Consider the following 64055-nt stretch of genomic DNA (forward strand, 5'->3'; position numbering starts at 1 on the left):
CCAGGAAAATGCAGCTCAAGCAGGAGTTGCATAATGTGCAGAGAGAATATATGAGCATCAATGACTACCACATGAAGGTGAAGAAGATTGCAGATGCACTTGCGTCTATTGGGTCGCAAGTGGAAGATGATGATTTAGTTTCTGTGAATTTGAATGGTCTAGGAAAGGATTATGCACAATTCCGGACATCCATTGCCGTCCATGAGAATTTTCCTGATTTTGAGGTGTTGATTACTCTTCTAATTTCTGAAGAGCAGAGAAATGGCGGTGCATCTTCTTCAGGCGATGCATCTTCTTCAAGAGGAACTTCAAAAGAAGCTGTCTTCTACTCAAATGCTAAAAGAGGCAGAGGCAGATTTGGAGGGAGGACGTGGTAACTTTAGAGGCAGGGGAGGCCAAAGAGGTCGTGGTGGATGGCAGAGAGGCCAAAATGCAAATAGCAATGTTGAATGCTACTACTATGGTAAAATGGGTCATATGGTTAAAGATTGCTATAAAAAGCAGAATGACATCACAACTGGAAAATTGCAGCAAGGCAATTATGCATCCTCTAGTAGACATGGTAACTTAAGTTAATGCAGGCCCAAAATATTGTTGCAGGATTGCCTAAGTTCAAGGTTGCAGAAATGCATAAGGTATGTGAAGCCTCTCAATTTGAAAAACAGGCAAGGAAACCATTTCCTAAACATGTTCAAGAGAGTAAGAGGCCATTGGAATTAATCCACTCTGATGTGTGGACTACTAAAGCTGCATCTATTGGAGGCTATCATTATTTTGTCACTTTTATTGATGACTACAGCAGAAAAGTTTGGGTGTATTTTATGAAAAAGAAAAGTAAAGTGTTTGGGCATTTCAAAGCTTTTAAAGCTATGGTTGAAAAAGAAACAGGCCTGCAAATAAAATGCCTAAGGTCAGATGGAGGGGGAGAGTACCTCTCAAATGAGTTTGCAAGTTTCCTGCAGGAGCATGGCATAAAGCAGCAATATTCATGCAGTCATACACCACAGCAAAATGGACTTATAGAAAGGAAAAACAGGCATATTGGAGAGGTATCTCATGCCATGCTCAACGAAAAAGACCTACCAGATTAATATTGGACTGAAGTAGTTGCTACAGCAGTCTACATAATGAACAGGACTCCCACTGTAGCAATACATGGCATGACGCCAGAGGAGAGGTATACTGGTAGGAAACCAGATATTTCTCATTTGAAAGTTTTTAGTTGCATTGCCTATGTTCATGTGCGAGATGAGTTGAGATCCAAGTTGGATCCAAAAGCTGAGAAGTGCATCTTTATTGGTTATTCTCTGTAGCAGAAAGGGTATAGATGCTACCCTTCTACTCGTAATTTTACAGCGAGCAGAGATGTTTTTTATGAGATGAGCAGCTAGTATGAACTTGTAAATGTGATTGATGATGTAGATGCACAAAATGCTAATGCTGCACAGAATTCACAACGGCAAGTCAAAGTGATACATGAACCAGCACCCACTTCTTTTGAGCAAGCCATGGGAAAAGAAAAATGAAAGAAAGCCATGGATGAAGAAATGGATGCCTTGGAAGCAAATGCTACATGGGAATTCGTGCCTTTGCCTAAAAACAAGAATGCAATTGGTTGCAAGTGGGTTCATAAGGTGAAGCACAATGCAGATGGTTCTGTGAACAGATACAAGGCAAGATTAGTTGTCAAGGGGTATGCACAGACATATGGCATTGATTATGAAGAAACATTCAGTCCGGTTGCAAGGATGGCAACCGTATTTGCAATCGTTGCTATGGCTACATCAAAGGGATGGTCTTTACATCAGATGGATGTAAAGAATGCCTTCTTGCATGGTGATTTGCAAGAAGAGGTCTATATGGAGCAGCCACCAGGTTATGTTCATGCTGTTCATCGTGAGTTTGTTTGCAGGTTGAAGAAATCCTTGTATGGCTTGAAGCAAGCACCCAGAGCATGGTCTGACAATATCGTATCTTGTCACCATTGGCTTTCACATTTCCAAGGAAGATTTCTCACTTTATGTGAGAAAAACAGAGAAAGGCATTATGCTGCTTGTCATTTATGTTGATGATTTGATCATCACAGGTGATAGTAATGAAGATATCCTTCATGTGAAAATGCTATTGAAGCAGAAGTTTGAGATAAAGGATTTGGGAGAGCTATGTTACTTCTTGGGCATTGAGGTGATTAGATCCACAAGTGGGATATGGCTCTTGCAAAGGCAGTATGGATTGGACATGCTGTCCAAATATGGACTGACAGGCTGTAAGCCTATTTTAGTTCCTTTGGAGCAGAATGTGAAGTTGAGCACAGATGCAGGTGAGCTTCTGGAAGACCCTACTATGTACAGACGCATAGTAAGAAGTTTGATTTATATGACTATTACCAGGCCAGATTTGAGTTATGCTATTGGGTTGGTAAGTCAGTATAGGCAGGCTCTAAGGAAATCGCATTTGGATGCGGCTAGATGCATACTGAGGTATGTGAAGTCCACATTGCAGTATGGACTATTTTATGAGACTGGGGTTCAGATATAGTTGCATGGATGCACTGATGCTAATTGGGCTGGTAGTATTTCTGATAGACGATCTACAAGTGGATATGTGTTCCCTTTTGGGAGTGCTGTAGTCACTTGGAGCAGCAAGAAACAACCTACAGTTGCCTTGTCAAGCACAGAGGTTGAGTACAGGGGTGCAGCAATGGCTGCATGTGAGGCAGCTTGGTTGCATAAGCTACTTTATGATATGCATCAGAGATGGGCCAGTTGTCATTTATTGTGATAAGATGAGCAGTATACACTTGGTAAATAACCCAGTCTATCATGCTAGAACAAAGCACATTGAGGTGCATTATCACTATGTGCAGGAGAAGGTTCTAGTAGGTTTTATTAATCTAGTTTATGTCAGCACAGAGGATCAGGTAGCTGACATATTCACGAAGTCATTGGGTGCAGAGAAGCTGTGCAAGTTCAGACCTGCTTGGTGTGCTGGAATTGGGATTGAGCTCGAGGGGGAGTGTTGAGATATTGAGCTCCACTCGTGATATGCCAGGGTGACCGTTGTGCATTTATGTCATCGACTTGTTAGCTGCAGATCCGGTTGGTACACCGCTCATGAATAATAGCTGGATGACAGCTATCTTTATGTACTCTAGTTAGTGGCTCAGTTAGTATGCCACCTTAGTTAGCTAAGTTTGGTTTGAGACCCACATATAGGGTTCACCTATTCTTTTGTACTTAGAGTTCTTTGGCTTTCACAACTAAGAAGAGAAAAACTATTTTCAGCCTCCACCTTTGTGTATATTCCCCATTGTGTATGTGAGAAAGCTGCAAGTGAGACTCCTTCCTTCTCTCCCACTCTCTTCACGTAGACTACAACCTATGAATTTCTTGTAATGAAGGTAAGGAAGGTACGGAAAGAGGAAATGGCAATGGAGTTCTACTGGCTACTGGCTATCTGTTTGAACAATGATTTTGGTTTGAAATCATTACTGGCTGAATGTGAGCTCAAGAATGAGCTCCTACCCACTGCACTGAATTTGAAGTGTCAATGCATTAGATTGAAGTCATAATCCTACAACAATAAGATTGAAGTCATAATCCTGCAACAATAAGACCCAACGACCCAATCTACCTCACAAGTGGTTCTTCTTCATCAGACCCATCTGAGCATTATGATCAGTTTGAATAAGAAATTTTGATCGATGTACATATATGTGAAATTTCAAAACTACCCAAATGCAGCCAAGCATTTGCATTTTGTTGTTGAATGGTTGTCTTGTTACTTATTTAGAGATTTACTCATGTACGAAATTGGTCTCCATTTGAAGTTTCTATCTCATTGGAAACGAACTGCTCTAAGACCCCTATCTAAAGCATTAGTTCAAATCATAAACATTTTGTTGAAATATGGGTGCTTGAGGAGAGTCATCTTTCAGAATTGGTGAATTTGGTCAAAAGCAATTTGACATTCATTTTTCCATTTGAGTTGAACTCCTATTTGCAGAAGCCGACGAAGTGGAGCTGAGATAGTTTGTGAGTTGCAACCAGTCATCCCAAGAAATTTATCGAGCTGCTTTGCATTTTTAGGGATTAGAAAATCAGATAATGGCCTTTGAGTGGAGTTTGATTCCAACGTTTGAATGATGAAGCCTAGATATTTGATCTCCTTCTGAAACTAAAGGCCTTTTTTGGCATTCAATTTCAAGTTGGAATTTTTTAGGAGAGTGAATATCTCCTTGAGTATGAGCAAGTGTTCTTCCAACATGATTTATGGACTACAACATCATTTAAAATAGATCAATACCTTTCCTTGTAGAACAAGGTGATGAAAAATTAAATTCATGAATCTTTGAAAGGTACTTGAATCATTGCACAAGCCGAAAGCCTTGACATTGTATTCATACAACCCGCATGGAATGTGAAATGTTGTTTTCTATTTGTCGTCTTCTTTGATTGGAATTTGCCAATTCCTAGACTTCAAATCAAGAGTTGTAGAGTACTTTGAGCTAGCTAACGAATCCAAAGCATCGTCCATCCTTGGAAGGGGATCGGTATCTCAAACTACCACTTTATTTAGGAAATAAAGTTTGATGCAAAACCTAAAAGTACCATCTTGCTTCTATACAAGATGTGGTTCACTAGCCCAAGGACTCTAATGTCTAATGATTTACTCTCTAAGCATCTCTTTACTGTTCTTGAATTATGGGAATGTCTTTTAGGGATCTCCTTTGGCTAGAAATTAAAATAGGTCATGAATCTCTCTAAGGATTTCACTAAAAAATTTAGCTACAGTGATAATTGAACGACCATTTGTGAACAAATATCAAACTTGGTTAATAATTGTTTCAAATTTGGTCTTTGATCATGACTACAAGTGAAGTACCCAAGAAATGATCCAAGGAATTGGTGCTAGAGTAGCCAATTTTATCTAAGAGTGATGGAAAATTTTTGTGAGGGAGAACTATAGCTACAACTTGGAATTTAGACGAAGAAAATTTGACCCAAATTTGATAGAAATCAAGAACCTAAGGACAACTCCAAAGAAGTGTTCGAATCTCCAAATAAAATTGACAAACATTTGACAGAGGGGGCTTGAAGTTTTAGTAAATTGACAAAGGAAGATTGAATTGTAGTGAATGAAGCACCAAAACTAACTAAGGCTAAAAATCACAGTAATAATTTCAGCTTAGATTGAATTGTGAGTATGACAAATGGTGATACAAAAGGTGAGAAAAGGAATGGTAGGCATTCGGCATCTCAAATCGATTCGTAGCAACAGATGCAAAACATACTAAGCGAAGAAACTCAAAAGATGGAGAAATCTAGAATTCGCTAATCAGGACCTAGGAAACACCTATATTCTACAGTAGAGGTACAACTATCTAGAACAGAGTTACAACTATCTAGTGGGGGGTGGGGTGGCTAGGGGAAGGGGGAAGGGGGCGGGGTGCGAGGGGTCACATAGGAAAAATGTAACTATCATAAGCACTCCACAAAATCAATCCATTGTCTTGGTCATTTCTATTTTTCTTTCCATTCATCTCGAGCAACTACTTTGTTTACATGCCTTGCATTTGGCTATTTGCCTACTTATTGAAACCATCTTAGCACTCTCGCTTTCCATTGAATGAACACTCATTCAATAGTCTAAAAATGGTGGTTTCCCTTGCAACACCCAAAACAAATGTGAATCACGAACCAAAAACTAGAAAAATGAATCATCATGTTGACCATGATTTATACTTAACTATTCTATTGTCAATAAAAGATACCTCATCATAGAAGCTACCTAATATGAAGAATAATGCATCTAGAATGTCCTTTTAAACCACTACCATGGCCCTTATTTTGTGGTAAGGTGAAATAAATGATCCACCATGTCATGTTCCTTTTTCTTGCACACACAATATGAAGTCAAACTCCATAAGGATGATTAATCATCTAAAATCATTCATGTGTTTCATGGCTTGTTGACCAGATAGAGAAATTCTTGATGATCTACCTTAGCATTGCAATGGTTGGCCAAAAGACCTATATTTCTTAGCTGCATAGACCATGATAGTCCTTCTTAGTCTATGGTAGTGAAATAAATGATCCACCATATAGTGTTCCCTTCCCTTGTGCACACAACTATGAAGGCAAGCTCCATAAGGATGATTAATAATTTTAATAGATAGAGAAATTATTGATGATCTACCTTAGAGTTGTAGTGGTTGGCCAAAAAATTGCTTATATTTCTTAGTTGCATATACCGTGATAGTCCTTCTCAGTCTATGGTGTTGTAGTTATTTTTAGCATCACTGACCTAACATATGGCAAAGCGCACAAGATAACCAAGTTTGAATTTCCATGAGTTAGTATACATTCATTGGTATATGCAAATGATTCTCAATGTGTTATTACAAAGGCAAAAGTAGCAAGAGGCTTCTTACATAGATTAGGTACATGACCCTAGCTTTCAACTAAAACAACTATGAGGGTAAGCATTTTTTGGCTTGTGGAGTCGCAACACCTTCCTTTGCATATTGATTAGCATCATTCTTCAAGCTAGGTTCATTATTGTGGTAGTTTCTCTTGCAAGAACAATGAATTAGTGAATGGACACAAGTCACATTCCATCATTACCAAAGAAAAGAAAAGGTCAACTAAATTCAACTCTTCCCAACTTCTGTTTCGATGCTCTCTGTAGGAGCATGAAGGTCTTCACAAGTGTAGGGCTCCCCTCACTTATATTTCCTAAAAATGGACCAACAGGCACCTTCTTTGAAAGTGTAGGGACCCCCTCGCTTATATTTCTAGAATTTGAACCACCAAATGTTTTTGACACAATGTCCGTCATCACTCCTAGGCTATCGGAAAGAGAAATATTCTTTGTTGCATTTGCTTGTACTTCCTCCATTTCACTAGTAAGTATGACTCCCATCATCCTTGTCCATAAAATCATGCTCACCTGAAGGGATGTATTTGTCATGTATTTGAGAATATCAAGTTATTCTCAATCATCAACAACACTAGTGACAATGAGTCATCCACTACCAGTTATCCAAAAACCAAAGATGTAAGGAGTACTTGAAGTAACATCTTTATAGACACAATCATGTTGGAAAAAATTGAATGATTTGATCACTCATGTCTAGTACCATTTGGAGGACCCTCATCAATTATAGGTGATTTCGGCTCACAGCTTTCTTTTTTAGGTGATTGCAGTTCTGCAGTCATGATGATAGTTGTGAGATATGCAATGATAAAATATCACACAAAGTAGCTCTCAGACACAAATCTACCTGCCAACCAAATCAAAAATATGAATGTAACTACATCATTACAAGAAGCTATAGCTACATATAGAATCCAATACTATCAAGAGGTACCTGCAAAAGGAATTTGGTAGCTACAAAAAGACCAACCCACCATGTGCTAGGTACTAGACATTAAGTCATAGCTATATATCCTCCATGAGGTAGCTACCACTGTGTGGTAGCCATCTATCCACCATGTAGTAGACATGAGGTAGCTATCTATCCTAGGGAGTTCGCTACCACTGCCTTCTTGTAGTAGCTACCATGGAGCTACCATGGTGTTGTAGCCACCATGAGGTAGCTATAACTATGTTTTATCTATCCATCCACCATGTAGTGGCTACCACTATGTTGTGGCCACCATCTCTTGTCTGCTAGCTACCAGAAAATTATTAAGTAGCTACCACTTAAGCTGTGTCAACTACCATTTCTAGGAGGTCCTAGCAGGTAGCACTTGGTGGGCAAGTAGCAAATCCCTAGAGCTTTGCAGCTACCTTACATTGGGTTGTAGCTATCTATGCATCATGTAGTAGCTACCACCGTGTTGTAGCTACCATCTCTTGTCTGCTAGCTAATAGCAAATTGATAAGTACCTGGTAGGTAGTATTTAGTCAGAAGGTGGCCACCCTTCAGTGCTTGGAAACTACCATACAATGGAGAGGCTTGGTAGGTAGCACGTGCTAGATAACTAGATAGCTACAACTTCATGGGCATGTACCTAATTAGAGCATGTAGGAGGCAAAACACAATAAATAAAAGTGCATGATTCAAATTGCATGATGATAATATAATCTTTCACAGGAGGCATCATCATGTGCTTGCATTGATAAGACTATTTCCTTTGCTCAGAGCCGCATAAGAAAACTTGCTTATGAGTATCATGAGATCGACCAAAATTATATATACCAATAAGAAATAAAGGAAATGTTGTATCTGGGATAATCAATGACAATTAAATGTCAAGAGAAAGGGGCTTGAGAAAGTTCAAAAAACAAAAGGGATTATATTTTACATACTTTACACAATTTATACTTGAAACCCTTCACTCAACTAGATCTAATCATAATTCCTTATAAACCTCAAAGCATCCAATCCTATTACACTTTTAAATAAGAAAGCTCCTACTTCTACTACTACTAAGCTATGAAAAATGTTGAGCAAGATTATATGAATGTATAAATATATCATTCAATAAACATTTTTATTTTATAAAATTAGAATTTCTAAAAGTACAAAGTAAATTAAGTTAAAACTAAGGAAGGACAACTCATAGTAAATAAATTTCATAAAGAAATAGCTCTAAGCATCTAGAGGCTAATCATTATAAACATGCTTCTCATAGTTCTTCTATCATGTTGCTTGTCTTTTGAGAGATTGACCACTTTATCTTCCACTTTCAGCTCTTCTAGATTAGATTCTTGATCCTTTTAGGAGTTGGGGATGATCTTTAGATTCCATCTACACTTTATCTGTATCTGATCTAAACTTTTCTCCCATTCTCTAGTTGGCATCTAGCAGATCATTTACTATCCACACCCATTTGTGAGATAAATGATGCTTGGAAAGGGATATTTCTCAACTACCATGTTGTGCCTATTATTTTGGTAGAGAGGGTAGAGAGGACAAACATTGGTGGTTGTCTCTATCCCAATAAAACATTCACAAACCCACCTTGAATTGTGAATAGATCCAAAAGATCATTGATGAAACGTTGTGGATTTTGGTATGCATTGATGATAAACTTGCCATTCTCTACACGCTATAATTTTTGGGTCCATGTTTGAAAATGAAATGCATTATCTAAATTTCTTGGATATTATAGAACTTCTCTATATTTCTTCGTTAAGGAGAAGGTACATGCTTCAAATTTTTGATTACCCTATTAACCAAATAAACAAATAGAAATATTATAACGTGTACAATGCTATAGTCAATTGGGAGGCATTACAAAAAGCCTTCATCGTAGGGTTCACCCCTAATGGTCATAAGTGGAGCCCAATTAATCAGTTATATGAGGTGAAATAGAATGATAAGGAATCGCTCTGAGATTACATTGCTAGGATCAAACAACTCAATTCCCACTACGAACCACATGAGAGGATGAGCGATGAATGATTGTTGCCATGCTTCCTCATTGGATTGGCAGACCCAAAGCTGCATGACCAGTTAATGGTTATGAATCCCACTTCCTTCGAACTCTAGAGCAAAGTAGCCATCCGTATAAGTGATAATATGATGGATAAGGTTGTCAAGGACAAAACCACAACTCCATCCGAGGTATCACAATCGAGAAGGTCTTCCTGTACAGAGCCTACTAAGAAGGAGGACAAAGAGTCTAAGGGTTTAGATATGGGTGAGTTGCCACTGAATCAACTGGGCCAGTAGTGGAAGTGAGGAACCTCCAAGGAAACACCGAGTTACCCCCACTTATTCCCCAGGAGGGACAATGTTTGGTGCAGGGTATGCAACGGCAATCACCCCTCCAATGAGTGCCCCCGCCTCAAGGCAAGGCAAGCCCTCTACTAAGCACACTGCTCTAGAAGGGGAGACAAGACACCTCCCAATGTCGATTTCCGAAGGTCCTTCCCCAACCAATCTACAAACCGAGGCCCCAATTAGCTTTGATAACCCGATGAATGCACAAGCAGCCCCTCCAGCAATATAGGGCACAACATGCTCCATTACTGCCACCCATACCAGGTCTGCAAATTGTCCCCACCTCATATAAATCAAGTCAACCAAGTCTTGGAGAAATAACTACCTAATGATTGGGAGCAGCCAGAACATGATCACAAACATCCCGACTATCACCCTTATGAGGAGGGAAGTGATGGGATATCTCAAGGTGTATGCCCCAGGCACACCTTGGGTTCTATGTGTGTGTGCTAGAGGCACAGCTAGGTGCCCATAAGCACTATTAGGTGGTGGTAGATGCCACATAGGATGATTGAGAGAATCTAGGAGATGATTGAGGAGATGATTGTGGAGCTTGGTGGCTCATGTAGAGGTGCCTACATATGGACCTCACCTTTCTTCATTCCATAAGCAAGCAAGCATTCTCATTTGGTGCTCAGCTTCATGCTTTCCTTTCACTTCTTCAACATGGTATCAGAGCACTATGATCCTCCTTGAGCCCATTTATGCCATGTCATCTTCTTCTTCTTCTTCTTCTTCTTCACCTTCCTCTCCATTTTCCCCCTTTCTGCCCAACCACTTGGAGGGCTGATTTCTCCACCTACAAGCAACCATTCCTAGAGTCCTTTTGGCTGGAGAGACCCTTCATATGGGTGACCTTCCACGTTAGAGAAATTAGGCAATGGTGCCCACAAACCCATGCAATAATCGCCTTCTTCCTGATGCTATTTCATGCAATACGACTTGCTGGAGCAACCATTCCAAAATTCCTCTAAGCCACGCTTGCATAACAGCATGAGCTAGCCCCTGTTTAGATTTGAAGTGAAATGGTCCACTAGGGAGGGAGAAACAGGCCAAAAACTAGTTGAAAATCAAGCTCCTGGCTAAGGCGACGTGACGCGGTATTTTGCCTCTCTTCTTTAGTGACTCTTCTCTGGTATACCAGCTTTATTTCTACCTAGAAAGCCCTCTTTTTCTTGCTTTGAAGAGTGAGATACAAGCCCTCCAAGATCAAGCCTCTGTTTGGATAGTTTTGACAATGTTGTGAGTTTGGTGCTACATTAGATGCTACTTTAGCATTTCTGATGTTTTAAAGTGTTGAATAGCATCAATACAATTGTGGCTACAACTTTCCTTTAGGTTTCTATACTTGGATTTTCTTGGAATACTTTCATTTAGCCACCTCTATGAAGCATGCAAGTTGAAGTATCATTTCCATTATGATTTTTATGGAATTTGGTTACAAGTCTTTGCTACACTAAATGCTTGTACTTTGAAGCTTTTCAACTCTTTCTAGCCTTGTAAGAGAGTAGACACTACCCATTTTGGGTTAGACCCTCTAATGGCTACCTTCTTGAATATGGATAAGTTCAATGGTAAAGGCTTTCACACATGGCAAATGAAAGTTAAGTTTGCATTGATGAGGGAAAACCTCTGGGGGCTTGTCAAACCTGCTTCAACTTCTTCTTCAATAGCCTCTAATGTTGGAGAATCCTCAGCTCCTACACACCCAGCACGAGATCCTGCTAGAGAGGAGAAAGCCTATGGCAGTATTGCTCTTGGCTTAGGAGATGACTATATTCATCACATTTCTGATTTGGAGTCTCCTTCTGAAGCTTGGCAGAAGCTTGATATTATTTTTGGTGCTAGCTCTCACATCTCAAAATTATCACTTAAGATTGCTTTCTTTGAATTGAAGATGGCTAGTGGCACTCCCTTGGCTACCCATGTCAATCACATGCGGAGTCTCATGACTCAACTTGCTTCTATCAACTCTCCAATCACTATAGATGATGCAATGGCAGTATTGCTCAAAAGTATGCCTGAAGATTATGATCATGTTGTTACCACATTGAAAAATATTCCTAATCCTACTCTTAAAAGTCTTATTACTACTCTTCAAGAAGAAGAAAGGCACAAGAAACTCTGGAGAGGCAATGACATAGCCTATGCCATAAAAACTCAAATGGGCAAGTTTCAACCTTGCAAATATTGTGGGAGACTAATCACCTCTCAAAAGATTGCTTCAAGATCAATCCTTGCAAATATTGTGGCAAAAGCAATCAGCATGAAAAGTTTTGTAAGGCCAAAAAGGAAGCAACAGCAAAACCAGAAACTGCCAATTTACTTTCAGTTGATGTGCCTCCACAAGATGAGGCCTCCTATGATGATTATGCTTTTTGAACCATCTCCATATATGCTTCAGATCTCTCTTTTATGTTGAGTCAAGGTACTCTGCCTGGATAGTCCTCCAAAATGAATGGAATAAACTATTGTGTTCTTTGTAAATACCTCTAGTCACCATATGATGTAGGCCATGTGTATGTGTTTTGCTCCATGGTACCTCCTGCAGACATTGTGTGCATGTACATGCAGGGAAGATAACCATTGGAAGGTCTTGTATATCCCTTTGTTTACTTCACACCCTTGGGAACCCTTGCTAGCATGAGATCCTAGCCATAGATTCATCCTTCACCACCATGAGATGGCATGAGAAACTATGAGACTAGATGTATCCTTGACATAGCCTAAGGAATTCCCTTGAGGGGGGGTTTGATGGGATATCTCAAGGTGTATGCCCTATACACACCTTGGGTTCTATGTGTGTGTGCTAGAGGCACAGCTAGGTGCCCATAAGCACTGTTAGGTGGTGGTAGATGCCACATAGGATGATTGAGAGAATCTAGGAGCTGATTGAGGAGATGATTGTGGAGCTTGGTGGCTCATGTAGAGGTGCCTACATATGGACCTCACCTTTCTTCATTCCATAAGCAAGCAAGCATTCTCATTTCATGTTCAGCTTCATGCTTTCCTTTCACTTCTTCAACTGGAAGTGCCATCATAAGTCACTACCTCTTACATAAGGATCAACATGTCCCAGTGTTCCAGGTAATGCCCCTGGCCATGCAGGAAAGGGACATGACTTCTTGGTGCAAAGGCCCCTAATCCAAGGCTATACATGCCAAGGTCCACACAAGGCAAGAGAATGCTCGGATAAGGGTGCAGTGAACCCTCTCATGTCATTTTTTAAATGCCAAGGGCTTCCTTTTTTAAAGGACTATCCATATAGGGATCTTACCCACGTGGTTCCTCCCACAACAAGTCCCATGCCCTTGTGTGTTGGGTGCAGAGTGGAGCATTTATGCAAGGATTTTCCCCTAAGGAGACCAACAACTCCAGCCACCCCGCTCAAGAGCACTAGCATCAATTTGCTGAGTATTGAACAGGGTCAAGTAGCGGCAGTGCCCTTAAAGGTCATCACAAGGATGCAGGCAAGGGCCATAGGCAAGGAAATGAAGAAGCAAGCAAGGAAGGACAGAATGTCGCAAATTCTCGAGGCACCCCAACCCCCGTAGACCAAGTCCAAGAAGGTCGCCAAGGTGGGCAAAGGAATGAACCCAGTGCTTATCCAAGACAGTTTAGATGATGAGACAGACACCCTCACCACCTCCTCTACCTCTGGATGAGCCCTTTCTTAGGATAATCCGAGTATGCCCCCGTACCTAGATGTAAACAAGCCAGTGCGGGCCCAAGGTCTCACAGCTCCACCTTCTTATTAAGGAACATATCCAGATCCAGTCTTAGAGAAACAACACTTAATAGATGCTTGGAACCTGGTATGGGAATGCCAAGAGAAAATTAAGTATAGGTTCAAGGTGAACAGAGGGTTGGATACCATCCACCCAGACCACGTGACTACTCATAGGGGGACAAAGGCACTTAGGGTTCCAGAGAGGGTGGAAGAAGAGGAGCTACCCAGCTCCAGTAACTCCGAGGCTCTAGACTTGATGCAACGGATGTTCCAAGATGACTCAGTGCTACAAAACCTAAGAGAGGAAGGAGGCCTCTACTGCCTCAAGGATCTACTACCGATTGATGACGGCATGTCCTTCTTGGCAGGGATGCTTTCAGTAGAGACGTCTCTGGAGCAATTAGGGACGCCTGTGCTGCTTTGATGCCCTCTGGTCATTGGTTCCGCTTGAAGTAGCATTGAGCACACAAAGAAAAGCCTCTTGTACTTGTTGTTCACAACTTTCTTGAATGGAGGATGACAATGGCGGCAGAATGGGCAATAGCACTGGGTTGCCACTACGGTTGGCCTTCTGCTCCCTTTAGGGTTGGACTCTGTTGGGGGGGTTGAAGGTAGATGGGGCTTCTGGTCCACCCTCCCGTAGAACTTCCTTGTCATGGGTCATTGACAGTTCACGGTGTAGCACTAGGTCCTTCCCAATATGATATGTTCGTCAATCACTTCTGTGGGAAGAACATGAAAGCGTATTTCTACTGCCTGGCAAACCCGTTAGACTTAAATTCACAAAACCCAAGGTGCTTATGAGTTGGCCATTGATAGCCCTTACTAAAGTGATGGTGAGGTTTAGGGGTACCTGTAGCTTTCCCCATACCTTGCAGGAGATGAAGTTGTGGCTCCGCTCTCGAATCTACGAGTGCCCTGATGCACATGCATGGGCCCTGTAGTTGAACAAGCACCCTAGTGGGTTCTACCGTTAGCTCATCCGTTAGTTCCTATTGTTCAAGCATTGCCTTAAGTAGTGTCATTTGCCTACGCTATTGTCTGAGCTTAGCATTACATGCTCTGGCTTCTTCAATGGCCTGGTATTTCATCCTGGCTACCTTTGCCTTGAGTTCTTTTTCTTGATGGATGGCTTGAAGGGTAGATGATGTGAGTGGTCCATAGTATCACGTTGGTAGGTCACACCGCTTGATGAATTCGGATGTGTCTCTGAAGAGAGTCGGCCACCAAAGGCCAACTTGGAGTACCTTACGTGTTGTAACATCATCGGCAAAATGACCTCCTACAATTTTTGAGTGGGCTTCCTCGAGCACCTCGATGTATTCATGCTCGCACACACATCTTCACAAGATGCCATCCTGGTACATGAATCTAAACACTTTAATGTTAATGCTAGTAAGGACTCCCAAGGGTTCTACAGTTCCACCCTAGGCCAACTTCACTACCACATGGGTTTGCTCGAATGCAAGTTTTCCCCACTTTACCCAGCATTCCTTGGTACAAACACTCACTCCTGCCCCCCCATCAAGGATGGTGGCATCAACCTTTTGGTGTTGATAGATTATGGGAATAGCTACGTTCGTGTCATCACCCTTGAAGTATTGACCTAGCTTATCAATGGAAGCCTCTGATAAGTTCTTCCCCTTCTCCGGTGACGATTGGTTGGCCTTAAGGATGGTAGGGCCTGGGGGCAAGAATAGTTTGTTCATCCAGTTGGATAGGTCATGCCAAAGGATGGGGTTCCCTCTTAGCAGGGAGGCCATCATAATTTTTACCTTGGTTGATAGGAAGGCAACCAACCTGGAACTATCGCAGGGTTCTTGTGAAGACTCTCCTTCCATGGATAATAGGTCCTCAAAATCATAAAGGTCTCCTTCTTCTTGTAGGTTTTGCAATATTGGGTCCTCATGGAACATTTTTTGCACCAGATCCAGAGCCTCTAACTGACCGAAGTTGAAAGTTCCTCTTCATCCACCTTTTCCACCACCTTGAGTGCTTTTTCCCTTGGGTTGCCCATTAGATGGGCTAGATGGATAGTATCCGACCCTCTACTCACCTTGAGTCTATGCTCAAATTTTTCTTGGCAGTCTCATACCAAGTTCTGAGCCTCTATTATGAATTGCTTCTCTAGGACTGGGTTAGGATAGGTTTCCTTATAGGAGGGTGAGGGTGCTACGACTTGGGCCTGGCACTGGCTTGTTTACCTTTGAGCTCGGAGGTACCTCTGGGTCACCTCAAGTGGAAGCACATTCAGAGGTAGAGGAGGTGGTGAGGGTGGCTGTCTCCTCATCAAAACCATCCTAGATGAGCACCTAGTCACACACATTACTTTCCCTTATGGCCTTCTTGGACTGGGTCCGTGGATGTTGAGGGATCTCAGGGCCTTGCGATAGGGGCCCTTTATCTTTCCTTGCCAGTTTCCTCATTGCCTTACCTATTTGGCTTGCATCCTTGTGATGAATTTTAAGGGTACTGTGGCCACTTGTCCTTGTTCAATACTTAGCAAGTTAAGGCTTGTGCTCTTAGGGGGTGACTAGGGTTGTCGGCCTTCTCAAGCAGTCCTTGAACAGATGCTGGATTCCATACCTTGCACACAAGGGTGTAGGGCTAGTCATGGGTGGAGTGGCAGGGGTAAGATCCCTATAGTGGCAGTCCTTCAAGAAATGCGGCCCTTCACACTTGAAGCATGACACCGGAGGGTTCAAAGTACCTTTGTAGGGGCATTCACTTGCCCTGTGGGGGCCCTGGCAGGTATAGCAGTGGATCGGGTGCCTTTGAGAAACAGAATTTAGGTCTCTAGCCCTTGAGTACACGGGAGCAATTTGGAACACGGGGACTTGGTGATCCTCTTGCAGGCGGTAGTGACTTAGGGTAGTAGGCGAGGGGTCCGTGATCTGGAAACAAGTGGGGGTTGCTTGGCACCTCCTTGGAGGTTTCTGACCTCCATTGTCGACCTAGCTGATTTAGCAAATTGGAGGCCATCTCACTCATGTCCAAGCTCTTGGGTTCATTCGTCTCCTTCTTGATCGTTTCCACACTAGAAGACCTAACTGATGGAGCTACTTCTGATGGAATTAGGGTTTTATCCACATCAGCCTTGTCCATCATGTTGTCACTTATATGGATAACCACCTTGCTACATAGACCAAAGGAGGTAGGATTCATCACCATTAGGTGGTCATGCAGCTTCAGGTTTACCAATCCAAAGAGAAAGCGGGGCAACAGTCGTTCGTCGCTCATCCGCTCATACGATTTGTAGCAGCGGGCATTGAGATGCTTGATGCTGGCTATGTAATCCCGAAGGGATTCCTTGTTGTTCTGCTTTACTCATACAATTGGTTAATTGGGCTCCATTTATGTCCACTAGTGGCGAACCCCCTAGATAGTGCCACATGTTCGAAGGGATAGCACGCAGGTGATATCCCCACAAGCATAGGGATAAGTTCAAGAAAACGGTCGGAGGGATAATGGGGTTGGCGGGATAATGACTAACGTGGCAGTCGACGGAATAATTATAGCGATTGGCGTGGGGATAGCAAGATAGCAGCGTTGGAGGGATAAGCTTACTACTTCAGTCAGCGAGATATATGGATCGGCGGCATACAAATATGGCCACAGACGTGGGGATGACTAAAGACACCGATCGATGGAATAACGTTATAGCGAAGGTCGCAAGGATAGACGCTATGGCCACGAGTCAATGGTTGTCACATCGACGGGATAATTAACTCTAACACACATTTAATAAGGGCGATGGGTTAGGCCATGGTCAGAAGTTAGGTCAACGAGATAAGGCTTATGGCACTGGGTCAATGAGGATTGACCAACGAGATATGGCTATGGCAATGATCGACAGGATAGCGCGAACGTGTCGACCCATGGGGATAGAGAAACACGACATCACTGACTAGTTTTTGGTGATTTTTGGTGGATTTTGAGTTTTTGTTCAGGTTTTTCTGTGCTAGGGGGGTGCTACAGTACTTAGTCTACCTACTCAATGAAAAAAACTTGAAAGAAAAACAACTTTTGCAAGCCCAAATGCAAGATTTCTTGAGGGGTGAGTTTTACCACACAAAATGATGATTCTTTAGTAAGAATCATCATGTTTTGTTGTTTTTTATGTGTTTAGACATCATACACTCCTTAGCAATCTTTCAAACTATCTTCCTACCAACTCAAAACACTAAAAAACATAAAAAACAAGCTTCAAATGATCAAAAAGTCTCTCCAACATAATTCCGTCCAATACTCACTCTTCTTCACCCTTTCCTCTCCTATAAGTCCACTAACAAAGCTCCAATTTAAGCTTGAATCCTTGTGCAATGGGTAGATAATGAAACAAGACAAGTGCAATGCAAAAGCACAAAAAATGTGTGGTTTTGACAGTGACTCACATGTTGTGGGGATGTTGAGGAGATGTCGATGGAGCCTCCACTCTAAGATACTCCTTGTGAGAGCAATGCAAGGTACGAGCCATCCACATGTGTCACTCAAGCGGCTTCCGAATTGTTGCAATGTGTTTCCACGAGAGAAAGAGGGAAGGGGGAGATAGGAGAAGAGAGGGGAGAAGAGAGGGAGAAGGAGAAGGGAAGAGGAGAGTGAAGGGGGATGGAGTGGCAAACACAAGGGCACTACAATAGAAACAAGGGAGCACGCAAAAAGCTCTTGGAAGAGAAGAGGGAGCTTGTATTCCAATTTGTGCAAACAACAATGAAGACTAAAGTCAACCCTTTGGCCTTTTATACATGTCACCTTTTGAAGAAAGGGCCAACCCTTTTCCTTTTAGCACTCTTCCTCTCTTTACATTAAAAAGCTCTTGGGCCTATAGGGTGCCAAGGCATATTGCTATTCTTTCCATCTTTCCCTACTAGTGGAAATAGTGCTTGTGTTAACCATATAAGAGCGCTTGGGACAAGCCTGGCATTAGGAGCTATTCCTAACCGGCTCCCAAATAGTGCTTGTGTTAGCCTCACACCTCTAAGCCCTAAGATGTTTGGGGTTCAAACCCCTTATACGAGGCTTAAAACCAGGAGTGGTGAGGCTTAACTCTCGCGAGACACTTAACCATAGTTTGCAGCTGGAACCTACAACCTGTGAGCTAGAACTTGCAATCTGTAAGCTAGAACCTATAACTTGTGCCTGTTGCCTGCAATCTTTGATCTTGGGGTATTTGGGGCTCAAACTACCTAAGCTTGTACTGTACTCCTTCCATGGCTGCGACCGTTGAAGTAAATCATGAAGCCTAATCACCTCTAATCATTCATTACCCTACATTCAGGGTGACTATACTTCGTGGATGTTAACAATCTCAAAAAATTTCATGGTAGAAGAGGACCCAGTGATTTCATAGGCTCATCCTGAGGAATGGTAGTTGCCTGCTATACTATTGAGTCAAGCTCATAAAATTTTATTTGCAGCTATGACTCTTCAATCCTTTTAATAGGAGGTTTGTCCTTAGTGTCTGTACCATCCTCAACCTCAACCCTTTTGCCACCACCAATATCAATGTCCAAAGTCTTCTACTTTTTTGCTTTGGCCATCACCTATGTTGTTTTTGTAGATGAATAGTAAGTGAAATATGAGGATAGAGACTTAATAGCTCCAGAATGTTTTAGAAAAGTAGAATTAATCTTTGAACCATTTTAATGTGTGGTACTAAGATAGATATCAATATATATCAAAGCTTTTAAGTGAGAGTGCTCTCAATGGAAGCAAAACGGAAGAGGGAGAGAGAGCCACACAAGTTTTTGGTGGGTGCAGAACACTCTAATCTTCTTTTTCATTCATTTATATATGTGTTTGAGTATTGTACATAACCGGGGTAAAGCACAGTGACCTTTAACCCCCACAACCTCCCACTTAAAGGACAATGTGCCTTTAAGGGAGAGCAACCAGTGAGCATACTATCCAATGCCCATCTATAGGGTTATCATCTGTATGAACCTTGACAATTTCTATACGCTTGTCCTCAAGTACCTCCCTGATGAAATGGTACCTGACCTCAATGTGTTTGGTCTTTGCATGAAAGACCAGATTCCGTGCTAGTTGAATAGCACTCATGGAATCACTATGCAATGTTGATACACTTGTATGAATCCCCAAATCTCCCACTAGTCGATCAAGCCATATAGCCTCCTTGCAACCCTCTATGGCTATAACATACTCAGCCTCTGTGGTAGACAAAGCAACGCACTTCTGTGCGTGAGACATCCACGACATTGCACCACCTACATAGGTGAACACATAATCGGAATTGGATCTCCTACTATCCACATGCCCTGCATAGTCTAAATCTGTGTACCCAAGTACACACATGTCTCCTCTACCAAAGCAGATGCACATCTCCTTAGTACCCTTCATGTACCTCATGATGCACTTAACTGCCTCCCAATGCCTCTTTCTTGGATTAGCCATATATCGGCTAACAACTCCCACTGCAAATGCAATGTCTGGTCTAGTAGCTATCATAGCATACATAAGCTCCCAACCGTTGATGCATAAGGAACCTTGGCCATCATGGCCCTCTCCTCATCTAATTTGGGACTATCTGTATGACTCAGTTTCACATATGGAGGCAATGGAGTACTCACTGCCTTCCCCCCCTCCATATTGAAACGTTGTAATAATACTTTTATAACATAGTCCTTCTGTGAAAGCCAAAGGAGTTTCCTACTCCAATCACGCATGATGCGCATACCAAGAATATGACCTGCAAGTCCCAAATCCTTCATATCAAAGGCCTCATGCAACTTGGTCTTTAATGCATCTAGCTCATAAGTAGTCTTGCTAGCCAATAACATATCATCCACATATAGTGCCAGGAGTATCAGGCTATTATCCTTAGCCCTTTTAGTGTAGAGGCAGTGATCGATTTCACTCCTTCTAAAATCCTGGGACCGAATGAAAGCATCAAACTTCTGATACCATTCTCTAGTCACTTGCTTAAGACTATAGAGACTCTTCTTTAGCTTGCACTTGACAACCATCTGCATAAGCTCCATATCCTCTGTTGCCACTAGTCCAAGCAAGCATCTAAGTGTGGTCATATTCACAACTGGAGAGAATATCTCATCAAAGTCCACACCCTTCTCTTGCTTGAACCCTTTAGCGACCAAACGGGCCTTGTACCGAGGCACAGCATCCCCTGTGACCATCTTGTAGACCCATTTACATGGCAATGCTTTCTTTCCATGTGGCAAAGAAACCAAGTCCCAAGTCTTATTCTTCATAAGTGAACTCACCTCTGATTGCATAGCATACTCCCACTTGTGTTGATCCTCGAGCATCATAGCCTCTCTATAGCAAGAAGGCTCCCCGCAATTAGTAAGCATCACATAGTCTACCCCTAGAACAAACCTATCAGGCGGTCTAGACACTCTAGATGATTTTCTCAAGAGCATTTCAACTTGCTATCTCACCTGCATATCATCCAGATTTGGCTCATCATTTCCACCAATAGATGATCCATCATCTACCCTTGGACAGCTGGCTGTCTATCAACATATGCAGGTGGATTCACATCCTGGAAAGTGATTCTCCTCATTTCCACATCCCTCATGGGTGCCTTATGCATCTTCTTCTCATTGAAGGCTACATTATGGCTATGTATGATCTTCTTTGCTTATGGATCCCAGAGACGATAGCCCATCTCTCCACCTTCACTATAACCCAGAAAGATGCATTTCCTAGACTTAGGATCTAGCTTCTTTCGAAGCTCTTTTAGCACATGTGCATATGCCTCACACCCAAATATACGCAAATGAGGGTAAGAGGGCTTCTTGCCACTCCATGCCTCTTCAGGAATACCACCATCCAAACTCTTACTAGGTGATCTATTGATCACATGCACTGCAGTCTTCATTGCCTCAACCCAAAAACCATCAGAAAGACTTGCATTGGAAAGCATGCATTGCAATCTTTCTTGAATGGTATGGTTCATCTTTTCTGCAACTGGATTTTTCTCTGGAGTATGAGGGGATGTGAGCTCCTTCTTAATCCCACATGTATCACAGAATTGTTGAAAGTCATGAGAGAGATACTCTCCACCATTGTCAATCCATAGGCATTTAAGCGTTCTACCTGACTGATTCTCCACCAAGGCCAGCCATTTCTGAAATACCTAGAACACATCACTCTTCCGAGCTATAGCATAAGCCCACACTTTCCTAGTTTCATCATCAATGAATGTCACATAGTATTCAGCCCTGCCTAATGACCGTATAGGTATGGGACCACATACATCTAAATGTACCAAATCTTGCTTTTCAAACTCTTTCTTTCCCCTTCTTTTATGGGCTGATTTGGTCTGCTTCCCATAGAGACAGTGCTCACAAAATTCAAAATCAAAGAAACTTAAATGCGGTACTTAACCCAAACGGCATAAGAGTTTCATCCCATTTTGGCTCATATGGCCCAGCCAGCAATGCCATAAAGAAGTGCTTGGCTGCTTGGTTATTGCAACAACATGATCAAACACCCCTGATACATTTAAGGGATACAAAGTCCCACACTTGGCACCCCTAGCCAAAAGCATAAAGCCCTTCTAAATTTTCCAACTCCCAGAACGAAAGATGGTCTGAAATGAGACTCTTGGTCAGCTTAGGCACATGTCTCACATTTTTCAAAATAAATGTAGACCCATTTGCAAAAGAAAACTTTATGTCACCTACTCCCACTATGTCACATGCATAGTCATTTCCAAGATGCACACAAACTGTCTTTCCATTGCCATAAGTGGAGAACCATTCCCTATGGGGAGTAACATGGAATGAAGCACCAGAATCCAAAATCCAATCCTGGGAATATGCATCATCTGAAGTGGTAAGCAACTCTGCATATAAACTGGACATGAAGAGAATGTCATTGTCACTATCATGTGTGACTACATTGATCTCCTCAATCTTCACTTTTCCTTTGTCCTCCCTTGGACTCTCTTCCTTCTGATTTGCACCCCAATTTGCATTCTTTTTCTTATCCTTTTTCTCTCTTTTAAGCTTGTAGCAATCCTTTTTCATGTGGCCCTTCTTGCCACAATAGTGACACTCAATGTTCCGTGCCCTGGACTTGCTACGGGACTTTCCTCTTTCTTGAAACTTCCCCCTGGACTGTGATCTGCCCCTTTGCACATTTAAGGCTACATCCTGCTTGTTTCCTTCCATTGACTTCCATCTAATCTCCTCGGCCAACAAGCTACCAACCACATCATCAAAGTTCAATACTCCACCAGGTGCAAAGTTACTGATAGCAGTATGGAAAGTATCCCACGAGGATGGTAATAAGAATAAGAGAAATATTGCCCTCATTTCCACATCGAAATTCAGCTATTGAGCTTGAAGCTGACTGAAAATGATATTAAATTCATTAAAGTGCAAAGCTATGTACCTTCATGTGCAGCTCAAACAATCTCTTCATGAGATAGACTTTGTTTGAGGCAGTCTCTTTCTCATATGTAGCACATAGCTTTTTCCATAAAGCTTCCGTACTCTTTTCAATGACTACTGTGAAATAAAGTGTCTCCTCAAGATGAAGTCTAATGGTAGACTTTGCCAATGCATCCAACTCATTTTATTCATCTGTGGACATAGTTGTAGGCTTAGCTGCAATCCCTTGCAAGGGTTTTATCTGCTTCTTTTGAATAAGCACATCCCTTATCTGTTCTTTCCACAAAGAAAAGTTTGTCCCATCAAACTTTTTAATGCTGAAAAACTCCTTTTCAGACATGGAAGAGGACGCCATGATGCAAATAAAGCAAAATCCCAAATGCTAGTGCCTACAAGAGAGAATCACACCAAATAACAGGTGCACCCAAATGTGTATGTCACAATAGAGTGAAATATCACCAAAACTCAAAGCTCAAAGCATCAAAAGATACAACTGACTCATGTGCATGTACTATGCATCCATATGAGCAAATCTGGCCCAAAAGAAAATGCCAACTACAATGGCAATCCAAAATGCCAATAAGTGCCAAATGGCTCAAGCATAAACACCATCCAGGGGCAAATGCATCAACAATATCTCATCCAAGAGAGCATAACACTATCAGTGCATCAACTACAATGTGTCAAATCTATCCCTCAGCATAAAATAGCATCCATGTGCAAAGCGTCCATAAAAAATAGCATTCCACAAGGCAATCTGGGCCTATCAGCACATCCAATAAGGATCGCAACGCATCCAAATGGCCTATAAATCACCCACTGCAACCCAATGCACACCACAAATGAGCGCACATGGCCTAAACTGCAACCAGAGTGATCTGCATAAGGTATGCTCAAGAAATCATGGTCTCACGGCAATGACCACTACTGAAAATAGAACATGAGATGCCTCAAAACATGGGTGCCATTGCATAATCGGACTCAGCAAGACAATGTGCAAATATCTCTCTTCTGTTGGAACTCCAAAATCCCAACCGATGAGTGAGAAATGAAAGTCAACACTTATCCACTGCCATGTGGCATAAATCTAAGGTTTCAAAACCTTAGAATGAAAAATGCATAATAGAGAGACGAAATCAAATACATAGAGATCTATAACTCTAAAAATACTCCATCGAATCGTGCAAGAACTGATAGGTAGGGGTTTTTAGGCATTCGAAACACAATGGGACAAACAGTTTTGGAAACCATGGTCCCAATCACTGGGTCCAACACAGGGACTGAAAAACGTTTTTGGAAACTGAACTGTTTGTAAACTCCACCGGAGTGCGAATGATGAGCAACATAGAAATTTTAGGACCTCCTGAGTCCACCGAAACTGATAGATCTATAAATGGTTGCTCCAAACTTGAGTTCCAACACTCGGGCAGAAAAACATTGAAACTGACACAGTGCGTCAGAAATCCAATGAAATGATCCCAAATTCAAGAATGAAGGTATTTCCAATCTCCTTAAGTGAGTTGGACACCAAAAGCAGGAAATGGTTTCCTCTACAAGTCAATACGGAGTCTCTGTCATCGAACGGAACAGGGAAAAGCTAAAAAAATGACTTTTTCTTTGAAAACACTTAACAGGCTCTCCAACCACTTCGCAAAACCAAAGTGACTTTTCCAAAGGTTCCTTCAAGATCTCTGCGCACTCGGATGCAAGGAAAATCACCCATAAAGCTTCCCACAGAGCTTCTCCTTCCTCCCACAAAGTTGCTGAGCTTCCAGGCATTCACGCACGCTCAGCTAGATCACCCGGGCTCTGATACCAGTTGACAGTGCTCTCAATGGAAGCAGAACAGAAGAGGGAGGGAGAGAAACAAAGAGCCACACAAGTTTTTGGTGGGTGCAAAACACCCTAATCTTCTTTTTCATTCATTTATATATGTGTTTGAGTATTGTACATAACCGTGGTAAAGGCATAGTGACCTTTATAGCTTGGCCACCGCTGTAAAGCTTGTCACTGCATTTAGTGTATTATGTGTCCGAGTGGTATTCTACTCAGTCATATTATTTCTAAGGATGAAATCAGAACTGAGCCAAGAAAAATCAAAGCCATACACAGCAGATGCTTGAACCCCGAAATTTAACTCAATAACATTCTTTTGTGGGGTTTATCAGCTTGTATCGTAGGTTCATCAAGGACTTTGCTAAGATTGTAGCGCCCTTGTATGAATTGATAAAACAAGATGCCAAGTTTGAGTGGAATGCTGAGTTGACCATAGTTTTAAATGATCTAAAAAATCGAGCAATGGCTACTCTAATTCTCAAACAACCCAGATGGGATGTCATTTTCCATGTGCATGTGGATGCTTCTGGTTATGCATTGGGTATTATTTTTGCACGGTCAAATGGTAGGTTGGACTATCCAGTATATTACACTAGCAAGTTATTACACCTATAGAATCAAACCATAGCACCACTGAGCGAGAAGCTCTAGGAATGGTTTTCAGTGTGTAGAAGTTGAGGCATTATTTAATCAGGAATCCTTTTGTGTTTTATGTGGATAACCAAGCCCTACTTTATCTCATCAATAAAACTATCATTCAAGGATGGCTTCTTCACTGGATATTGCTGCTGCAGGAGTTCAACTTCAAGATTATTCATAAACCTAATAAGACCCATGTGGGCACTGATTGTTTGTCCAGATTATGAGTACTCGATCAAAATCAAGGAGTTGACATGGAATTACTAGATGCTAAGTTGTTCACGATTGATTATTGTGAGAATGAGTATGCTGAGTTGGTCAATTACTTGTTTCAAGGCACATTCCCTAAAACTATGCCTCAGGATAAGCACACGCAACTAGCTCTTAAAGCTTGGAAATATACTTTAATTGGTGGACAGCTATACTGATAGTGTGCACATGGAATTCTTTGCCGATGGGTGCTACCTCATGAACATGCAGTGGCGTTGCAGGAGGCTCACTTGGGTCCATCAGGAGAGCACTTTCAATGCGAGTTAACTACTCGATTTGTGATGGGAGACATTGTTCAAAGATGCTCAATCCAAATGTACGCAATGTGATATGTGCGAATGCACTAGACAGTTATTGGCTAAACAATCTATGCGTTTGCAACCCACCAGGCCCTGGGAACCCTCTCAATGTTGGGGTCTGGATCTCATTGGGCCCTTTAAACTAGCAAAGTTCACTCAAAACAAGTACATACTCGCTACAATTGATTATGCTACAAAGTGGGCAGAAGCTAAGGCACTCCGAGATAATTCGGCTCAGAGCATAGCTAAATGTATCTATGTAAATATTATATGCCAGTATGGATGTCCTCTCCAACTTATCAGTGATCAAGGTGCACATTTTTTCAATGATGTGATGCAAGTACTTAAAAAGGAATTCAAAATCATGCACACAGTTTCCACTACTTATTATGCTCATGGTAATGGTGAAGCCAAGTCAACTAACAAAACATTGAAGCTTATCCTCACAAAGACAATACAATCTACTAAAGGTGAATGGGACATCAAGTTGTACTCTATTTTGTGGGCTTACAGCTATCAAGCATCATTTGGGTGAGCCAAAAGCAATCAAGGGATGATTGGATCAGCTAAGCCACCTAGATGAGATACGTCTCCGAGCTGCTTGGTCACAAACGATGGTACAGTGCAGAAGGAAAGCTTGGCACGATTGACATATTGTGCCTAGAAGGGTATGCTAGTATTACTCTATACTGCTAAGTTGGGTTCTATCAAAACCAATTTTAAGCTGGGATGGAATGGACCCTATCGGTTGGTGGAAGTTTATGACAATGGAACGGTGCAACTCGCAGACTTGGAAAGTAATCATGCACTTGATAATTTCTTGGTGAAGTTTTTAGAAGCCAGCATGCCATCTAGTTCTTTAATTATGGTGGATCAAATGCGTCATGAGTCGCCATGTGATGTAATTAACATTAAGGGCTCATTAATGCTACGACATCATGCTAAAGTAAGGGAGATCCACACCGCTACTGATTTGACAGGCATTGTAGTCGCATATTCTAAACGACTATAGTTGATCAAAAGCTCCATTAATCAAAACCAATACCAATTGCAAATTTAGTATACGCAATCGTTATCATCTTCATTGTCTCCAACAACTACCTCCCAAATACTCTATGATGTGGTTCTTTTACCTCTGTCCATCCCTTTGAGCTTCTTGTCCTCATCAATCCAATCTATCACTCACCTATAGCTTCCCTTACAACCCTCTCTCTCTGTGTTTAGCCTCGTCATCTTTGTCATGATGGCAGAATCACACCTATCTGAAGTGGAAGCACAGTTACTGCGTTTCTCCTCCGCGACCCATTGAAGATTCCTCTAATGATGTTCTCACTTGTATTCTTGCAGTGAATCGCATTCTCAAGTTTTCTCAATTGCCTTGGAAGGGTGTCTATGATGACGAGCTGGCTGAGGAGATCCTAGAGTCCTATGACGAGAACGATCACAATCTCATCATTAACGACATGCATGTCAGGATTACTTCAGAACTTTTACAGAGGGCGTTCCAAATGAACCAGAGGTCCGACCCCAAGAAGACGGCAGATGCCAAATGTTATGATGTGTTCTTTGAGGCGAGCAGTTACTCGTCTTCACAAGGCTATCTCATCAAGAAATCAAAAGATGAAGGCCTGAAGATGACCTGTTGATTTTTGTCCAAGTTCATCAGACTCAAGAAGAGTGTTGGATATCTGTCCTGCCAATATGTAGCCCGAGTCATTATGGCAATGGAGGACAAGCTCCATGTGGGCTGGTTCACAATTTTTGAAAAGGCTTTTGACAACTAGCTCCGAGCCATCAACAAGGGGTAAACCCATTGCAAGCTCGCCCTCACTTATGTATGCCCTATCACAGACTTGTGTCCGAGAGAGTGCCTTGGCCAAGTGCACTACCAACAGGAGGGGCAGGGACTTCAGGAGTGGGTGGACAACAGGAGCAAGTTGATCAGGATAAGGGGAAATAGTGTGTGTGTTTGTATGTGTGGCAATAGTATAATAAAATATGGTGTGCATAGGGACCATGGTTAAGGTGGCAGGGCATGACCATGTGCCACCCTTCCATGTAAGAGGACCCATAAGGTGTGTTGTACATAATCCATGGTAGTAATATTATAAATTGTAAGGTGGCATGGTTCCTCCATGTGCCGCCCCTCCACCTAGGCGGTCCCATGCCTGCATTTAGTGAGATATGGCCTAAAGTCCATGAGAGAAGTAATATAAAATAGGTGGAGATGGATATTATATTGGAATATTCCCTCCATGTAGGATAGGCCCATGGGGGGGGGGGTATAGATAGTCCAAGGATGCAAGTTAAATAATGGGGAAAATAGGATGAGGTGGCAAGATTCCTTGTGCCAACCCTCCACTTGTCCTCCTAGAGGTTTGAACGTATTATAAAATTGGGAAGAGACCAAGGGAGTATCATAGACTTGAGATATGGGGCTTGATTTATGTGGAAAAATGAGGCAAAGGGTTGTCGCACAGAATTGAGAGTGCATAACTACCTAGTCCACATGGGAGACTTTTCCACACACACCATGCATGTGGGAGGATGCATTTATTGGGAGAGATCCACTCTCTTGGCTATAAAAGGAGGGGGCTATTCCTTGATGGGACGCGCTCATTCTTGTAAAGCCATCTAGCTAGTATTTTGATATTTCCCCTCATCCTTACTTTCAAATAAAGCATGACCCTCTTCCCTTGATGTCTCCATCTCTACATTCCTCCTCCACCCATGTACATACTCCTCTTTCCCCTCTCCCTCTCCCCTTGTGCCATAGTCTCCCTCTTCTTTCCCTCCCCTCTTAATCCCTTTTCCCCACCCATGTTAACGCTCCTCCCCTCATGTTCCCTATTCCTCTATGGCCCTTGAGCGTCGCCATACCTATCCTCTAGCCTCTTGTCTTGATTTCTTTTCTGGCTAACAGAAATGGTGTGGCTACTGGGATCGAAATCTCCACGGCTAGTGGTGTAAAATCTATTACTCCTACGACTGGGTGCGGCTCTGCGGCCTCTTTCATGTGCAGTTCTCTACTTTTGTACCTCCAAACTGTGTGCCTTCCCTGTCTCTATGGCTACAAAACCTCCCTGCTTCTGCGCTTCCAATCTGCCTGCTTTTTGTTCATGGTTCCTACGTGTATTCTGGCTAGCAAATCTTCTGCTCGTACCGGTCGCATCTGTAAGAACTGTAACATCTGTGCTCCCTTTGAGTTCCTGCACGTGCATTCGTGCATCTACTGTGTACACCCACACGCAGCACAGACAGATCGTGATGGTTTTTTGGGCTCCTGCATCTTCTAGTCACGGATAGTTTTTTTGGGCTTCTACAAAACAATAACAGATCCCGCACCCCCCTCTCTTCTCTTTCTCTTTCTCTTCTCCTTCTCCTCTCCTCGGATTTGAACCCAAGACCTCCCCCTTCACAAAAGGGAGACTTATCATTGGGCCAGCAGATAAGAAGTGATGAAAATGTACTGATATTGCTTATATATTGAAATCCCATGAACTGTAACTCTCTAACCGTGGGGAGTTTTCACTTGCTGTAAAAAGCAAAAGTACTTCACTTCATGTGCTCTACTCATATCTTCTACTAGATCGCAAATTCTAAACTTTTTCAAGTTCACTTCACGAACGCACGCCACACGAGGGTGGATATTTATGTCACTTCTCAACGAGTTTAAGGATTTGGTGCCTGGTCCTCCACACCTTACGGCTACCAATGGGCGAGATCTCTTTCTTGATCTTCATGTCGATCTTCAACAACTGATTGTACAGTGCATTGCTCAAGGAGACGACAGGTGGGATGATACACCATGGATGATTCAAGGTGAAGAACTAGTGATACGCTGGGAGGACTTTGATTTCAATTCTACTCATTGTGCAGTGATCGAGCTACTTGCTGCTTCGGAGGTAATTAAAAGGGTGTCCTTCTTTGAAGGGTGGGATGCTCCCCAAGCTTGGGGGGAGATTTGGCACATCTACTTATTAATTCATGTGGATAAGCTCGTCTTGAATGGTTTATTCTCAATCTCACTACAAAGGTTTCTAGGGCTCGGCTATGGTTGGTAATGTTTCGACCAAGGAATCCATTTGTACCTAATCAACCTTTTGTGCCTCATTTTGAGCTTCAAGTTGTAATTCTTTTTGGTCTAAAGATAAACTATCAACAAAGGATTGCAAGCTCATTTGGTGCTGAACGTCTTGCTCAAGTATTGAATTCTCCCCACCCTCTCCTTCTACCTATCTTGGACTACCGAGAAACTTGGAATGTCCAAATTTTAGTCTTGGTGTGATGAAATCTTGGCTCCTCCAATTTGACGCGGCGCATACAAACCTTCGACCAAGGCTGCTGGTGTGGGTGTGAAGCTCACTTCACCAGGGGGTGAGGTGTATTGTTATAGCAAGTCTGCACCAGCAAGTACTTGCAACCAAGCTGAGTACTCAGCACTTATTTTTGGGCTACAAAAGGTGCAAGAACATCGCATCAAGAAACTTGAGGTGCAAGGAGATTCTCAACTCGTGTGTGAACAAGTTAGTGGAAGGTGGAAGGTGCGGAGCGAAGGCTTGGTTCCACGACATCAACAAGCATTGGAACTGTACCAATAATTTGAAGAGGTAAAAATTCAGCATATCCCTCGAGCTCAAAATATAGTAGCTGATTTCTTGGCACGTGAAGCTTGTACTTCAATCACGCATGACGCGAGTGGAAGCACCACCCCAACAAAGCCACAAGCCACGAAGGAGGGTGATCATTTGTAAGGAATGCAAAGATTGTGGTCAATCTTGACCTTTGTGGAGAGGAGGGCTGCTAACCCAAAAATATCGCATGGTTCTTGAGAGGTCTCCCTCCCACCATGAAACTAAGTGTTGGACATATTTGATATGAGTTTACCGACTTCGAAAGACAACAGAAAGGTCCTCAAGGACATTGCTCAAAAGAAGGATGCCAGACCGCACACCCCTTGAAGAAATAGTATGGCGACTACAAGAACTGGAAGAAGCTGAAGGTGATGTGCAAGCTCTCCAACTGTTGACATTTGTCATGGCATTCTTGTTTGCCTTGATGAACAACCTCATGCAGCACCGTGTCTCTAACCCTCGCTTGTAAAGATGGATGTGATATCATGAGGGTTGGTCCTTTTAAGATTGTCTATGAGCTATTCTATGCTAAAGATTCTTCCCGTGTAGTATTTCACAATACACCAGTCACATCCTACCCTGTCTATGTGTGCTTTGTGGATGTATCTTCACCTGATTTTCAGTTCAAGCTACCTCTTTCCATTGTTTGCCAATAGATAAGCCTCATTTTGACTCTCTCTTTTCTATTTTTCAAGCATGGCTGACATTCCCGTATTCCGTGAACAAGTTGAAGAAAATCCAAATGAGTATCTTGTGGCCTTCAAGCGCCATTGTGTTTCTCTCAACTTTCTTATTGAAGATAGATGGCTGTTGGTTCTTCCCACATTTCTAGAGGGTTTGGCTCAAGTGTGGTATGAGAAGTAGGCCGACGACGTTCGCCAAAGCTGGCCAAGGTTAACAGCAGTGACGATTGAGTATTTCGGCAAAGAAGAGGGGCCAGAGAATGTGTACTTGCAAGTGACAAACTTGAAGCAGTCAGAAGGTGAGACGGCGCGTCGATATGTGGATCGAGCGGCCGTGCTCCTGGACTATTTAATTGCCATGCAGGAGGATAATGCCGGATTTCGAGCTGGAATGACTTAGCATGTGCTGGGCTACCTTGTAGCAGGAGCAGACGAATTCCGTCTCAAGCTTAAATGGGAGAATCCAGAAACTATGGTGCTAGCACATGGGATTGCTCCAAATAAAGTTCAGTCTGACCCCACTTCAAAGAAGACGATTGTCCCTCCGCAACCCCCTCAAATCTTGCAACAACAACCTAGGGGGTCTAACTGAGGGGCATACCCCCACCCCTCATCAGGGATGTATCCACCGCCTCTACCTCAAATGTATGGTCCTCCCTTAGATGCTTACCCTCAACAAGGAGTATATTCTCAACCTCCACCTGGAAGATTTCCCCAGCCTCGCCCACGAACCCCCCTCCTTCCTACTCCCCCGGCCCCTCCTGCTAAGGAACCCGAAGTCAATGACCTAGCCAAGAACATGTAGAGGCCAGATTGCTACAACTTGAGAAGTTAGATGAAACCCGACGAAACTTTGCTGAGGGGGATGTTGTGCTATGCTTTGATAACAGATTGGACCACCAAATGGATAAGAAGTTTTTGCCACTGTGGACCGGTCCATACAAAGTCATCAAGGAATGTAGCAATGGGTCTGTACAAGTTCGGGAGCTACATGAGCCATATAGCAAGAAGGTGATCAACAAGCGTTACCTCAAGCCCTTCTTTGTGCGTGATGGACCCAGGCATGGAAATGCTGTGCATTCCCTGCTGTGCATTCCCTGCCTGGGGGGGGGGAACTATTATGGATAAATTTGTCTAAGGAAAAAGGCATAAATATGTGTGTGTGTTTGTATGTGTGGCAATAGTATAATAAAATATGGTGTGCATAAAGCCCAGGGTTGAGGTGGCAGGGCATGACCATGTGCCATCCTTCCACGTAAGAGGACCCATAAGGTGTGTTGTACATAATCCATGGTAGTAATATTATAAAATGTAAGGTGGCATGGTTCCTCCATGTGCCACCCCTCCACCTAGGCAGTCCCATGCCTGCATTTAGTGAGATATGGCCTAAAGTTCATGAGAGAAGTAATATAAAATAGGTGGAGATGGATATTATATTGGATTATTCCCTCCATGTAGGATAGGCCCATGTGGGGGGGGGGGGTATAGATAGTCCAAGGATGCAAGTTAAATAATGGGGAAAATAGGATGAGGTGGCAAGATTCCTTGTGCCAACCCTCCACTTGTCCTCCTAGAGGTTTGAACGTATTATAAAATTGGGAAGAGACCAAGGGCGTATCATAGACTTGAGATATGGGGCTTGATTTATGTGGAAAATTGAGGCAAAGGGTTGTCGCACACAATTGAGAGTGCGTAACTGCCTAGCCTACATGGGAGACTTTTCCACACACACCATGCATGTGGGAGGATGCATTTATTGGGAGAGACCCCCTTTCTTGGCTATAAAAGGAGGGGGCTATTCCTTGATGGGACACGCTCATTCTTGTAAAGCCACCTAGCTAGTACTTTGATATTTCCCCTCATCCTTACTTTCAAATAAAGCATGACCCTCTTCCCTTGATGTCTCCATCTCTTCATTCCTCCTCCACCCATGTACATACTCCTCTTTCCCCTCTCCCTCTCCCCTTGTGCCATAGTCTCCCTCTTCTTTCCCTCCCCTCTTAATCCCTTTTCCCCACCCATGTTAACGCTCCTCCCCTCACGTTCCCTATTCCTCTATGGCCCTTGAGCGTCGCCATACCTATCCTCTAGCCTCTTGTCTTGATTTCTTTTCTGGCTAATAGTACCCATGTGGGGCGATGACATTGAATTTTACATACACACACACACACACACACACACGTGTGCACATATGCACACACACATGCACACGCATTCAACACATGCACACGTATTCAACACATGCACACATGTGGGTGTGTGTGTACCCATGTGGGGCGATGACATTGAATTTTAGAAATTGAAAATTTAAAACACCAAATTTTATTCTTGCTTATGGAATTTTGACAACTTGGCCTTTCAGTGGGAGGATTATGGACCGAAGCTTCAAGAAATAGGCTGATAAAAAGATGTGGCTACTAGTTTATTGCTTGCAACTTTTACCCTCTCCCCTTTGAAATTTTGTTTAAAGGACATGAAAATAACAACCTCTAGGAGCCACAATTGATGCCATCCACAATGAGAAAATACCTATTCTTTGTACACACCATTAAAGATTAGAACATGAAGTGGTCAAACCATGCTGAGAATGAGTGGTCCATAATTCAAGCCTTATTCTACATTGAGAAAATGGTTCCTTCCTTGCATCACCCAATACAATTTTGCATGATTCAAGAATGAGTGCATGAACGCATGCATAGACGCACACACATAGGTGCAATAAAACCTAGTTGCTAACCATTAATGGCTATCAGAGTTTAGGCCATAAATAGTTGTGGTGTCACTCTCGGCCAAGATGTGCATCCTCTTTTCCTTAAGACACTTGTATACTAACCTCATCAACATTTATAGTAGTTTTTTATTTTTTATTTGGGGTTGGGGGGGCAGCTGTGAGTAGCACACATGAGTTAAGATTCTCATAGAAACCTTTAACTATCTTGGCCTTTGGTGCACGGCTCTAGTAGCCATGCCTTCTTTTGTTGTTTCATACGTGTGGGATGTTGTTGGGATGTATTAGGATGCACTGACAAATACTATTAAAGAGAATCTCTTTGAAAAATTCTCATTTAGACCCACGAGGGGTTGTGCTATATACCTAGTGTAGAAGTTACTTTTGCTAAAGAATTGGTTGGCATGTGCTAGGCATAGAGAAGCATTGAGATAGAGGAGAGAGCAAAGAAAAATGTGATATTTCTTGCTACGTGGCTCCTTTTCCCCCTTCTACAACCTTGGTGCTTCTCAAAGGTTTGAACCACCATATTCTCTGTCACTAGAAATTCAAGCTCCTCTCCCTATCATGAGAGCTTGCCCTCTTGTCAGTGTCAATGCATGCACATGATTCATCATTCAAGGCTTTCTTTTACCTCAATGTTGCATTGGAACTCTCAAAAAAAAAATTTCCCCATACGATAACACCTTATTTATATTAAGCAAAAAAGAGGATACAAAACAAGAGGAATGAAGTGCCGGACGCATTGCCCTCGAATATGGTTCCTTTTTGGGATGTCTCTCCTTACCAAGTTCGGTTTAGAGAGGGCAAGTTTATGTTGCTATAGCTTACCTCTAGTGGGGCAATGCTAATAAAAGGAGTTGCTTTGTGTATCAATGAGGCAAAGAGTTCCTTGTCTCGCTGGGAACTCTTTACCATACAAGAAGTGAAACCTAGAGAGACATACGGAAGAAATGAAAGTATCCATGTTCATATTTCTTGTATTTTCTTTTTGAAAGTATCCGTGTTGATAAAGTGAGTTATCAAGGATTTGAAGTCAGCGGGCAAATTGAACTCGTTTGCTGACTCTGCACAACCGACAGCCTACTTACAATCACTCTTCTTTTATTCTTGCGTGTTTGACGAGAGTGATTCGTTAAGAAATCAAGCGGTTAGTTAATTGTCTTGTGTGAATTACTGTTACTTCAACTATAAACATATACGAGTGCCTGTGCATACATGGAACACTGAGCGAACACTGAGCGAAGCTTTGAGAAGAATTAATCTGTAAAATTGGAATGCCTCACAGAATGTACAAATTGTTGCCACCCAAAGGAGGGTGCCGTTACTAATAGATATCATATAATCGTATACATACGCTGCAGTTTGATCTGATGGTGTGCCAGCCCAACTCTTCATGTTGCTCCCATACAGAGATTCCGGGGAAAAGAGCCCAAATTTGCGAACGCCGAAGGATGGTATCTAGAGCATATAACAGAGTTCCGATTCTGTACAAACGCTGCGAGCCTAGTTTGCAGCCGGTGATAAGGCATGGATTTGACGCCCAAATTATCATAGGGACGTAATACCCATCTGTATACTTTGCCGGTAAAATTCACTCCATGAACACGACATTTGCAGACAGCTGATCCGCGAGAGGACTTGGACATGTTTACATGCTATCTGGAAGACACACACCCATCGAGCATTGAAGCAAAACCACATAAATCTGCTGATGGAAGACTTTGACACCGTTCTATCACCAGCACTGATCCGTTTCCCAGCTTCTCCCTCTTCCTGTAGAGAAGGGGCTTCGTGGGGAGCAGTAGGTCGTGGATGTCCGAATTGGACTTGGCTGTGGTGCCTTCGCTTCCCCTGTTCTTGAAAATCTGTCCTTGTAACCTGCCGCCTGAAACGACTGGATGGAAAGCTGCAAGTCGTATCTAGCCCGGCTCTGCGGATCAGAAAGGGCGACGTAAGCTGCGTGAATTTGCAAGAACATTTTGGTGCTCTCCTCTTTGTCTTGCAGGGGCACGACGTCTGGGTGGTATTGCCTGGCAAGGCGTCTGTAGGCGGATTTGATTTCAGATTCGGAAGCCGTTTGGGGGACGTGAAGGACGTCGTAGAGGGTAGCAGGGGAACGGGTTCGAGAAGGAGTGGGGTGATCTACTGTGCTGGTGTGAGGATTGGCGGAGGTGTGGGTGTAGAAGGCGGAGACGGAGACAGATGGGTTCCCTCTGCCTCGGCGCTCCATGAGGGTGGGACGATTTTTAGGTTGAAATCGGATGGGAAATGAAGAAGAGCGAGAGAAGGATGAGAAGTCAGCAATGGGGAGAGAGTCGCGGGAAGTGGGAGAGAGAGCACCAATGGGGGAGAGGACAGCCATGGGAAGCAGGATCTGAGGGAGAAATGGAGCTGGGAAATGCAAGGGGGAGAGATGGTAGGCTGAAGAGAGGAACTGTAGTGAAGAAGCAAAGATGAAAGAAGCAAGATGATTGTTATCAACTGCCAAGGATGGTGAGAGAGATGAGCATGCAAAGGCTTATGTAGAGTTTGTCCTAGCTTTAGGAACTCAACAACGCGGAGACATTTTGTCGTTTGCCTGCCGACTTTGGATAAGGCCTCAAGTTCTTAACTCAGCCTCTCCATTTTACTGCATTGATAGATGCACCGTTTTGTAATTCTTCTCTCTAATTTCTCACTTCCCAACCAAAGATCATGAAATACTATTTCACAAAAGAAGAGTGAGTTGCACGTTTCAAAGCGTCTAATGTCTCTCTTACCATGTTTCAAAGTGCCTAATGTCTCTCTTAAACCCAACGAGGATGAAGCCAGACGAATATTGTTAGTACAAATGAGCACTTCTAATAAGTTCTAATCTATTCTATAAACCATGACGACGATGCAGGTGCTATCTAAGATTTCGGTTGTGGCATCAGAGGAAGGTGGTTTCTGGGAAATGGGTTTCTGTGCCTTTCTTTTGACATCTGGTCCCCATCATCTGGGGTTTTAAGTGATCAATTAAGAACAGATGCTTTTCTGCCCTTTAGATTGGGCCGTGTTCGCCGACAAATTCATCCAAGATCAGATCACCTAAAAAAGAGGATCCTGGATTGGGATTCTAGCACCCCACATCCGATTTCTGCGCATTTTGGCGACATATGCTTGCGCGTCACTCAATGGAGATAAGATTCATTGTTCACGAGTTCTCTTTTTACACAAAAAACAGAGAGAAAAGGGGATAAGAGTGGCAGAAAACATCAGCGAGAACTCGATAAGGGCTCCATAGCTGACTAGACTGTCTGCTTTTTTTTATTGTACCGAGCGGAATCTAGACGTCGAACCAAAGGCGATTCTATGAACTGGGACATCCTACACGTCGCATCAACAACGGAGTTTTTCAATTGATAGAACTCTTGCTCTTCTCTTTCTAAACCATTTACGCATAAAATATCAACATGAAGATAGAAGCTGAGTTGATATAGATGATATAAGCACTCGATTCATGGGAAAAGGATTTGTTGAAAATCAATTTGATTCCGTCAAAATTTCCTTCCAAAATCAAACAACAGCTAGAAAAGTGTCGCCCTGTCTCCAGAAATTGGACATTAATCATTTTCGTTGTTTTTTTTGCAGAGACATGGTTTTTTCAAAGGGCGGCGAAAAACCAGAGGCTCCCGTTTTTTTCCCATAAAACCCGCTGCCGAAAAACAAAACGCTTCAATTAATATTAAAATTTTTTACTTAATAAATGTTGCGGGGGCAAATGGTCATCGAGCTGTTAGATGCTGCCACGTACTCAAAGAGGCACGGAAGCCGTACGATCCTACTGCTACCTGGGAGTGGCAATCTGTGCACACCTGTCCGCAGGCCAACTGCCACGTGTCGATTGTCATTCCTGACTCAGCCCTTATCCAAACGGCAGGCGTGGCGGGCCCCACTTGCGCCACGCAGGCATTCCAGGCTACCACGTTGGCACGTGCACACCACGTGGTCCTCCCCGGCCTCGCCTCGCCGATAAGACTTGATTTTTTCCTTGTGAGCTTGGACGTCGGCAGAAGATGAATCTGAAGTCTTATTAGATGATGCGTTACGACCTTTTGGGCACTTCCGGCTTCGCACGCTGCTGTTGCGAGCCACCCAAAGTCGTGCGCCTTCCTCCTCCTCCTTTCCCTGCTCCCACCGCTGTCGCTTTTACATAGTTCGGCGAACGAATCAAACCTTGGCTTTCACTGACAGGGGCTTGAGCGCTCGCAGCAGCATGATCGTTTGTGCCTTCTCGTTCTGATAATATTTAAATACTTTTGTGACTCCTCGTTCTCGATAATATTGAGAAATCTTATCCGACGTGCCTTCGATGATACAGATAAGGGGATAAGCAAGAAATCGTGTAGAGTAGTAACCCACCCCCGCAAATCTTATTTATTAGCACTTGCCCTCTAGGAAGTTGCTTTTTCTACGTCCCGTCTAAAGCGCACTTACCTTTCTCTCCTATCCACTCAACTTTAACCGTGTTGTCAATTCGACTTCTTCGTTGCTGTTACCTAAGGCCATCTCCTCCTGATTCAGAAACGAGAAACCTCCCTTTACTGGCCCTTGGAAGAAGGCCGAGCAAACATCTCACCAGAGCTCCTTGGACAAGCTCGTAGCCCTACAAACACAATAGGCCATTGTTTTTCAGAGCTATAAAGCGATGCAACATGCAGTCAATAGCAGGGAGCGCACAATAGTTCCTCCAGAGCTCACGTTGTGTCTCGTTGCGTGCGTAGATACGATCATGCTACAAGCCAAAGGTGCAGGAGTGATTTACGAAGCAGGATACTCGGGGGGCAGTACTATCGGCACCTCGTGCCTCTTGTTTATTAAAGAGAAAAATACAAAAATGGGCCAATGCATTTGCCTACAATAGATATCCTTGCTCTGCTATTTTTCATGGATTTGCTACATGTATAGGAGACAAACGCCAACCCGACTTAGCCCAGTAGCAAGCACTTGTTAGGAATGAGACAAATGGGAGCCTAGACTAGTTAGATCACATTAAGTAGACCCATAAATCAACCGCAAAGACATTTCAACACCTCTCTTGTGCAACCTGATATGATGGCATAGTTTTAAATCCTATGCTTCTTCCATACTTGATCTCATGCACGCTTCAATAGATTACTTCATTTCTTAAACTTGAACATTAACAGTGCCACACACAAGGATCTCATTGCAGAATGGACTCTAGCCATTCGATTACTTGCCTCACCCCAGCCTCTAAAAAGTATCTTATTACAACACCCCCACCTCATTAGGAAAACAACCCCCCTTAGGTAGGGGCCACATAACCAACACACTTGAAGTGAACCCTTGGGGATCACCTAGAAAGAGAGCTCTCCAACGATAAACATGATGAATGAAATTGATTTGAGTAGATACATGTTATCATCATTTGGATGCCTCATTCAAAGCATCCAACCTCATGCAAGAGAAAGCAGCCATTAAACTAGCCCGCTCTTAAGTGAACTCCAAACATAGGCATATCAAGGAGCGCCTACCAAACATTGGGCAAAGAAGATTAACTGCCCACGGATTGAAAGCCAATTATGTAGACCTTCTAGAGCATAAAGTTAGCCTTGCTGAAATTACGGCCTCTCCAAATGCCCAGCATTGTTTTTCCCCACCACTTCAACCCTCTTCTTACATCCCATTTATCATCCAGTCTAGAACTAGGTAACCAGGAGGCAACGAGAATTCGTGAAAAGACTTCATCGCGGCCTTATTCAATGCCACTTTACCACCTAATGACTACTTGTTGCTTCTCCAATACTGGGAGATAACATAGTTGGAAGGCCAATAATGTCAGATATAAGCCAATATCCTGCTAAGAAGCACTGTCTGAGTGAGAGAGAGCCTAAACATCAAGCATAGCACTTCAACGACTGCCAATTCTGTAGTTCCAAAGTTGTACTCATCTACTCGCACCCTTCTTTGTGTAGAGCACGAGCATCCTTAAATTCAACTTTGCGATAGGTTTACCCTCATAAACCATGGCTATGCTCTACCATAGGTTCTTTAGGAGATTTGCAGCTCCCCTAAGGCCATACCCTTTCCAAACCAAAGACGAACCAATAACTTTCCACGCCCTGACTTAACTAGAGCGGATTTTTGACCGAGACATTTTAAAGGGGAAATAAGAAAATGTTTTGTCGTACCATCAAGATCCCTTCAAACACCAACATGGCATCCTTTGGCCTTCTCCTCAAACCATTCCAAACAATGTACCCATGGTGCTTGAGCTGACAATCTTTCAAGAGCCACTTGCATAGAAGAGCCATCTTTCTAGTACACACATCAAGAAAACCCAAGCCTCGCTTTGGGATTTCAACACTTTCAAAGAATCCCAAGGGACATGAAGTGTATTGTTCTCTTACCCCCTCCTTCTGCTCACAAAAAATGCTTGAATACTTTCCACCTTCATCCAGTGAGTTTTCCTGAAATTCCATATCGATGCAATATAACCGTAGCCACTGCTAGGGCATGCTGAATCACCACAATCTAAGCATTCCAACCAAGAGATAACCCTTGCTAGTGTCTAAAATTTTCTTTGGCTTATACATGAACTACTCAAAACATTTACTCAGTGATATGTCCACCCCCAAGGGTGGCCCCAAATAGCAAACAATAGCACGTGTGCAAACCCAATTGACTCCCAAGGAATCTAACCACCAAGGCATGAGACTTGAAGCTACCTGAATTGCAAAAGTCTTGGTCTAGCTACAAACACATCCTAACACTAGAAAAAATCTTTCATAGCAACAAACAAATGCTCCACACTAACTGGGTCCTCATGAGCAAATGCCACAAAATCATAAACATAAAACTGAGAACATAATTAGCTTCCTGAGGGGAGGACTAGGGCTTAATTCTACCCTCTACAACCCCTTTATTGATGAAACCAATCAAAGGGACATCCCCCGAGCAAACAAAAGTGGAGCCAAGGGACATCCTTCGTGGATAGATCTTGCAAATCAAATCTACCAACCGCACCACCATTGAGACACAAGACAAACCCCAAATTAGCCAACTAAAAAATGAGATAGTCCCATCTGATGCAATAATTTAACCCATTAAGACCTAGAGATTTTTCTTTTTCCATCATGCTAAGAGCCTTCCACAGCTCTTCTTCATAGTAAAAGACATAGCAAGCCCACTTCATTTTGGCAGTCTAAAACTTTACCATCCACAACCTCAAGTACTTCCTAAATCTTTGTAAGCCAAAGAATATCTCAACTGGGGGATACCCCACAATACTCCCAAGCCCCTTGTAGAAAACATCTTCCACATGCCAGAACTCCATCACCAGATTCCCTTCCTTGTCCAATAGCCTGTCTAGGCAGTCAACCATAGAAATCCTAGCCTTCTAAACCTTTTCTAACTTAACAACAACAAGCGCTTCCTCTAATTCCAATAAAAAGGTGAACAAAAATGGATCTTTTGAATATAATTAAATTGTAGATAGAGGCATTCCCTAATCCTCGATCGAGACATAGACGTCTGCCTTATCCAATTGAGGCAGGGATCAAACTCACCTGAGCGATAATGCTACCAAGTACTTACCACCAAATCATAGAACTCCTTATTCTTCAAAATAACATGAATCCAACTTAAAAGGGCTATCAAATGATTGACAAAAAATTCTTGGAAAGAGAGAACCACCAAACCATTAGAACATGGTTAGAGAGTCCTAAAGACAAAATATACTTATCATCAAATGGGAGGTGCATCCACCAACCCTCGTCAGAGACATAAAATCTATCAATCCATCCTGCCCTAAACTCAACTTGGTTTCTTCTTTAGGACCATGAGAAACGCACTTAACCTACGTATTATTTAACTCAACCCAATCTATCAAATCCCAACCCAAGCAAAGATCATCCTAGCTATTTGCCTCCAATCCAAAAATACCTCCCCGAGCATGAGATCCATCCCCCAACTTCTCTATCATATTCCAATCACCACCAAACACCCACTTCAACCGTAATAACTTATTATAAAATACTTTCCAACACTCCCTCTGCTCCCATAAACATTATGAGGGGCATACATACGCATAACATCAATGGCTCATGCAGGCTTTGTTCATAACTTAGAACTACAAGTATAACACACAATGTAATGCATTATTATATTCCTACAAGAACAAAGTTTTAGAGCACTTACAAAGTATTCATTCAGTTGATCCTTGCCACTTGAGCCCAAGTGGGATTGTCCTACTGTCTCTACCCTACTACATCAAAAAGCTCCAATCTATTTTATGATAAGATTTGCCAAAGAACAAAAGGTCTTCCCTTTATAAAAGCTTTATGTTTTTAAAAAAATCTACCTTTCCATCTTTTTGTTGTAATCTTACAGTCAAGGCTTTTGTAAAGATTTTGTAGCCTCAATTAAGCATGGTAATGGTCTTTAATTCTTTATTCTTTTTTATTATATATTTTGGGGATAATTTTGATAATATGACCATTTAATTGATGTGGAAGAGAGCACTTGAGAGGAGACTCTCATGCCACGCCTCAAGTATGTGGGGGCCCAGAATATCCTAGAATTCCTTATAGAAGTTAATTGGAAGATCATACAAAACTAGAGGCTTTCCATCGACATTGATTGCATCTGACTCCTTTAGGGAAATAGGGAAATCTAATTGAGGAAGCTCAAAACAAGAGCATGTACAAAGCAAGTAACATTTTGTGCACAAACAAGAACTAGATGGCATATTCCTTTTTTAAGTGAAATTTTGAGATTTTTTCTATCACAATTAAAAAAACCATTTGCACAATGTCATTATGGAAAGAAAAGCAAAAAAAAAAAGAGGCCTTAATTCACAATTTGTACAATGTCACTATGGAAAGAAAAGCATACCAAAAAGAGGCCTTAATTCAAGAGTCTGTTAAAACAAAAAGTTGAAAATTGTCAAAGGAATTCAAAAGTTAGGCAATTTTTTGGTATAATTATAAAAAGATGAACTTTGTACATGTAATCTCCCCTCTATGAGTGTATTCTCTTTTATATATCAATGCCGACAATATATCTAATTCATGATCAAGGTAATTCATCATTGGATCACAATTGATGATCCATCCTCCTTGGCACTATCAACAAGAACATTATCTTCATGAATCCTTGTGAAGTCCTAAATTCTCCTTCCATTTGCAACCACAAGAGTATAAAAGAGGAACCAACAAAATTTTTTGCATATGATGGAATCTTCTCAAGGGGGACATCTATTGTCTTCCTCCTTAAGCATCCATCATTTATAAGCTAAAAATCATAAACAAGTATGTCTACTACTTCAAGATTAATAACACATGTTTTTATCGAAGGTAGGTTTACATATTAATATAAAATATTGGAGAAAGTTTTCAAACTCATTTTTTTAAGTTTCACCATATTGGTAGAATGTAGTACTAAATTTTGAAAAAATGTAAATCGTGGCAAAACTTTATTTTTTTTTGCATAAAAGTTTCAAATCCTGGCAAATGTTTCAAACGTTTATTTTTAAATGAAAAAATCATCCATGATAACACCCAATCGAGGCTAGTTTTTGGCACCCCTTATTGCCCCCCTTTTTTTTTTGGACATGCAACTAATTTTGGAGCATATTTCCCTTTCAATGGATTAGAATGTATAGTCTAAAACCATTACACAACAATACAAGTGATTTTCCCTTGCACAGACTCCTGAATTTCTACCACTTTTGCAATCCAACATGGAAGTTCTCTTGAATGAGAAGAGGATGTTGGCAATACAAAAGGATTGCACAAAGTAGTAGTGTTACTTTTCACCTGCAAGGATGGGGGCTTAGTCTTCAAAGAAAGTATTCCATCACACTCATTATAAAAATTTTGGACTAAAAAATGGGCCCTATAGAGAATCACAAAGATAGTAGAGGGATGGACATGGGAATATGGAGTCCATCAAGAAGATTATGCCATGTAGACATCTCTACAATAGAGAGGCTCCCCAATTCTAGGGAAAATTTCTTTTTATTCATAAGAAACCTTAAAACCAATATTGGTGCTTCATCATAATTAAAAATTACCTTTGAACAGGGCTGGCTTGAACTTGTCACAGTGAAAAAAAGATTAGGTGGTACGCTTTTTTTGAAAAAGTGGTATGCTTGTGTTCACTCAGCTCACTAACTTAGAACACTCGGCTTAGTTCCTATATTGGTTTTGTGCCTCATGAAGATGCCCGCTCTTGCAATCCTAAGGTATGGGTGCTCGGGTGCAAATAGGTGCCAACAATTAACACTCGAAGGTCGGGGTTAGCTAGCAGGAAAGAACCGTGTGATGATGGGAGAATACCGAGTTAATTTCCACATTTAACACTTATTGAAATACACAATAAGTGAAAACCAAGAAGAGAGACTGTGGCTCATTCATTCAATCATAATCATTGTGTACAACCAAGCCACTTTGGCTTGCAATGAACACTCCCTAACCTATCAACTCAGGTCGGAGGAAGAGAACTCGGTACACTACTATCTTGTTCTTCCCCACCTATTACAACTTAACTCCACCTAAGAACTGCCTTCCATTTTAGCATGCGATCGGTGTGTTCACTGCTACTCACCTATAGGTCGATACCCTAAAATCATCGGCACCCACTGCTGCAAAACGGTGCTTGACTACCACTCTTGCTATCCATGCTCGATGCTGAGTGACCGTGTAGTAGTTGGCATGTTAACATCTTGCCTTGGTTATCCTTGCATGTATCCTCATGGATTGGCAGGGACTAGGTGTTTCTAGAAGGTGGATGCTCACAGATTGAATCCTCGGGGTCGATTTAGAGCTCGGTGTGCGTCTGTTGCAATTGCACGTGCGTTTGAAGGAGCTCATCATGAACTGCCCTTACTCCCTCAAGCGGCTCTTGTAGAGACTTACACTCGATAGCAAGGTCACCTTCCACCCTACGCAGATTAGCTGTTTGCTCGTCAAAAAATTTGGTCACCTCCTCTTGGTACCTGGCTTGTAAAAATAAGTTATGTTCCAGCACCTGGGTAGGAATCCAGTGGTTGGCCAAATAGTCCAGGGACTCCTCTACATAGACCATATTCTCCCCTAGCACCTGCCACCACTAACTCTCTATGACCATGCGATCTTAATGTTCATCTTTAGTCAGTGGCGGCGGGTCGAGAGGAAATGGCTCTATGGGCCCAAGGCACTGAAGGGGAGTAGGAAGTGGAGGCAAGGTAAGAGGATAGAGTGTTGAGCCAGCTCCTTGCTGCTCGGATCTGTGCTCATGCTCAACCTCTTTTGGTTTTTCATGATCCGCTTGTCCTCGCCATCGTTTCCCTTTGTGTTGGAGGTACCCTACTCTCTGTTCCCCTCCAATTATTCCTACTCCTTGGAGGTGCCCTTCCCACTATTTGCTCCCTCATTAGCTTGCTTGGAGGGGTCCTTGTCACCATTCCCCTCTCGCTTCTCGTCTCCTTATTGTCCACTCGTCTAGCTATGTGGCTACTCCTTGCTTGTTACTTGCTCTTGTTGTTCCTCTCCTTTATCTTGGTGTTGGTATTCGCCTTTGTCTTGCTGTTGGTCTTCTCCCTGCTCCTATTCCTTTCCCTTGACCTGCTGCTCATCCTGCTCTTGCTATTGCCCCTTACCCCGATCAACTTGCTCCTTTTGTCCACCCAATCCCGAAGTCCCTGCCCCTCCTGCTGGTAGTGCACCTGGCCAAGGCACTCTCACGGACATGAGTCTGTGATAGAGCATACATAAGTGAGGGCCGAGCTTGCAATGGGTTTGCCCCTTGTTGACGGCTCGGAGCTGGTTGTCAAAAGCCTTTTCAAAAATTGTGAACTAACCCACATGGAGCTGGTCCTCCATTGCCGTAATGACTTGGCCTACATATTGGCGGGACACATACCCAACACTCTTCTTGAGTCCGATGAACTCGTACAAAAATCAACATGTCATCTTCAGGCCTTCATCTTTTGATTTCTTGATGAGATAGCCTTGCGAAGACGAGTAACTGCTCGCCTCAAAGAACACATCATAAAATTTGGCATCTGCCATCTTCTTGGGGTCGGACCTCTGGTTCATTCGGAATGCCCTCTGTAAAAGTTCTGAAGTAATTTTGACATGCATGTCGTTAATGACGAGATTGTGATCGTTCTCATCATAGGACTCTAGGATCTCCTCAACCAGCTCGTCATCATAGACACCCTTCCAAGGTAGTTGAGAAAACTTGAGAATGTGATTCACTGCGAGAATACAAGTGAGAACATCATTAGAGGAATCTCCAATAGGTCGCAAAGGAGAGATGCAAGAACTGTGCTTCCACTTTGGACAGGTGGGATGATCTGCCATCATGACAAAGATGACAAGGCTAAACACAGAGAGAGGGTTGTAAGGGAAGCTATAGGTGAGTGATAGATTGGCTTGATGAGGACAAGAAGCTCAAACGGATGGACAGAGGTAAAAGAACCACATCATAGAGTATTTGGGAGGTAGTTGTTGGAGACAATGAAGATGATAACGATTGCGTATACTAAATTTGCAATTGGTATTGGTTTTGATTAATGGAGCCTTTGATCAACTATAGTCGTTTAGAATATGCGACTATAATGCCTATTAAATCAGTAGCTGTGTGGATCTCCCTTACTTTAGCATGATGTCGTAGCATTAATGAGCCCTTAATGTTAATTACATCACATGGCAACTCACGACGCATTTGATCCACCATAATTAAACAACTAGCTGGCATCCTGGCTTCTAAAAACTTCACCAAGGAATTGTCAAGTGAGTGATTTCCAAGTTCCCTATGTGTGAAGAACTCGCTACTCAATATGGCTTAACATTACTTCCATTATACAACTTGAAAAACACATTACCTTCCAAGTCCGCGAGTTGCACCATTCCATTGTCATAAACTTCAACCAACCAATTGGGTCCATTCCATCCCATCTTAAAATTGGTTTCGATAGACCCCAACTTAGCAGTATAGAGTAATACCAGCATACCCTTCTAGGCACAATATGTCGATCGTGCCAAGCTTTCCTTCTACGCTGTACCACTGTCTATGACCAAGCAGCTTGGAGACGTACCTCATCTAGGTGGCTTAGCTGATCCAATCGTCCCTTGATTTCTTTTGGCTCACCCAAATGATGCTTGATAGCTATAAGCCCACAAAATAGAGTACAACTTGATGTCCCATTCATCTTTAGTAGATTGTATTATCTTTGTGAGGATAAGCTTCAATGTTTTGTAAGTTGACTTGGCTTCACCATTACCATGCCCATAATAAGTAGTGGAAACTATGTGCATGATTTTGAATTCCTTTTTAAGTACTTCCATCACGTCATTGAAAAAATGTGCACCTTGATCACTGATAAGTTGGAGAGGACATCCATACTGGCATATAATATTTGCAACGAGTATGTACTTGTTTTGAGTGAACTTTGCTAGTTTAAAGGGCCCAATGAGATCCAAACCCCAACATTGAAAGGCTTCCCAAGGCCTGGCGGGTTGCAAAGGCATAGATTGTTTAGCCAATAACTGTCTAGTGCATTGGCACATATCACATTGTGTACATTTGGTTTGAGCATCTTTGAACAATGTCTCCCACCACAAACCTTCTTGTAAGACTTTTCGAGCAGTTAACTCGCATTGAAAGTGCTCTCCTGACGGACCCAAGTGAGCCTCCTGCAACGCCACTGCATGTTCATGAGGTAGCACCCATTGATAAAGAATTCCATCTGCACACTATTAGTATAGCTATCCACCAATTAAAGTATATTTCCAAGCCTTAAGAGCTAGTTGCATGTGCTTATCCCGAGGCATAGGTTTAGGGAATGTGCCTTGAAACAAGTAATTGACCAACTCAGCATACTCATTCTCACAATAATCAATCGTGAACAAATTAGCATCTGGTAATTCCATGTCAACTCCTTGATTTTGATCGAGTACTCATAATCTGGACAAACAATCAGTGCCCACGTGGGTCTTACTGGGTTTATGAATAATCTTGAAGTTGAACTCCTGCGGCAGCAGTATCCAGTGAACAAGCCATCCTTGAATGATAGTTTTGTTGATGAGATAAAGTTGGGCTTGGTTATCCGCATAGAACACAAAAGGATTCATGAGTAAATAATGCCTCAACTTCTACACACTGAAAACCATTCCTAGAGCTTCTCGCTCAATGGTGCTATGGTTTGATTCTATAGGTGTAAGTAACTTGCTAGTGTAATATACTGGATAGTCCAACCTAGCATTTGACCATGCAAAAATAATACCCAATGCATAACCAGAAGCATCCACATGCACATGGAAAATGACATCCCATCTGGGTTGTTTGAGAATTGGAGTAGCCATTGCTCGATTTTTTAGATCATTGAAAACTATGGTTGACTCAGCATTCCACTCAAACTTGGCATCCTTTTTTATCAATTCATACAAGGGCGCTACAATCTTAGCAAAGTCCTTGATAAACCTACGATACAAGCTGATAAACCCACAAAAGAATGTAATCGAGTTAAATTTTGGGGTTCAAGCATCTGTTGTGTATGGCTTTGATTTTTCTTGGCTCAGTTCTGATTTCATCCTTAGAAATAACATGACTGAGTAGAATACCACTCGAACATATAATACACTCAATGCAGTGACAAGCTTTAAAGTGGTGTCCAAGCTATGAAGCACTACATCAATGAACATTCAGTTCCACTTTATGTGTCATTGTGCCTTTACCCCGGTTATGTACAATACTCAAACACATATATAAATGAATGAAAAGGAAGATTGGGGTGTTTTGCACCCACCAAAAACTTGTGTGGCTCTCTATTTCTCTCTCTCCCTCTTCTGTTCTGCTTCCGTTGAGAGCACTGTCAACTGGTATCAGAGCCCAGGTGATCTAGCTGAGCGTGCATGAATGCCTGGAAGCTCAGCAGCTTTGTGGGAGGAAGGAGAAGCTCTGTGGGAAGCTTTGTGGGTGATTTTACTTGCATCTGAGTGTGCAGAGACCTTGAAGGGACCTTTGGAAAAGTCACTTTGGTTTTGCGAAGTGGTTTTGAGAGCCTGTTAAGTGTTTTCAAATAAAAAGTCATTTTTTAGCTTTTCCCTGTTTTGTTCGATGATAGAGACTCCGTATTGACTTGTAGAGGCAACCATTCCCTGCTTTTGGTATCCATTTCACTTAAGGAGCTTGGAAACACCTTCATTCTTGAATTTTGGATCATTTCGTTGGATTTCTGACTCACTGTGTTAGTTTCAACGTTTTTCTGCCCGAGTGTTGGAACTCAAGTTTGGAGCAACCATTTCCAGATCTGTTAGTTCCAGTGGACTCAGGAGGTCCTAAAATTTCTATGCTGCTCATCATTCGCACTCCGATCGAGTTTACAAACAATTCAGTTTCCAAAAACGTTTTTCAGTCCGTGTGTTGGACCCAGTGATTGGGACCACGGTTTCCAAAACTGTCTATCCCATTGTGTTCCAGACACCTAAAAACCCCTACGTGCCAGTTCTTGTGCGATTCGGAGGAGTATTTTCAAAGTTATAGATCTCTGTGTATTTGATGAGTGATTTATAGGCCATTTGGATGCATTGCAATCCTTATTGGATGCAATGACAGGCCCAGATTGCCTTGTGGGATGCTATTTTTTATGGACGCTTTGCACATGGATGCTATTTTATGCTGAGGGATAGCTTTGACACATTGCAATTGATGCACTGATAGTGTTATGCTCTCTTGGATGAGATATTGTTGATACATATGCCCATGAACGATGTTTATGCTTATGCCATTAGGCACTTATTGGCATTTTGGATTGCCATTACAGTTGGCATTTTCTTTTGGGCCAGATTTGCTCATATGGATGCATAGTACATGCACATGAGTCAGCTATATCTTTTGATGCTTTGAGCTTTGAGTTTTGGTGATATTTCACTCTATTGTGACATACACGTTTGGGTGCACCTGGTATTTGGTGTGATTCTCTCTTGCCGGCACTAGCATTTGGGATTTTGCTTTATTTGCATCATGGCATCCTCTTCCATGTCTGAAAAGGAGCTTTTAGCATTAAAAAGTTTGATGAACAAACTTTTCTTTGTGGAAATAACAGATAAGGGATGTGCTTATTTAAAAGAAGCAGATAAAACCCTTGCAAGGGATTGCAACTAAGCCTACAGCTATGTCCACAAATGAATGGAATGAGTTGGATGCATTGGCAAAGTCTACCATTAGACTTCATCTTGGGGAGAGAGTTTATTTCACAGTAGTCATTGAAAAGAGTACGGAAGCTTTATGGAAAAAGTTGTGTGCTACATATGAGAAAGAGACTGCCTCAAACAAAGTCTATCTCATGAAGAGATTGTTTGAGCCGCACATGAAGGAGGGAGTATCCATAGCTTTGTACTTGAATGAATTTAATATCATTTTCAGTCAGCTTCAAGCTCAAAATCTGAATTTCGATGTGGAAATGAGGGCAATATTTCTCTTATGTTCATTACCATCCTCATGGGATACTTTCCACTGCTATCAATAACTCTGCACCTGGTGGAGTATTGAACTTTGATGATGTGGTTGGTACCTTGTTGGCTGAGCAGATTAGATGGAAGTCAATGGAAGGAAACAAGCAGGATGCAGCCTTAAATGTGCAAAGGGGCAAATCACAATCTAGGGGAAGTTTCAAGAAAGAGGAAAGTCCTGTAGCAAGTCCAGGGCATGGAACAGTGAGTGTCACTATTGTGGCAAGAAGGGCCACATGAAAAAGGATTGCTACAAGCTTAAAAGAGAGCAAAAGGATAAGAAAAAGAATGCAAATTGGGGTGCAAATCAAAAGGAAGAGAGTCCAAGGGAGGACAAAGGAAAAGTGAAGATCGAGGAAATCAATGCAGTCACACATGATAGTGACAATGACATTCTCTTCATGTCTAGTTTATCTGCAGAGTTGGTTACCACTTCAGATGATGCATATTCCCAAGATTGGATTTTGGATTCTAGTGCTTCATTCCATGTTACTCCCCATACGGAATGGTTCTCCACTTATGATAGTGGAAAGACAGGTTGTGTGCATCTTGGAAATGACTATGCATGTGACATAGTGAGAGTAGGTGACATAAAGTTTTCTTTTGCAAATGGGTCTACATTTATTTTGAAAAATGTGAGACATGTGCCTAAGCTGACCAAGAGTCTTATTTCAACAGGTCAACTAGATGATGTTGGTTTTCAGACCATCTTTGGTTCTGGGAGTTGGAAAATTCAAAAGGGCTCTATGCTTTTGGCTAGGGGTGCCAAGTGTGGGACTTTGTATCCCTTACATGTATCAGGGGTGTTTGATCGTGTTGTTGCAATAATTGAGTAGCCAAGCACTTCTTTATGGCATTGCCGACTGGGCCATATGAGCCAAAATGGGATGAAACTCTTATGCCATTTGGGTTAAGTACCGCATTTAAGTTTCTCTAATTTTGAATTTTGTGAGGCATTCAGACGTATGTGGTCCCATGCCTATACGGTCATTATGCGGGGCTGAATACCATGTGACATTCATTGATGATGCAACTAGCAAAGTGTGGGCTTATGCTATAGCTCAGAAGAGTGATGTGTTCGAAGTATTTCAGAAATGGCTAGCCTTGGCGGAGAATTAGTCAGGTAGAATGCTTAAATGCCTACGGACTGACAATGGTGGAGAGGATCTCTCTCATGACTTTCAGCATTTCTATGATACACATGGGATTAAGAGGGAGCTCACATCCCCTTGTACTCTAGAGCAAAATCCAGTTGCATAAAAGATGAGCCGTACCATTCAAGAAAGGTTGCAATGCATGCTTTCCAATGCAAGTCTTTCTGGTGGTTTTTGGGCTGAGGCAATGAAGACTGCAGTGCATGTGATCAATAGATCACCTAGTAAGAGTTTGTATGGTGGTATTCCTGAAGAGGCATGGAGTGGCAAGAAGCCCTCTTACCCTCATTTGCGTATATTTGGGTGTGAGGCATATGCACATGTGCTAAAAGAGCTTCGAAAGAAGATAGATCCTAAGTCTAGGAAATGCATCTTTCTGGGTTATGGTGAAGGTGGAGAGATGGGCTATCGTCTCTGGGATCCAAAAGCAAAGAAGATCATACGCAGCCATGATGTAGCCTTCAATGAGAAGAAGATGCATAAGGCACCCATGAGGGATGTGGAGATGAGGAGAATCACTTTCCAGGATGCGAATCCACCTGCATATGTTGATAAACAACAAGCTGTCCATGCACCAAATGTGCAAGAAATGGTACCACCAAGTACTCCCACAGGTATATAATCAAGGGTAGATGATGGATCATCCATTGGTGGAAATGATGAGCCAAATGTGGCTGATATGCAGGGGGGATAGCAAGTTGAAATGCCCTTGAGAAGATCATCTAGAGTGTCTAGACCGCTTGATAGGTTTGTTCTAGGGGTAGACTATGTGATGCTTACTAATTGCGGGGAGCCTTCTTGCTACAGAGAGGCTATGATGCGCGAGGATCAACACAAGTGGGAGTATGCTATGCAATCAGAGATGAGTTCACTTATGAATAATAAGACTTGGGACTTGGTTTCTTTGCCACATGGAAAGAAAGCATTGCCATGTAAATGGGTCTACAAGATGGTCACAGGCGATGATGTGCCTCGGTACAAGGCCTGTTTGGTCGCTAAAGGGTTCAAGCAAGAGAAGGGTGTGGACTTTGATGAGATATTCTCTCCGGTTGTGAATATGACCACACTTAGATGCATGCTTGGACTAGTGGTAGCAGAGGATATGGAGCTTATGCAGATGGATGTCAAGACAATTTTCTTGCATGGGGATCTGCATGAGGAAATTTACATGGTGCAGCCGGAAGGCTTTGAAGAAAAGGGCAAAGAGAATTTAGTTTGCAAGCTGAAGAAGAGTCTCTATGGTCTTAAGCAAGCGCCTAGAGAATGGTATCAAGTTTGATGCTTTCGGTCCCAGGATTTTAGAAGGAGTGAAATTGATCACTGCCTCTACACTAAAAGGGCTAAGGATAATAGCCTGATACGCTTGGCACCAACATCATACTATCCTAGGGCGAATGGCTTGGTTGAGCTTTCTAATAAAACTTGCTGTACCATCATAACTTGTACAGTAGAGGCCAATTGTACCGACTAAGAGCATAAGCTCATAGCAGTGTTATGGGCCTACAGAACTGTGAGGGAAAGAGGGGAGTGAGTGGAACGATAGGAGAGAGAGACACCAGGAGTGTGGGTGTGTAAAATGTGTTGAGCCACACCACAAACTCAAAAGTTTTATTAGGATTAGGGATTCACCCTATGACTGTCTTAAGACAGTCATAGGGGTCATAACTTTTAAAAGGTGGCAATGTGCCTTTACCCCAACAACCTCCCACCTAAAGGCCAATGTGCCTAAAGGGGAGAAAAGAATAAAAATTACAGCAATATACAGTTACTGTATACAAGACCATAAAATAAGAATGGTCTCATCCTAACCCCATGATGCGGCGACAATGTGCAAACCGCTCTGTAGGCAAGCTCTTAGTGAGCAAATCTGCAGGATTATCATCAGTATGCACCTTCACAAGCTCAAGCCGCTTGTCTTCCAATACCTCCCTGACGAAATGGTATTTCACATCTATGTGCTTGGTCTTCAGATGAAAGACCGGATTCTTTGCCAACATGATAGCACTCTGACTATCACAATGCAAAACTGGCATATCTCCTGTAATGCCCAAATCTCCCACTAGCCGAGTAAGCCATATTGCTTCCTTGCAAGCCTCAGTGGATGCAACATATTCAGCTTCAGTGGTTGACAGTGCAATGCATTTTTGCAACCGAGACACCCATGATATAGCACCTCCTGCAAATGTGAAAATATAACCGGTAGTAGACTTCCGGTTATCTGCATTCCCTGCATAGTCTGAATCTGTAAAACCATGCACCAATGCATCCTGCCTACCATAGCATATGCACAAGTCTTTGGTACCCTTGAGATACCTCAAGACTCCTTTCACTGCTTCCCAGTGCCGCTTGCCTGGATTTGCCATATACCTGCTGATGACTCCCACCACAAAAGCAATATCCGGACGAGTGGCAACCATGGCATACATCAAAGAACCAACTGCAGATGCATATGGAACCTTGGCCATCTCAGCCTTATCATCATCTGGTCCTTACTGCTGAGTTTTAAATGAGGAGGCAACGAGGTACTAATAGACTTCCCCCCCTCCATGTTAAACCTCTGCAGTACCTTGCCAATGTACTCTTCCTGTGACAGAAACAAAAGTCCCTTGGACCTGTCACGAATAATCCGCATACCAAGAATATGGTTTGCATCACCCAAGTCTTTCATGTCAAAAGACTTATGCAGTTGCTTCTTCAAAGCACTAATCTCCTGCTGAGATTTGCTGGCAATCAGCATGTCATCCACATATAGAATGAGTAGCATCAAACTGCCATCCTTTGCCCGTTTGGTGTACAAGCAGTGATCGGTCTCACACCTATGATACCCTTGGGACTGCATGAAGGCATCAAACTTCTTGTACCATTCTCTTGGCGCCTGCTTGAGTCCATACAAGCTCCTCTTGATATTACACACAAGCTGCTCTTTCCCTTTAATAGCATATCCCTCTGGCTGACTCATGTAGATCTCATCATGGAGATCTCCGTGAAGAAAAGCAGTCTTCACATCCATCTAACATAAATCCATGTCCTCATGAGCAACAAGAGCTAACACTGCTCTCAAAGTAGTCATCTTGACTACAGGGGAAAAGATCTCATCAAAGTCAATGCCCTTCTCCTGCTTAAATCCCTTGGCAACCAATCTGGCCTTATACCTCGGTAAAGCATTTGAATCCACTTTGACTTTGTAAACCCACTTGCACGGCAAAACCTTTCTGCCTGCAGGTAGCTGCACCAAGTCCCATGTATCATTTTGAAGTAGGGAGTCCATTTCTAACTGCATGGCTTTCTCCCACTTCCTTTTCTCTGTTCTTCCCATAGCTTCCCTGAAGTTGGAAGGCTCACCACAATCTGTCAGCATGATAAAATCAGCCACATTATTGGCTCCTGGAACAAACCTGTCAGGAGGCTGTTGTACACGGGTGCTCCTCCTAACAAAATGTTACGTATTAGGCTGCTGTCTAGCTTGTTCATCATGCATGACGGGTGGCTGTACCACCATATTTGGCTGTTCTACAGCGCCATTTGCTAGCATATCCAGTGGTGCATCATTGGCAAAATTGTCTGGCTGATTTTCAGCCTGTATACCCTCTTGAACAGGGTTATTTACAGCAGCCTGCTGCTGCATATTATTGGGCATTCTTTGCTATCCGACATCATCATAAACAACCCTCCTGTATTCCATAGGTTGCATGGGTTCTTTGTGTACACTATCCTCTTTAAAGATGACATCATTGCTGCGTATAATCTTCCATTTGACAGGATCCCATAACCTGTACCCCATTTCACCTTCGTCACCGTAACCCATGAAGATGCATCTGAAAGACTTTGGCTCCAGTTTGGTGCGCAATTCTTTGTGTACATGAGCAAAGCACTCGCAGCCAAACACACGTAAATGCTTATATGAAGGTGGCTTGCCAGACCACACCTCCTCTGGCACTTTCAATTCCAAAGCCTTGTTCGGCGACCTGTTAATTAGGTGAAGTGCTGTTTGCACGGCTTCTGCCCAAAAGCCATGGGGCAATGCAACATAAGACAACATACATCGAACTTTCTCCTGAATAGTTCGATTCATCCGCTCACTCACACCATTTTGAGATGCATTATGAGGGGTTGTGAGTTCCTGTTTAATGCCCTTAGCTTCACATAACTGTACAAAAGCATGTGACACATACTCACCCCCATTATCGGATCTGAGGCATTTCAGCCTGCGTCCTGTCCGATTCTCAACCTGAGCGACAAACTTCTTGAAAGCATCTAAGGCATCACTCTTATGCTTCAAGAAATAGACCCACACTTTGCATGTGGCATCATCAATAAAAGTAATGAAATACTTTGCACCCCCTAGTGATAGCTGTGGCATCTCACACAAATCAGTGTGCACTAGATCAAGCGGTGCTCTATTTTGGGGAGTTCTCCTCTTATGAGGAGTCATAGAATGCTTTCCAAAAATGCAATGATCACAAGTAGGCAAATCTGAAAATGAAAGAGACGGTAGATAACCCAAACGTGACAGTTCTTGCATTCCTTTAACGGACATGTGTCCCAACTGGCTATGCCACAATGAAACCTTTGGCAGCTCGGTTATGGCAACAACATGATTACCTACACTGGAAACACAAAGAGGGTACAAGGTATCACTCTTATAACCCTCAGCCACTACAACCTGGCCATTAGTAATTACCCATTTGGAATCCCCAAATGTGGTGTGGTAACCACTGTCATCAACAAGCCAGTGCTAATCAGATTTTTCTTGATTTGCGGCACATGGCAAACACCATCAAGCATAAATATGCGTCCGTCAGGGAATACTATCTGTATACTGCCAATTCCTGCAATCTGACATGCATAGTTGTTCCCAAGGTGAACAACTCCATGAGTACCTGTGTAGGAAGTAAACCACTCCCTATGAGATGTAACATGAAAAGAATCACCTGAATCCAAGAGCCAGGTGTGCATGTCATGGCCATCAACAACCAGGGTATGTGCAATCACAGCAGAAGAGCATAAAACATCATGTCTGTCACTGTCACTGTCCTCTGCTGCAACATTCACTACATCAGTGTCATCTCCCTTGGCCTTGCCTTTGCCTTTGCTTCCACTGCCTGCATCCTTTGCCTCAGCCTTCTTGGCTTTCTAATCCCGTATAAACTTGAAGCACTTAGACTTCACATGTCCCTTCTTGCCATAGTAAAAGCATTCAATATCCTTTTTGCCACGGGAATGACTGCGGGATTTGGACTTGCCAGCAGATCTCCCCTTCTGCTGAGTCCTACCTCTTTCCTGTACCTGCAAAGCATTGGAAGACTTGTTGCCCATATTATTCTTCCTACTCATCTCCTCCATAAGGAGAGAGCTCTCCACATCAGCATACATAAGAGTGACATTTGAATTTGACAAAGTGGTCTTGAAAGTGTCCCAACTCTCAGGGAGGGTACACAACAAGAAAGTAGCCTTGAACTCCTCATCAAGGTTCAATCCTTGTGCAATAAGCTGTGTAAAGATGGCATTGAACTCTCTCAAGTGTGAGGTCATAGCTATACCTTCCTTCATGCGAAGGTCGACAAGCTTCTTCAACCAATAAACCTTACTGGCTGAGCTCTTTTGGGCATACAATTCTTCTAGCCTCTGCCATAGGCCATAAGAGGTCTTTTCTGCCTGAACATTGAACACAAGAGAATCAGTGAGAGTAAGCATGATAGCTGCCCTTGCGGACAAATCAAGCTCCTCCCACTCATCATCTTCCATCCCAGATGGCTTGACACCCTTCACCCTTATGGGCTTAGAAATCTTCTTTAGCAGAAGTACATTCAAACACTGTTCTGCCCATAATGCATAATTGTGTGCCCCTTACAATTTCTTTATGTTCAGTATTGAGGATTCACTTCCCCCTGATGCCATATCAGACAAGGAAAGTGCCTGACTCCCTGTAAGTCAAAAAAATGACTAAATAAAATTCTGATTTCTTAGAAAACCTGCTCTATCAAGAGCCAGGAGCACTCACAATAGTGCTGTTTTTTACTGTCAAAAAATCTGCAGCAAAACAAAAAATTTTCCCTCCAGTCACTGTACCTTCTAACACACTGTACCGTGCTCAAATAGGCATAAAATAGTAACTACAGAATGCTGCAGCTGTTCCACAAGTGTTTTATCAGTGCATCATCATCTGACGAAGCACAAAACACTACTGTCCTCCTGGACACTTCTCCCACCTCAGATGAGGTATTGCACTAATTTTATATGCATAAACCACTTGTCATACACTGTTTTGTCCACTGAAAAAAGGCTCCAAACACCTCAGCCTGTCACAAAACCTGCAACAAAGTATGGGACGAATCGCAAACAATCACCCTTCTACCAAGGAGATAAAAGGCATCTGAAGTTCTCAAACAGTAACTCAAGTGCTCACAAGCAAAATCTGGGCAAAAGCCCCTTGATTTGACACCTATACCAAGTGAAAAACACCTCAATACTAAGGTAGCATACAAAATACAGCGCTCTCCTGGCACTTTCACCTGACAAAGTAATGCATAAACTGCCTGTGTGCATAGTGGCAACACAGATCCCAACGTACAAACACCGAAAAGAAGATCTTTTGAGCACTGTCAACGATGGACAGTTAGGGACCGAGTAAACTCGATGCGCCCTGGCCAAGCATGGCTCAACTGAGATTTTCTAAGTGCCGTATACAAAATGTGACCTGCAAAGAAATGTCACTGATACACTGCGGAAAATGAGACCAATGTGGGCACCCTGGCTCCACACTGCCTCAAGGCATACACTGCATACACTTCCAGGCAAAAGCCCTATGAAATTGTCACCCGAAAACTGAGATTTGCACTCAGCAAAAGCATTAAAGCCCTCTGCAAAATCAAGGCATCTGACCTTCCCGAAAAATAACTGTGCAACCACCACACACTGTGGCACTAGTCACCTCAAGCACGAGGGACACGAGTGTACTTGCTGTACCTCAAACACACAGTTTTAGAACTGAAAATTTCCAGGAATGCATCAAGAAAAAAAAACCTCGTTGTACTTCTGTACCTGCGTGTACTTGCAAGTATCACGCAAAAGGGTAGAGTGCTCTCACTCTTTTCCTTCTTCCCCAAAAAAAAAAATGTGCCTGCTGTACCTTCTGTACCTGTGCAGGGTACCTGCTGTACCCTGTACCTGCGAAGGCACGGATCCCCAAAAAAAAATCGTCAAAATTTTGGCTGAGGGTATAGCCGGTATGGCTGCCTGTATGTGCACGCGTCCGTGCAGCCGGTACGGTTGCCTGTACAGCTTTCGTATAGCCGGTACGACTGGTTGTACCTGTCGCGGTTGGTCACGATCGTGACCAGCTGCCTGTGCAGCCTGGTTGCGCGCGGCCGGTGCTGCACGCTGCGTGCGCTGGCTGCGCCCGCATGGTAGGCTGCGGCCATCGATAGGCGGGTAGCTGCTGCTGCAGCTATAGCTGCTCGCACGCCTGCTGCGCACGGCGGCGCCCTGGCTTGCTGATGCCCTACTCGCTGCTGTCGCGCCCTACTCGCTGCTGCCGCGCTCTGCTCGCTGCTGCTGACAGAGGGCACGAGTCCCGAGGGGAGAGGGAGGGGTAGACCGGAGTGAGAGGGAGAGAGTGGCTCTGATACCACTTGTGAGGGAAAGAGGGGAGTGAGTGGAACGATAGGAGAGAGAGACACCAGGAGTGTGGGTGTGTAAAATGTGTTGAGCCACACCACAAACTCAAAAGTTTTATTAGGATTAGGTATTCACCCTATGACTGTCTTAAGACAATCATAGGGGTCGTAACATTTTAAAGGGTCGCAATGTGCCTTTACCCCAACAAGAACATCCTACAAGGTGGCCACACACTGTACCCCCTTCAGCCTAGCCTTCAGGGTGGAGGCGGTGATGCCAATGGAGTATGTAGTGCCTAGCCTCCGTCTTACCATCAAGGAAAGGCTTATAGAGAATGCATTGGCATAATGGTTAGTTGGCCTTGAAAGGCTAAAAGAGACAAGCTTGCATGCAGCCTACTCTCTCTAGGTGGAGAAGGCCTAATGCAAAAAGTGGTTTGACCGCAACCTCAAGAACAAAAACCTAGGAGAGGGAGATTTGGAACTCCTCTAAGTGTCCACAATACCAAGCGCAAGCTCAAGTACCAAGGTATGGGTCCCTACCGCGTAGTTGAGATCACTCCACAAGGGGTGTGCCAAATAGCCACCCTAGATGGAATAGAAATGGATGGCTACATTAACACGAGCAAATTAAAAAGATACTATGGACCACTCACATCGTCTACCCTTCAAGCCATCCATTGAGAAAAAGAACTCAAGGCCAAGGTAGCCAGGATGAAATGCCACGCCATCGAAGAAGCCAGAGCATGTAACGCTAAGCTTAGACAATGTAGGAAAATGACACTACTTAAGGCAATGCTTGAACAACAGGAACTAACGAATGAGCTAACGGTAGAACCCTCTAGGTTGCTTGTTCAACTACAGGGCCCACGCATGTGCATTACAGCACTCGTAGATTCGAGAGCAAGCCACAACTTCATCTCCCACAAGGTATGGGAAAAGCTACAGGTACCCCTAAACCTCACTGTCACTTTAGTAAGGGCTATCAATGGCCAACTCATAAGCACCTTGGGTTTTGTGAATTTAAGTCTAACGATTGTTCGCTAAGCATTAGAAATATGCTTTTATGTTCTTCCCACAGAAGCGATTGACGAACATATCATATTGGGAAGGACCTGGTGCTACACCGTGAACTGTTAACGACCCACGACAAGGAAGTTCTACGAGAGGGCAGACCAGAAGCCCCATCCACCTTCAACCCCCCAAACAGAGTCCAACCTCGAAGGGAGCAGAAGGCCAACTGCAGTGGCAACCTGGTGCTATTGCCCATTTTGCCGCCATTGCCATCCTCCACTCAAGAAAGTCGTCAACAACAAGTATAAGAGGCTTTTCTCTACGTGCTCAGTGCTACTTCAAGCGAAACCAACGACCAGAGGGCAACAAAGCAGCACAGGAGTCCCTAATCGCTCTAGAGACATCTCTACCGAAAGCATCCCTGCCAAGAAGAAGGACATGCCATCATCCCACGCTTTAGACTCAAGGCTACAATCCACCTCCTCAACCGCAGCATCCCCCCAAATGCAGGGTCCCCACCAAGCCCTTGGAAGAGTGAGGCAAGCAGGTCGTCTGGGTGCCGAAGTTTAAGTTACAAACCGTGAAGGTTCTGAAGGTAGCAATATAAGAAATCTATGTTGACCCGAGATGCAAAACCACAAGAACCTACCTACAAACCGACTGTAACAAACCAACCCTAGAAGGCTGAACGTGCTCTATGACGATGAATCGTCCAACTCAACACGAAGATCACCGAAGGCAGGGAAGGAGCTACACAATAACCAACCCCTACGATGCGGGGTGTTACACAAGAACCTCCCTCCAAATCCAAAGGAGAACCCTCGAGGGTAATTATGATTGTACCATCTCCAATGGTGTCGTCCGACTCACGAGAGCAAAAGTCTGCACTAAAAGTGGTCACACACGAACCCACTTCTCTCGCAACAAGGACCATTCCATGATGACTAGTCATAACGCCAATGTACCTTTGGCATCCAAGGTAAGACACAAGCTGGACACATGCTCTATATGGATTTTAACATGCTATGCGGTAGCAGGACGTCCGTCTACACCACATTTCTCATGATCATCAAGTCCAGGTCTAAGTGAGTTAGTACGGTAGGCATATCACCCAATGCACCCGTAGTCCACAAGTCACTGCCGTACACATGCACACACAACACATCCATGGTCAGCACTAGGTAATTAGGGTCACTACGTCTCTTTTGCATTTTTTCACAAATCTTTCACGTTGACCTCACAATCTGTCCCACACCTCACTGGTACACCCCACCCGTTCCTTTCTCCCTCCCACCTTCCCACTCCTTCCCACTTTTCTCCTCTTTTCCTTTCCCTACTCTTCTCAGACAGTATCCTGCTGGTCGTTGCTATAGCACTATCCTGCCGACTGTCGCAATCAAAAGATCCTACCAACCGTCGCCATCTAGAGATTCTGTCGACCATCGCCATCCACATATCACGTCGATCATGACCATAACCATATTCCACTGATCATCGCAATCTGAAGATCCCACTGACTGTCGCCATCCCCAAATCCGCCGACCGTTGCCATCTGAAGATCCTCCGACCGTTGAGATACAAAAATCTATATAAAGGAGCCCTATCCTACCAGGTTGTCGCCATAGCAGTTTCCCCTAGACTCTGTCAGAATTCTCATAGCTCCCTGCCCTCTTCCACAGCCATCCAGCACAGTCAGTTTATGTCCTCCAACTCTTCCTCTTCCACCAATTCCCTCATCACTCAATTGCCCTCACTCTTCCCCACCATGGATTCAGAAAATGAATTCTTTAAATTCAAGATAGAGTTGGGACTCCACCACCCCCGACCTCCAATTCCATAGGCCACCGGTCCCTCCCACTCACAAAGCATGCCCTCGGCAACAATTCGCATGTCCTCCGAATTCCCAATCGAGGATTTGCAAGGGGAGGAGGAAGTGTCTAAGTGACAGGCCACCTAGGAGGGTCCGACAACGGCAAGCACACCCCCTCAAGGACAAGAAAGCGCACCCTGGCTCCCACAATGCAAGGACATTTAGTTGCATATCACTCCATGGCCTACCATCCCCTTGGCATCATCATCTTGTACAATTAGGTGTACAATTAGGTGTTATAAGCTCTCCAAGTCCTTGGTTAGCAATTTTGAAACAATTCATGTAGGATACCCCGAAGATGTCACCGAGGAGGAGGGTTAGAATGCCATCTCCATCTTTCACTCTACCTGCCCCCCTGCAGAAATTCCGCAGCCACCCCTACAGATCCCGCTCACCCCCTCATCAACCCACCAATCCCGTCCCACTCATCCTCCCTATACAAACCTACTTGAATGCTCCTCTAATTCCTCCAACACTAATACCGCATAGCATAGGACCTCCCTGTCCCTCCTCCAATGCTCCTATTGACCTTCCAGACAAGGCTCTCAATACACTATGTGGCCAGAAAATTTTGTCCATACACCCATCGACCCTTCACTCATAGGGAATGCAGAGGAGGACCCTATGCCCAATGTCAACAATGATGTCCCTCTACGTCCTCCTCCATCGACTCATTTGTCACCCACTTACCTTCTTTCTTTCCCATGGATCTCGACAATGAGTTTTTCTAATTCAAAAGGCACCTCGGCCTCCACCCCCAAAATCCATTGCCCACTGGCCCTTCTGAATCCCAAGCACACCCTCAGGGACAATAAGAATGCCATCCAACATCCCGGCAGTAGCAAAACTACAAACAAAAGAGGAGATCTTGGCCCAATAGATCTCCCAAGCACCACCAATAGTGGCTGCAACCCCTCCCCCCCAGATCATCCAGAAAGTGCATGCCAACTCCAACACAGGGGGGGTACAAGGCCTTGAGGTCACTAACACACTCACCACTCAAGGAAGCATGGCTCTAACAACTTAACAGCTATGTGATCCAGTCGAAGTACGTGTACGAGGGGAAGGATTATACTCTCTATTACCACAACGTGGCCGCATACCAATCACTCAAGGAGCCTGAAGTACAAGCATCCCTGGCAATGACAGGTCTCAACCCTATTGTGGACCTCGTCTGCCATGTCACCTCAACATGAAGCTACTCGAGGAGTTCACCGGCGCCTAAAACTCAAACTCTAATGGTGGCATTCTCCGCAATGCAACATGGACCCCCCACTTGCACCACCTCAATGTGGACATGGTGCGCTTTGCCTTCGACTCCCTGCCATTGCAAAAAGGTACTCACATAAGAAATACCTACACGAGCCCCTTGGTAAGATCTATAGATACCTTAGGAAGAGGAACTCTCTCGAAAGGCACACGGGTTCTTATGGTACCACAACCTTGGATTTGACATGCGGAGTAGGTTTGGGTGACACGGTGGGTGAGTGAGGTGACTTTTGATGGCGTGCGCATGGGCTTGGAGGAAGATTCCCACTTTTAGGGGTTGGTTCTTGTAATTCTTCCTCGATGACCTTGGTGTCTTTTGCATTGAGTTGCACTATATGTGGAATCATGCCTTGATGCTTGTACTTGGACCCTGCAACTAGACACTCAGCCTAGCCAGATCTACCATTAGTTCATCGGTTGGCCCTAGGTGTTCTATTGTTGCCTTAAGCAAAGCCAATTGCTTTCGTTATCTGACTTTGGCATTACGTGCTTTGGATTCTTCGATGGCCGGACGTTTCATCCAGGCTACCTCAACCTTGAGCTCCTTTTCCCTATATATGGCATGGAGGGTTTGTAGAGTGAGGGGGCCATAGTATCTTTTCAAATTTCTACCATTAAGGTAGTTGTCCATCTCAACTCCATCTAGGGTAGCTATTCGGCATGCACCTTTTAGAGTAATCTCCACTACGCAGTAGGGACCCATGGTCCTATAT

The 64055-nt window shown here is 43.2% G+C and overlaps 1 protein-coding gene across 1 annotated transcript; it reads right to left on the minus strand.

The window, feature by feature from the left end:
* Positions 1-35183: 35183 nt before the first annotated feature.
* Positions 35184-36439, minus strand: LOC147901288 (chaperone protein dnaJ 11, chloroplastic-like). The gene has a single exon (XM_087375396.1). The coding sequence runs from the start codon at positions 36298-36300 to the stop codon at positions 35674-35676; it is 627 nt and encodes a 208-aa protein (XP_087231522.1). The 5' UTR covers positions 36301-36439; the 3' UTR covers positions 35184-35673.
* Between the last annotated feature and the right edge of the window lie 27616 nt (positions 36440-64055).

Source organism: Dipteris shenzhenensis, chromosome 6 (assembly GCF_047967505.1).
Source record: "Dipteris shenzhenensis isolate YYH24624 ecotype China chromosome 6, Dip_SZ_1.0, whole genome shotgun sequence".
Classification (NCBI taxonomy): domain Eukaryota; kingdom Viridiplantae; phylum Streptophyta; class Polypodiopsida; order Gleicheniales; family Dipteridaceae; genus Dipteris; species Dipteris shenzhenensis.

Coding starts and splice junctions, on each gene's coding strand:
- LOC147901288 (XM_087375396.1), bottom strand. CDS start 36,300: ATGGCTGTCCTCTCCCCCATTGGTGCTCTCTCTCCCACTTCCCGCGAC.